This window comes from Triticum aestivum, chromosome 6B, assembly GCF_018294505.1.
Source record: "Triticum aestivum cultivar Chinese Spring chromosome 6B, IWGSC CS RefSeq v2.1, whole genome shotgun sequence".
NCBI lineage: Eukaryota > Viridiplantae > Streptophyta > Magnoliopsida > Poales > Poaceae > Triticum > Triticum aestivum.
In genome coordinates, this window is record NC_057810.1 from 471,539,191 (window position 1) to 471,610,522 (window position 71,332).

Below are 71,332 nucleotides of genomic sequence, written 5' to 3' on the forward strand. Positions count from 1 at the left end.
GAGAGCAACAGATTTGTTGGAAATCATACATACAGATGTATGTGGTCCGATGAATGTTGAAGCTCGTGGCGGATATCGTTATTTTCTCACCTTCACAGATGATTTAAGCAGATATGGGTATATCTACTTATTGAAACACAAGTCTGAAACATTTGAAAAGTTCAAAGAATTTCAGAGTGAAGTGGAAAATCATCGTAACAAGAAAATAAAATTCCTACGATCTGATCGTGGAGGAGAATATTTGAGTTACGAGTTTGGTTTACATTTGAAACAATGCGGAATAGTTTCGCAACTCACGCCACCCGGAACACCACAACGAAATGGTGTGTCCGAACGTCGTAATCGTACTTTACTAGATATGGTGCGATCTATGATGTCTCTTACTGATTTACCGCTATCGTTCTGGGGTTATGCTTTAGAGACGGCCGCATTCACGTTAAATAGGGCACCATCAAAATCCGTTGAGACGACGCCTTATGAACTGTGGTTTGGCAAGAAACCAAAGTTGTCGTTTCTTAAAGTTTGGGGCTGCGATGCTTATGTGAAGAAACTTCAACCAGATAAGCTCGAACCTAAATCGGAGAAATGTGTCTTCATAGGATACCCAAAAGAAACAGTTGGGTATACCTTCTATCACAGATCCGAAGGCAAGACATTCGTTGCTAAGAATGGATCCTTTCTAGAGAAGGAGTTTCTCTCGAAAGAAGTGAGTGGGAGGAAAGTAGAACTTGATGAGGTAACTGTACCTGCTCCCTTATTGGAAAGTAGTTCATCACATGAACCGGTTCCTGTGACACCTACACCAATTAGTGAGGAAGCTAATGATATTGATCATGAAACTTCAGATCAAGTTTCTACTGAACTTCGAAGGTCTACCAGAGTAAGATCCGCACCAGAGTGGTACGGTAATCCTATTCTGGAAGTCATGTTACTTGACCATGACGAACCTACGAACTATGAGGAAGCGATGATGAGCCCAGATTCCGCAAAATGGCTAGAAGCCATGAAATCTGAGATGGGATCCATGTATGAAAACAAAGTATGGACTTTGGTTGACTTGCCCGATGATCGGCAAGCCATTGAGAATAAATGGATCTTTAAGAAGAAGACTGACGCTGATGGTAATATAACTGTCTATAAAGCTCGACTTGTTGCGAAAGGTTTTCGACAAGTTCAAGGGGTTGACTACGATGAGACTTTCTCACCTGTAGCGATGCTTAAGTCTGTCCGAATCATGTTAGCTATTGCTGCATTTCATGATTATGAAATTTGGCAAATGGATGTCAAAACTGCATTCTTGAATGGATTTCTGGAAGAAGAGTTGTATATGATGCAGCCAGAAGGTTTTGTTGATCCAAAAGGTGCTAACAAAGTATGCAAACTCCAGCGATCCATTTATGGACTGGTGCAAGCATCTCGGAGTTGGAATAAACGCTTTGATAGTGTGATCAAAGCATATGGTTTTATACAGACTTTTGGAGAAGCCTGTATTTACAAGAAAGTGAGTGGGAGCTCTGTAGCATTTCTAATATTATATGTAGATGACATATTATTAATTGGAAATGATATAGAATTTCTGGATAGCATAAAAGGATACTTGAATAAAAGTTTTTCAATGAAAGACCTCGGTGAAGCTGCTTACATATTGGGCATCAAGATTTATAGAGATAGATCAAGACGCTTAATAGGACTTTCACAAAGCACATACCTTGATAAAATTTTGAAAAAGTTCAAAATGGATCAGGCAAAGAAAGGATTCTTGCCCGTGTTACAAGGTGTGAAGTTGAGTCAGACTCAATGCCCGACCACTATAGAAGATAGAGAGAAAATGAAAGATGTTCCCTATGCTTCAGCCATAGGCTCTATCATGTATGCAATGCTGTGTACCAGACCTGATGTATGCTTAGCAATAAGCTTGGCAGGAAGGTACCAAAGTAATCCAGGAGTGGATCACTGGACAGCGGTCAAGATCATCCTGAAATACCTGAAAAGGACTAAGGATATGTTTCTCGTATATGGAGGTGACAAAGAGCTAGTCGTAAATGGTTACGTCGATGCAAGCTTTGACACTGATCTGGACGATTCTAAATCGCAAACCGGATACGTATTTTATTAAACGATGGAGCTGTAAGTTGGTGCAGTTCTAAACAAAGCGTCGTGGCGGGATCTACATGTGAAGCGGAGTACATAGCTGCTTCAGAAGCAGCAAATGAAGGAGTCTGGATGAAGGAGTTCATTACCGATCTAGGTGTCAGTGCATCGGGACCAATGAAGATCTTCTGTGACAATACTGGTGCAATTGCCTTGGCAAAGGAATCCAGATTTCACAAGAGGACCAAGCACATCAAGAGACGCTTCAATTCCATCCAGGACCAAGTCCAAGTGGGAGACATAGAGATTTGCAAGATACATATGGATCTGAATGTTGCAGACCCGTTGACTAAGCCTCTCTCACGAGCAAAACATGATCAGCACCAAGACTCCATGGGTGTTAGAATCATTACTATGTAATCTAGATTATTGACTCTAGTGCAAGTGGGAGACTGAAGGAAATATGCCCTAGAGGCAATAATAAAGTTATTATTTATTTCCTCATATCATGATAAATGTTTATTATTCATGCTAGAATTGTATTAACCGGAAACATGATACATGTGTGAATACATAGACAAACATATAGTCACTAGTATGCCTCTACTTGACTAGCTCATTAATCAAAGATGGTTATGTTTCCTGACCATAGACATGTGTTGTCATTTGATTAACGAGATCACATCATTAGGAGAATGATGTGATTGACATGACCCATTCCGTTAGCCTAGCACTTGATCGTTTAGTATATTGCTATTGCTTTCTTCATGACTTATACATGTTCCTGTAACTATGAGATTATGCAACTCCCGTTTACCGGAGGAACACTTTGGGTACTACCAAACGTCACAACGTAACTGGGTGATTATAAAGGAGTACTACAGGTGTCTCCGAAGGTACATGTTGGGTTGGCGTATTTCGAGATTAGGTTTTGTCACTCCGATTGTCGGAGAGGTATCTCTGGGCCCTCTCGGTAATGCACATCACTATAAGCCTTGCAAGCAATGTAGCTAATGAGTTAGTTATGGAATGATGCATTACGTAACGAGTAAAGAGACTTGCCGGTAACGAGATTGAACTAGGTATTGGATACCGACGATCGAATCTCGGGCAAGTAACATACCGATGACAAAGGGAACAACGTATGTTGTTATGCGGTTTGACCGATAAAGATCTTCGTAGAATATGTAGGAACCAATATGGGAATATAGGTTCCGCTATTGGTTATTGACCGAGAATAGTTCTAGGTCATGTCTACATAGTTCTCGAACCCGTAGGGTCCGCACACTTAACGTTACGATGACAGTTTTATTATGAGTTTATAAGTTTTGATGTACCGAAGTTTGTTCGGAGTCCCGGATGTGATCACGGACATGACGAGGAGTCTCGAAATGGTCGAGACATAAAGATTGATATATTGGACGACTATATTCGGACACCGGAAGTGTTCCGGACGTTTTCGGAGAAAACCGGAGTGCCGGAGGGTTACCGGAACCCCCCGGGGAGAGATAATGGGCCACATGGGCCTTGGTGGAAAGAGAGAGGGGCGGCCAGGGTGGGCCGCGTGCCCCTCTCCCTCTGGTCCGAATTGGACTAGGAGGGGGGCGGCGCCCCCCCCCCTCTTTCCTTTCCCCTCTCCCCCTTCCTTTCCCCTCCTAGTAGGAGTAGGAAAGGGGGAGTCCTACTCCTACTAGGAGGGGGACTCCTCCTCCTTGGCGCGCCCACAAGGGCCGGCCAGCCTCCCCCCTTGCTCCTTTATATACGGGGGCAGGGGGGCACCCCAGAACACACAAGTTGATCTACGGATCGTTCCTTAGCCGTGTGCGGTGCCCCCCTCCACCATATTCCACCTCGGTCATATCGTCGCGGAGTTTAGGCGAAGCCCTGCGCCGGTAGAACATCATCATTGTCACCACGCCGTCGTGCTGACGGAACTCATCCCCGAAGCTTTGCTGGATTGGAGCCCGGGGATCGTCATCGAGCTGAACATGTGCTGAACTCGGAGGTGTCGTACGTTCGGTGCTTGGATCGGTCGGATCGTGAAGACGTACAACTACATCAACCGCGTTGTCATAACGCTTCCACTTACGGTCTACGAGGGTACGTGGACAACACTCTCCCCTCTCGTTGCTATGTCATCACCATGATCTTGCGTGTATGTAGGAAATTTTTTGAAATTACTACGTTCCCCAACACTATTTATCTCCCTTCAAACTTGGCCGTTGTGGGATCCTTTCCCGCCTTCATTTTGGGGGAAGAGGACCGAGGCCACTTTAAATATAGGTTAGCCACCACCATAGAGGGGAGGATCCATCCGAACCCTCACCAGCTTACACCAACACAAGAACAGACCTCCCGAGGTTGTTCTTCACCTGTACTAGTTCATCCTCAGCCCACCGCGAGGCTAATCCACCACAAAGCAGGAGTAGGGTCTTACACTGCAAGGTGGCCCAAACCTGGGTAAACTGCCGTGTCCCCTCCTTTTTCTGTTCATCGAGCTAGGTTGTGAGAGCGACAAGTTGGTCTAGGGAGATCGAGTTCTTCGCATGTACCCCAAAGTTCGAATCTTTTTTGGGTCCGCGAAGCCCCAAATCCAATAGCAACAGCCGTGGCCACCATACCATCTCGAGATAATGCTCCGTCAATGTTGATCTTCGCATGGTTTGGCATTGGCGAAAGCCAACTGCTGCTCGTAGCACTCTCCGGTGGATATCCATTTTCCTCTCATTGTGCTGTATAAAAATAAATAGCTGGGTCAACTTTTTACTATTAAAAAACGCACCAAAAAAGGTGAAACGCGCCTTTTTCTTAAGATCCAAGTGAACATATATGCAATGAAGGAAGTGGTGAGTGATGTAGTTGCAATTTGTCATGACACTCAAAAACAAATTCATGCAACACATTTTGTTATTTCAGAGTTAAACATTCAACAAACACTAAAAATGATTAAATGCATACATAGGTTCAACAAACACTAAAAACTGATGAAATGCATACATAGGTTGTCTGACGCAAACCTTAGGGAGTACACCCGAATGTGCTTGCGGTAACCCTGCCTCTTTTATAGATCCATTAACTATTATGTAGTCGCCGTGGCTTAGTGTGTTCATGTAGGGATTTTCTTCATGGGTGGGGCAAGACAAAAAGGCATACAAAAGTAATAAATAAACATTTGAAAAGGAGCGAACCAACCTGTGGTTGAGATGGTTAGGTGGACAGTGGTATCCCCAACCCACCAGGGTTCAAACCCTGGTGCTCGCATTATTCCTGGATTTATTTCAGGATTTTCGGCGATGCGCTTTCAGTGGGAGGAGACGTTTCTGTCGACGACAAGGCGCCTACGGTGGCTTCGTAAATCTCAAGATGATATGTCGGCTCTGCCTGAAGAGTACTTTCCGCCAGAACACGCGCGTACGTACGTAGCTGGCTTTTCCTCACGTCGAGTACCGTCCGACTAGCAAAGCAAGAAACCTCCCTGGTGGATCGATTCTTTGGCTTGGGAAGCTAGCCATCTCACAAACGAGATAAGTACACTCACGGTCATTGTAGTTCCGACAAAAGCCCGATACGGTCACTGAACTTAGAAATACAGTTGTTACGGTCACTATATACGATGTGACATGAATGTACGGTCATTGTTGGTCGTATGCGGTGAGTAGCCGCTCCTTTGACCACTTGTTGACCAGTTGTTGGGGATAGGTGGCGATCCGCGCACCCGCCGCTGTGCATAATAAGCAAAAAAAACCTCGGGCATGTCCGAATCCCCCCAAATCATCCCTACTCTGACGACGCCTCTTCGTCTTCGATTGGAGACAGGGAAGGCGCTGCATAGGCGGCGCCGCCCCGGCGATCATCAGCCTACAGGCACCGCCGCGTGCTAATTTCTTTCGTGGCTGGAGAGGCGCCGCCGTCGCGTCAATTCCACCGGTGGTAGGTGGTGGCGATGGCCCCTGTTCGTCGCGCAGAAGGGGCGCCTCCCCCCGTGTACAGTAAGTTTCATCTTGCGTAAATCCGACTTTTTTTGCGTTTTGATGTTCAAAGACACTCCTTTTTGGCCCGCATTGTCATTATAGATGGTATGCAGCTGGTAGTTTTGATGGATTGTACTAGGGTTTCGGTATTCGATTTGATGGTCTTTGGGGTTAGGGTTTTAGATACTCGAATGAAATGATGCTATAGTCAATTCTGATGCATGATGTTTCTGTCTTGTGTATCAGGCCCTCGAAGCACCAACTTCTCTATGCAAATCAACCATGGTGGATTTTTTGTTGGGTATGGAAGTAATCGTGCTTATGTTAATGGTTGTGCCATTTGGTACGATAATCTGGAGAAGGTCACTTGGTCACCAATTATGATTGAACACCTTGTTGAGGAGATTGGTTATGAGATGGCAGGGAGGTTGAAGGTATACTATTGTGTCCCCATCCTTACACTCAGTAATAATGGTCTCAGGGAGCTTAGTGATGATGAGCAGACAGATAGAATGTTGATGTTTATTGATATTGGGCACCACTCCTTTAGTATATATCTTGATCATGATGAGAGCTTACAAGCAAACCTAAGTGAGGATGATGTTGTGAACTATCCTAGAGCCACTTTGCCTCCAGTATTTAGTCCTGCAAAGAGAGTGGGCAGCAGCATGACTGCAGAAACAGAGGAAGCAGAGGCAGAACCAGAGGCAGAGCCACATGCACCTACTCCTCTCTAGGTTGTATACCCTGAAGTGGAAGCAGAGAAAGATGCACAAGCAGATGCAAATGAGGATGTTGGAGGAAGCACATCAAGTAGGAGGACCAAAAGCAGTCATGATATGGAAGCAAAGGATGATGCAAGTGATACAGATGATGAGGACTATGACCCAGGTGTACTTGTGGACAGTGACAATGAGATAGGCAATGATGATGATGACTTGTTTGCAGATAATGTTGATGAGGATGAACCAGAATAGAAGCATAAGAACAATTCAAAGGAGCAAGTAAAGCATGGGAAACCTACAGATGAAGACAAAAGCAAGCAGCAGTACAATTCAGATGAAGACTTGTCTGAAGGTGAAGATTTGTGGGCACCTGATTCTGATGATGAGGAACTGCATTTAAAGTTCAAAACTTTCAGACCAGAGGATCTTCATAGGCCAAAATTCCATGTAGGGCAGGTTTTTGAGAGTGTGGAGCTTCTAAGGAAAGCAATTAAAGAGTACTCCTGCCAGAACAGAGTTGATATCAAGCTTCCTGTGAATGATAGGAAAAGAGTGAAAGCAAAATGTGATGAAGACTTCACATGGTACTTGTGGGCATCATATGATAGCAGAACTAAGGCTTTCATGGTGAAGAGATATGTGCATGAGCACACATGCAGCAAGAAGTGGAAGATTAGGGCTTTCACATCAAGATTCCTAGCAATGAAATACCTAGAGAGCTTTAGGGCTGATCAAGATATGAACTTGATGAATTTCTCAAGGGTTGTTCAGAAAGAATGGTATATGACACCCACTAGGATGAAACTTCAAAGGGCAAGGAGAATGGCTATGAAAATTATTTATGGTGATGAGGAAGGGCAGTACAAGCTGTTATGGAATTATGCTAATGAGGTTAGGAGAAGCAACCCTGGCTCATCCTTCTATGTTTCATTAGATGAAAATGCTAGGTTCAGCAAGTTGTACATGTGTCTAGATGCTTGCAAGAGAGGATTTCTGGAGGGTTGTAGACCAGTCATCTTCCTAGATGGTTGCCACATTAAAACTAGATACAGAGGACAACTGCTTGCAGCTGTTGGGGTAGATCCAAATAACTGCATATTTCCAATTGCCATTGTTGTGGTTGAAGTTGAGGACACCCCTAACTGGTCATGGTTTCTTGACACACTTAAAAGGGGCCTAGGCATCATAAACACTGAACCTTGGACTATCATGTCAGACAAACAAAAGGTAAGTACCATCGTTCTTTTTCAAAGTTTATGTGTCATTACTATGTGAATGGTTGTGAATAGCTTTTGAATGGTTATGTTGCTTTGCAATTGTAGGGGCTCATCAATGCAGTTGAAGAACTGTTCCCTGAGTCAGAACACAGATATTGTGTTAGGCACATGTGGCAAAACTTTCAACAACATTTCAAAGGTGACATCTTGAAGAATCAACTCTGGAAGATAGCTAGGAGCAATACAGTGCAGTTGTATGAACAGGGCATGGAGGAGATGAAGGTTCTTAATGTTGAGGCATACAAATGGCTGCATGAGCTAGAACCACAAACTTGGGTTAAGGCTTTTCAAAGTGACTTGCCAAAATGTGATATTTTGCTTAACAACATTTGTGAAGTTTTCAACAGGTACATTTGTGAAGTTTGCCAAAATGCTTTTCAATGTAGTGAATTACCAATACTTACCATGGTTTGCTGTTAAATGCAGGTATATCCTGGAAGCAAGGGAACTACCAATACTTAGCATGGTTGACAGGATTTACAGCAACTTATGACAAGGCATTACAACAAACAGCTGGAGTCAGATAAATGGCAAGGAGATGTATGTCCAAAGATCAGGAAGAAGGTTGAGAAGGTAACAGAATTTGCAAACACATGCTATGTGGAGGGATCAGGAGATGGCTTATTCCTAGCAGGTGATAGAGGAATGGATTACATAGTGGACATGCACAAGAAAACCTGCACATGTAGAAGAATGCAGAAAGCAGGCATTCCATGCTCTCATGTGGTAGCCTGCTGCAGGAATGATAGAGTTGATCCTTTGAACATGGTTGATCATTGCTACTCAAAACATATGTTCAAGAAAGCATATGGCAATATTATCTATCCTTGTAGAGATAGGAGTGAATGGGAAGACTTACATGGGCCTCCAATAATGCCACCATTGTACCAGAAGCATGTTGGAAGGCCATGTACTACAAGGAGACAGGCACCTGGAGAGGTTGATCATAGAAGGGGAGGGAAGAAAATCACAAGGCATGGTGTCATTATGCATTGTTCTTATTGTGGTGATGCAGATCACAACAGGAAGGGGTGCAAGACCTTGAAGGCTGGACTGCCACCACCTAATGTGCCTCCACCAAATGATCAACCATCTTCAAATGTGCCTCCTCCAAATGAAGGTAATGCTGGTGTCAATGTGCCTCCTCCAAATGAAGGTACTGCTGGTGTCAATGTGACTCCTCCAAATGAAGGTGTTGTTGCTGCCAATGTGGCTCCTCCATATGGTGATCTCATGGTTGACAACATGATTGCCCAGGTACTACTGATCTCCTCATCAAATGTACATTCTTTGTAGATGAATATCCTATTGTTCTCATCAAATGTACATTCTTCATAGATGCCAACAGCAAGGGTTGTGGAACAAAGGCCAGTACCTGCTTCTGCTTTCCTTACTGCTGCCCAAGTGCTGCTCAACCAGACTAATGGAAGCCAAGGGAGCCAAGCTAGTTCAAGCACCATAAGGCCAGGTGAGTTGGCACAGAAATTGGAGGCCATGAAGAATCAAAAAGATAGGGAAGTAGAGGAGAGGAAGAAGGCAATACTTGCATCTAGAAGAGAAGAGGAATTGAAGAGAGCTGAAGAGATAGCAAAAAGCAAACATGAGGTTGCACAGAGGAAAGTTGAGCTTGCAGAGAGAAGAAGGTTGGCTACATTGCAGAGAACTGCCAAGAAGAAAGAAGAAGCAGAATTAAACAAGAAGGTTCAAGTTGAGACAAGAAAAATTATTGAAGAGACAAAGAAAACAATAGCTGCTGAGAGGAAAGCCAAGCAAGAAGCAGAGAGGAAAGCTGCTGCTGAGAAGAAGGAGGCAGAAAAGAGGGCAGAGAGGGAAGCAACTGCTGCAAAGAGAGAAGAGCAAAAAAAAAGTTGTTGTTGCACAGAAGGCAGGAGAGAAGAGACTTGCTGCTGCAAAAAAAGAAGAGGAGAAGAGACTTGCTGCTGCACAAAAAGAAGATGAGAAGAGACTTGCTGCTGCACAAAAAGAAGAGGAGAAGAGACTGGCTGCTGCTAAAAGAGAAGCAGATAAGAAGCTTGCTGCTGCACAGGAGAGAGTGATGGCAATTGCACAGAGAGAACAGGAGAAAAGGTTGGCTGCGAAAAGAAAATCTAGCTAGAATGAAGCTGAATGTCCAAGAAAGGCTGTCAAATCATCAATGTTTGATATCTTTAGGTAGGTTGCCAAAGTAAAAGTGTTTGGTACCTTCCTGATCATACTGTCTTTGTTATTCATATGATCATGAATGGTGCCAACTTGCTTTTGTTTAGGCTATGTACTGCAATAATCTATGTTGGTTCTGTATGGATGATGGATGATTGTAAGAAAGTACTGCAAAACTGTATTCTCTTTTGGTTATCTATGGATGATGGATGGTAATATGATACCTTGCCTGATCATAATATGTTGATCCATGATGCCCATTACTTATTCTCAGTTTCCTAGTCAATTCAACTGTTAAGTGCAGATAGATTGATATCATACATCATTGCATCACTTTTACTGAAAACTCCAACATCAATATAACTAGGATAGAATGATAAAAGCTGAAGTGCAAAATACCATCACATGGCATAGCATAGGATAGATAGATAGATTGACAGGTTCAACATAGGATGTCCACTTGGGCTTACACACCATTACATGACCTCAACACAAATTAACCTACCACTACTAGATCAGATAATCTAGTAAGAGATCATCTACTAACCAACCACTACTACACCATTGCAACAGCAAGAACTCAAAAGTAGCATCTTCAACACAGCATCAATGCAGCAACATCCCCAAAAGAAACATCTTCACCACTTCAATTCTTCACTTCTTCAGCATCAACCCAACAGCAGCAACACCTAGCACCACCACAGCAACAAAGATCTTCATCAGCTTCACCACCTCCCTCCCTAACATCATCAGTGCAATTGCTTGCTGCCTGCTCATCCCACAACTTGCTTCCTTCTTTGCAGCCTGGTTGGACCTGCTGATGGGTGCATTCATCTGCACCAGTTCCTGTGCAGCAATCAGATGCTCCCTTCGCTCCTCCGCCTCACCAATAGCATCCACGGCGGCATCTCCGACGAGGTAATGTTTGTCAACAAGGTACTCAACATACTCCAACTCCCAACGCGAGAAATCACAAGAAACCTATCCAAAAATTGGGTAGCAGAGGTCAAAAACTTGCATCTTTCCATCGAAATCAAACACAACGAATACAAAAATGAAATGAAGAACTAACCCCATGGGTGCGGCATCTGTAGAAGACCCACCCGTCGTGCTTCTCAGTGGTCGATACATACATCTGCACCTTCTCCTTGCAGCTGGGGCAGGAGATCAGGGGCAGCGCCATTGCCCTGCGGCGGACAGCGGCGCTAGAGGAGCTTGCGGCAGACATGGGCAGATCTTCGGCGGCGGCGGCGATGCTGGCTGGGGATTGAAGAGCGGGGAGAGAGAGGAGCGGGGAGAGAGAGGAGCGGGGTTAGGGATTTGACGGGGAGAGAGGAGCAAGCAGGGAGATAGAGGAGCGGGGCGGACAGCGGTGGGGTGGTGGGGCGATTTTACACTAAAGCGCTCGCCGCAAGATTGGCCTAATCGAAGCTGAGAACGTGACGGTCAACAAGTGGTCAAATGAGCGGCTATTCACCGCATACGACCAACAGTGACCGTACATTCACGTCACATCGTATATAGTGACCGTAACAGCCATATTTCTAAGTTCAATGACCGTATCGGACTTCCGTCGCAACTACAATGACCGTGAGTGTATTTATCTCCTCACAAACTCTTCATTCTTCGACGAAACTATAGTACTGGTAGTGGAGCGCAGGGGCACAAGTGAGGAAGGATCTTGTTATGCAAAGCAAGAGCTGAACCGTGGCGTCAGTTGTTGCCAGCAGCTAGACGGGCACCGTCCCACTAGGATGACATTTACTCACGCATACCTTTTTTGCCTGCATTAAACGGGGGCTTTCCTGCTGCAATAAAACGAGACCATTAAGAGGCTAATTTAACAATTTTAACATGTGAATAAAATCATTTCACAAAATGAACTGCTCCTAGAAAAATTCACTCAGCTGACATTTTTGAGTGGCACCCGACACAAAGGCATCACACTACACTGTGCAACGCCTAACTGACAGGTGCTCCACGCCTGTCGAGCGTCGCACCCCGGACTGCATAAAAATTATTAAGTCAATGTGCAGCGCCTAAGAGCTAGGCGCCACACCATACAGTGTAGCGCCTAGCTTCTAGGCGTTGCACTAGTGGTTGCTTCATAACAAAATGAAGCAACCACTAGTGCAACGCCTAGAAGCTGGGCGCTACACTGTATAGTGTGGCGCATAGCTCTCAGGTGCTGCACACTGACTTAGTAATTTTCGGATCAACCACTAGTGCAACGCCTAGAAGCTAGGCGCTACACTGTAGTGTGGCGCCTAGCTCTTAGGCGTTGCACACTGACTTAGTAATTTTCGGATCACACGGGTGCGACGCTGGCTAGCATGCAACGCCTGTCATTCAAGCGCTGCACAGTGTAGTATGACGTCTTCGTGTCGGACGCCACTCAAAAATGTCAGCTGAGTAAAAAAAATTACGGACAATTCATTTTGTGAAATGATTTCATTCACAAGTCAAAATTGTCAAATTTGCCGTGCAAACGGTGCCGAACCGTGTATATAGAGCCAGACGAAAACGGAAAGTTTTCATGCCGGGATAGCAGCAGCGTACAGCTTAGAACGTTTTGCAATTGACCTCCATCAGCCACTGTAGACATTTGCCCGAAATAGTTCCTGTTGCCCACAGCCAGGCGAGAAAGGTGAGGCAGCCTTTTGTTCTGAAAACTACACTTACATAAAAGTGCTTGCTGAGCTTACCTCTTGCATCATGGCAAAATTCAATACTTCAGAAAATCAGAACTTTATCCACCCGAAGGTGCAGATCTCAAAGCGCATGAACGGTTCCGATAACCACCACCCTACCTAATGTGGATAGCAAATCCATGCTCTACACACACACACACACATGTACTTCTTTTTCTTTTTTTTCTTTTAATTTCTGTTTTCTTTTAAAACCAAAAACATTTGAGTTTTATAAAATAAGGGACTTGGCCCACTATTAATATAGTAAATTTTGCCACAGCCAAAAAGTGTTGAGAATTTATTTAAAATAGTTTGCATTTTAAGACAATTTAAATAATTGGTTTAGCCCCTGTTTTATTTATTTTAGGGCAGCTAACCACTTTATAAAATGTTGGTTTCACCATGAAAAATAATCATTTATTATTTTTAATACAATGAACATTTTTAGTTTTGCAGTTTGAAGAACCTTTATTTTTGACTTTATCTTAAATTTTAAATTTGAACTCGGTTTGGATGAAAGTGAGGTTTAGCAAATCATTTGCGATGACATGGATCCAATAGTGTGTGTTTAGTGTAGTTGAACTACTGGGGTGTTACACTGAGGTTGATGAGCTCTTCGACAAGGAGGTGAAGCCGCCTACCGGCAATGACCACAAGGTAGGCCCCTTGATCGTCACCGACTCAGGTGAATACATAAATAGTAGTACTACACTTATGTAGTGTGTCCGTAGTAGTCAGTCTTCTCCCTCCATCCCAAATTACTTGTTGTCTAGAAAAGTCTAAGACGAGTAATTTTGAGACGGAAGTAATACTATTTAACTGTTATTTTAATGTTTAATGTTGAACATTCCATATAATAGAGTTCATAATTTCAGAATACACAATTATCATGTTAGTAAAGTTTGAAAGTTTAGGATTTCATTTTTAGGGCATCTGGTATCAAAGAAATATGACCCTGATAAGTGTCACACGCGTGGCACAAACACATTGCAACTATAAACATTTTTTATGGCAAGATTAGTGACGCAAGGATGACATCTTTAGTTGTCAAGCATGGCAACTTTCTTTTCGGATGACAAGTTTCCTTTTTTAGGGTTTCTTTTTTCATGGCAACTTTAGTTGTAAAAAAACATCTTGGGAAGAAATATTCCAAAACATTCTCTTCTAGCCTAAAACTATTTTTTGGGCACCACTTTTTACATTATCCGTTGGAGATGCTCTATTGGTAGCATATATGTAGTACGTGCTTGGTGAGTGTGCATGCATATACATAAGCGTAGGGTGTTTCTTTAAAAGAAAACTATTTTGTTACCACCAGCAATACAAAAATGTGCAATATCTGGGTTCTGGGTTATAGTTGTGGATAAAGTGATATTTAAAATAAAAGATTCAATAATAGAGGACATTGCTGATGTTCAGGACGGAGACAGACAAGACCACATAAAACGTCAGTGCTTCAAAACATCTCTCCTACGTCCCAGAAGTTTCAAATGCACCCGCCACAGGAGGTTTAACCATAACTAGTTTTCGAGTTGATTTCTGAATATCATTCAGATCACGCTGCCCTAGACGCGGTACATTAGCCGCGCGCTTCAAAAGACAACTATATTGCACGCGCGACCAAAACTGACGCTTCAGCAAACGAGCTAAAATCCCGCGCGCGGCAAAGTAGGTCCAGCGCGCTGGGGAAAACGGCATCGCCCGCTACTTATTTGGTGCGAATCTCACCAACCACCGGATCTGAAACCTTCATGTGCTGGCGCCTCCACCCGCACCTTTTCCATTCGCTCCGGCGACCCGTCAACGCTTCCCCGCCTATCCCCAGCGTGCCGCTGCTGCTTCCTCCACCTTCTTTCCTCGCCACGGCCCCTCGAGCACCCCGTTCCTCCGACGAATAGCGCCCGGCGGCCGTTTGTAGCTCGGCGTCCACAGGGTGTTTGACAGAACGCTTGCAAGGTATATATTGCTTCTAACTTTATATTTGTAGATGAATTTGGTGCATGTTGTTTGTAGTTTTAAATTAGTTTAAATTCAACTTTGTAGATGAGTTCATCCTGCGGTTCTTCCAATGAAGAATTTGATCTTCAAGTGGAGGAGGATGTCGTAGTGATCCTAGCTATGCACGTCAATAGAAAGCCAAAGCACGATGGTTCGGTTATTGGTCGTCAAAAATTATGAAGGGAAAGGATCAATGACCACAACAGATTGATGAGGAACAATTTTGTGGAGAATCCCACATACCCCGAGTCCTACTTTCGGCGCCGTTTTAGAATGAGCATCGAGTTGTTCAAACACATTGCGGAGAAACTGGCGAGCCATGATCAGGTTTTTCAGCAAAGGAGGAATGCTGCTGAAGAACTCGGGCATAGCACCTTTTAAAAGATGACCGTCACTTTGCTTATGTTGGCATACGGTATTCCGACGGATCTAGTTGATAACCACTTGGTCATGGGTGAGAGTCAAGCCATCATGTGTGTCAAGCGCTTCGCAGTTGGAATTATGAGTGTTTGGTCTGGAATATTTGAGAGCTTTCAATGCTGAAGACACCGTAAGGCTTTTGAAGATGAACAAAGCTCGCGCGTTTCCAGGTATGCTTGGCTCAATAGATTGCATGCATTGAAGTTGGAAGAATTGTCCTAAGGCATGGCATGGACAATTCCACGGCCAGAAAAAGGGTTCCACTATAATCCTTGAAGCGGTGGCCGATTAGAAGAATTGAATTTGGCATGTTATTTTTAAATGCTTGGATCTTGCAATGACATCAATATTCTTAACGGTCACCACTCATGAATAGGATTGTAAATAGTAAACTCCACCGGTGGAGTTTGTAACAAATGATCATACATACAACTATGGCTACTATGCGAATGGTATCTACCCAGGTGACAAACATTTGGGAAGCCGTTGACGACACCGCAAGATAAGAAAAATCTTGATTTCCACAATGCTCAGGCGGCGGCTGGGAAAGATGTAGAGAGCTTTTCGAATTTTGTAAGCCCAATTTGCTACTATCAGAGGACCGGCTAGATTTTGGGATCAAAAAATTCTTTGATACATCATGAACATTTGTGTGATCATGCATAACATGATCATCAAGAATGAGCGTAGGCAAGATTTAGACTATTCTCGGTATGAGTTGTTGGGACATCCAGTGCGAGTGCAGAGGGGGTCTGTGCGGGTGGCCCGCTTTATTGCCTCCTATCATCAGTTATACCTAATCCTTCACTCAAAAACGCATCACATGCCATTCAACCTGCCAAAACGCATGATGACCATCAAAAGGATTTGGTCGAGGAGTGGTGGTCATGAAATGGGCGACAAAATTAGTTTGATGTATGTTTGTCGTATTATTGACTATTTGTTGCATTGTTCATGAACTGTTTGTTGTATTGAAAGATAAACTATTTGTTTGAGTTGTAATAACTATTTGTTGCATTGTTCATGAACTATTTATTATTAATTTATTTTATGTGTTCGATCTTCTTGGTTCTATGTTGAAGAAAAATGTTGTTTGTGCTAGACGTGTTACCACGCCTGCTAGAGACCTGCAATATATAACGCCTCTAGTAAAGCAAAACACCTGCCAAGCGCACCAAGGCCTTGTACAATGGGAGGTGCTTAGGGAGATACTTAGTTAAATAAACCAAATTTTTCTTAAGCACCTATGCTTATTTCTATAGGACAGACGTTTAGTTAAGCGTCTACCCTCTACAAATAAGCACCGGTGCTCAGAGAAAATTGATTTATTTCTCTAAAGCACCTATCCCAAGCACCTTGCATTATACAGGGCCTAAAACGCTATTTTGGCGCTGCAAAAAAAAAATTAACGCCCCGCGCAACCGCACGTCTGTTGGAGATACTCTTAGAGATTTAAATACAAACTACATACGGATGTATATAAACATATTTTATAGTGTAGATTCACTCATTTTGCTTTGTAGTCCATATTGGAATCTCTAAAAGGTCTTATATTTAGGAACGCAGTACTTTGTTACAAACAGGGAATAAGCGGTAGACATAAACTTCAATTAACAGTATGTGGTGCGAGCCTACTGGCGAGCCCATCCTATCATGGGCATCGGACCAAACCTATTCATCTCGAGAAGACCGTGATACCAATATGGCTTGGGCACTGGCCATCTGCAATCCAAATTTTGTTTCCAATGTAAGCCAGGTGCTGAGTAATTGAACACTACGAACAAACATATGGCACTGAGAAACCATAAGAATACCTGCATTTGTTGTTCACATCTGGTTTGTCCAATCTGAGCACAGAGCGGTCGGTAGTTAAGCGCCATGTGCTATGTAAGACTTCACGAATTTGCTTACAAGGCAGGTAGGGAGTTCTATCAGGCCTTCCATCACAAAAGTTCATGCCAACAAGACGCCCATTAAAGAAGTTTATCAGGGGGCCTCCAATACCAACCTTGTACAAAAACAGCAGTCATAAAATAAGCTAGGTTAGTACATGCATTGGTAGGGTAAAGTCACAAACCCCTGGGTATGAAAGGCAAGAGAACTTCACCGGCATACCTTCGAGATTTTACAATTGGACAGCTTAAGTTGCTGGCAACCAAATGTGCTAGGCCAGTGCAGGTCTTCATCACAAAGTATACCCATTGAGGCACATAACACTCCTTTGGGCTCACGCCCTATAGCTACCACCCTTCTGGGTAAAGGATTCTCTTGGTTACTCATGGGATCATCAAATTTCATATCTTCTGGACAAATATCACGCAAACCCTTAACGGTGACAATAGCAATATTATATCCGGAATGATATGATTCCAGTGTCCCATTCAAGCGCTGATTCGGTGGGAGAAACACCTCAATCTGCAGGTGAAGTGAACTCAACTGTTACACCTTGTATTTAACCTGAAGACGGAGGAAAATCGACAAGGAGGTAGGAGCACCAACCCTCATATTCTCATCAAATTTGTCTGTAACATCACAAGTTCTAACCAAACTGGCCGAAGTCACAATCACATTGCGTGTGCGCCCTTTTCTTGGCGGACCCCTTATAAGGAAGCCTGAGCATGAAAAAAAACTCGTACCCTCTCCTACATATGACAAGTTTGGTCGTTAGGATGAAATACTAGGTAGGAAAAAAGTAACGGTTCAACTGTTAAAATCACCATTGAACGAAACAAGTGAGATAACACGATTGGATATAGTTGCAACTATCTTCTTATCAAGCCTCTGCCAGGCATTCTTTCCATGACCGTGCAACATATCGAAGTTTTTATAACCTTTCCAAGCATGTAACCAACCAAACACTTCCTCAAATGTCCTAACCAGGCGCCCATTCACTGTTCAAAGAAACAAGCACAGAATTAGTTATTGCTACAATAGTTATATGAAAATGCACAATGCAGAAGCCGGCAACATCAAAAGCAACAACATACATTCCAGCATAAGTGGTGGTGGTTTAGGGTAGCCCATGGATTCTAGCCACTCCCAGGTATCCATAAATCCTGGTGTATAAGGTGATCAATATTAGTACTCAGATGTGCCGTGCAATGATCAATAGGTAAAAAGATAGCACATAGTTCACACCTGAAGGGATTATTCTGGAAGCACCTGGAGGAGGTTCATAAGATCCCTGCCTGCTATTGCTGGTTTTTCCCATTGACAAACCTAAAATGGAGAAGATGAATGAGGACACACTAAAAAATGTATCAAGAACAGGTAAGCATATCCATGGACTACATGTTAAAGAAATGATGATAATTATGACTAGAAAATAATAATGATTGTGCCATGCTCACCTGCACAATAAGGTGGCATTTTCTCTCCATAACCTTTTCCAGGACTGCAATAGACACAGCAGGGCTGTTGTTGGGACATCCAGTGCGAGTGCAGAGGGGGTCTGTGCGGGTGGCCCGCTTTATTGCCTCCTATCATCAGTTATACCTAATCCTTCACTCAAAAACGCATCACATGCCATTCAACCTGCCAAAACGCATGATGACCATCAAAAGGATTTGGTCGAGGAGTGGTGGTCATGAAATGGGCGACAAAATTAGTTTGATGTATGTTTGTCGTATTATTGACTATTTGTTGCATTGTTCATGAACTGTTTGTTGTATTGAAAGATAAACTATTTGTTTGAGTTGTAATAACTATTTGTTGCATTGTTCATGAACTATTTATTATTAATTTATTTTATGTGTTCGATCTTCTTGGTTCTATGTTGAAGAAAAAATGTTGTTTGTGCTAGACGTGTTACCACGCCTGCTAGAGACCTGCAATATATAACGCCTCTAGTAAAGCAAAACACCTGCCAAGCGCACCAAGGCCTTGTACAATGGGAGGTGCTTAGGGAGATACTTAGTTAAATAAACCAAATTTTTCTTAAGCACCTATGCTTATTTCTATAGGACAGACGTTTAGTTAAGCGTCTACCCTCTACAAATAAGCACCGGTGCTCAGAGAAAAATTGATTTATTTCTCTAAAGCACCTATCCCAAGCACCTTGCATTATACAGGGCCTAAAAACGCTATTTTGGCGCTGCAAAAAAAAAATTAACGCCCCGCGCAACCGCACGTCTGTTGGAGATACTCTTAGAGATTTAAATACAAACTACATACGGATGTATATAAACATATTTTATAGTGTAGATTCACTCATTTTGCTTTGTAGTCCATATTGGAATCTCTAAAAGGTCTTATATTTAGGAACGCAGTACTTTGTTACAAACAGGGAATAAGCGGTAGACATAAACTTCAATTAACAGTATGTGGTGCGAGCCTACTGGCGAGCCCATCCTATCATGGGCATCGGACCAAACCTATTCATCTCGAGAAGACCGTGATACCAATATGGCTTGGGCACTGGCCATCTGCAATCCAAATTTTGTTTCCAATGTAAGCCAGGTGCTGAGTAATTGAACACTACGAACAAACATATGGCACTGAGAAACCATAAGAATACCTGCATTTGTTGTTCACATCTGGTTTGTCCAATCTGAGCACAGAGCGGTCGGTAGTTAAGCGCCATGTGCTATGTAAGACTTCACGAATTTGCTTACAAGGCAGGTAGGGAGTTCTATCAGGCCTTCCATCACAAAAGTTCATGCCAACAAGACGCCCATTAAAGAAGTTTATCAGGGGGCCTCCAATACCAACCTTGTACAAAAACAGCAGTCATAAAATAAGCTAGGTTAGTACATGCATTGGTAGGGTAAAGTCACAAACCCCTGGGTATGAAAGGCAAGAGAACTTCACCGGCATACCTTCGAGATTTTACAATTGGACAGCTTAAGTTGCTGGCAACCAAATGTGCTAGGCCAGTGCAGGTCTTCATCACAAAGTATAGGTTCACCCATTGAGGCACATAACACTCCTTTGGGCTCACGCCCTATAGCTACCACCCTTCTGGGTAAAGGATTCTCTTGGTTACTCATGGGATCATCAAATTTCATATCTTCTGGACAAATATCACGCAAACCCTTAACAGTGACAATAGCAATATTATATCCGGAATGATATGATTCCAGTGTCCCATTCAAGCGCTGATTCGGTGGGAGAAACACCTCAATCTGCAGGTGAAGTGAACTCAACTGTTACACCTTGTATTTAACCTGAAGACGGAGGAAAATCGACAAGGAGGTAGGAGCACCAACCCTCATATTCTCATCAAATTTGTCTGTAACATCACAAGTTCTAACCAAACTGGCCGAAGTCACAATCACATTGCGTGTGTGCCCTTTTCTTGGCGGACCCCTTATAAGGAAGCCTGAGCATGAAAAAAAACTCGTACCCTCTCCTACATATGACAAGTTTGGTCGTTAGGATGAAATACTAGGTAGGAAAAAAGTAACGGTTCAACTGTTAAAATCACCATTGAACGAAACAAGTGAGATAACACGATTGGATATAGTTGCAACTATCTTCTTATCAAGCCTCTGCCAGGCATTCTTTCCATGACCGTGCAACATATCGAAGTTTTTATAACCTTTCCAAGCATGTAACCAACCAAACACTTCCTCAAATGTCCTAACCAGGCGCCCATTCACTGTTCAAAGAAACAAGCACAGAATTAGTTATTGCTACAATAGTTATATGAAAATGCACAATGCAGAAGCCGGCAACATCAAAAGCAACAACATACATTCCAGCATAAGTGGTGGTGGTTTAGGGTAGCCCATGGATTCTAGCCACTCCCAGGTATCCATAAATCCTGGTGTATAAGGTGATCAATATTAGTACTCAGATGTGCCGTGCAATGATCAATAGGTAAAAAAATAGCACATAGTTCACACCTGAAGGGATTATTCTGGAAGCACCTGGAGGAGGTTCATAAGATCCCTGCCTGCTATTGCTGGTTTTTCCCATTAACAAACCTAAAATGGAGAAGATGAATGAGGACACACTAAAAAATGTATCAAGAACAGGTAAGCATATCCATGGACTACATGTTAAAGAAATGATGATAATTATGACTAGAAAATAATAATGATTGTGCCATGCTCACCTGCACAATAAGGTGGCATTTTCTCTCCATAACCTTTTCCAGGACTGCAATAGACACAGCAGGGCTGTTGTTATAAATAGATACACAGATGTACTCCCCAAAACAAGAGTCTACCAACACATAGAACCGATGTATAAAAGGAAACAAGATACGCAAAAAAGAAATGGAAATCGGGCCTAAAAGTAAAGATACAACGAAAGACAGAAAGATTGAGCAGATCCAGAAGCTATAAATATGAAATATTGTCCAAATTTTATTCTGAATGAGATGTTTTAACTCACCCTCATTTAGACAAATAGAGCAACTTCAGAAACAAGCACACTAACTTAGAAACAGAGAATGTTGGTATGGTGGCTTCAAAAAATAAGCTTTCACTCCAACAAGCTTGGTGGCGGCTTGAAGAAGCTTCGGCTCAAGGATGATACTTACAGGTAAGTACAGTCTGGGTAGCTCCAGACTGTGTTGCAGAAATATGCCTAGGCATTTATTGAAACAACAGTTTGGGGTATGGCAAGTATTTATGTATTTTGAGAAAACAAAACTATTATTATAGGGTTGAGAACTTGAGATACTTGTTTACTCGATAAGTATTTATGTACCTTCTCCTAGAAGTAGTATTGTTGCTGTCACACAGCCTTTGCTAAAATTAACTATACGGATAGATCAGTTGGTAGTGCAGTGGAGGGCATGTGGAAAAGCTTTTTTTTTACTAATTTTCTTCTCCATTGCTAGGGAGATGCGTGAAGACTCCTAGGGTGCCAGTGTTGCTAGTAACAGAAAAAGGATTACCTTACACAGGTGAAGTGAAACATGAAAGGAGGGCAGGAGGCTTAGAACAAATATAGATAAGCTAATTGGAGAAGATATAGCTCATAACACTAGGCAAGGAAGACATACATGAGCACCTCATATTGCTCCAAGCGTTGACGAAGCAATATCCTTGGTAGAAACAAAGGCCTTTGCGTATCACCATGAAAACAAATGTTGATCCCAACAAAATTGCCAGCAAGATCAATGAGTGGCCCTCCAAGTCCAGCCTAGAACAAGTAAAAAAGATGCACACATTGTCACATTAGACCACAGATATCATAATGCAACTATCTGTTTCAAATTCTGCATCCTGCAAAAAGGAAAAAAAAAACATACCTCTGTGATCTGACAGTTAGAGGCCACAAGATCTTCATAATCAGCTCCTATATCAGTCAGCTCCCCAATCGTGCCCATCAAACTGCTTGAATTGCAGGCACGCCCAGCTACCATCGTCGAAGGATTAGGCAGATATGTTTGCTGATACATGTCTAATGGCATAACATCTTGGAAGTATTCGGATGTAACAATAGCAATACATTTATCATATAGTCCTAAGATCCCAGGTATAGTTTTTTTGTCAGGAAGGCGCACCAAAACCTACAGTGATAAAACCACTACATCAGCAAGAAGTGATCAAGGTTAGCTTGAATAAATAAGGGCATAAAGCAAGATGGCGAGAAAACTGTTGTGAGCACAAACCCTCAATTTATCATCCTTGTTTCTTTTAAAATTAAAGACTGCAACCAACTGTGATGAAGTCAGGAATCTTGTTAGGTCCAGTCTTGATGTCCCACGTGGTAGAACTATACCCGTGCATGCATATAACATCTTATCTCCTGCACAAGATCACATTTTTTCTGATAATTAACAAGTGGCGACTCAGTACAGATTTGGATATTTTCATAAGCATATAGTAGCATCATCACCATCGAACAAAGCAAGTGAGACAACTTCCACAGACAAATGTGAAGCTAGTCTTTTACTTAGTTCACACCAGTCAGCTTGACCAGGTTCATATACATTGCCAAATTGTCGCTCTTCGAACTTGGTGCTAGAAATATCCCGATCAGGCGATGAGTAGCCAAATATATCTGATCAAAGAAAAAAGATACAGCAGAACGATGAGTGCTCTATTAGAGCAATATAAGTTCAAGAAAAGATCCAACGAAGTCATAAATCATTGACTAACTCTCTCTCAGGTGTCCTTTCCGAGTAGTAATGCCTCTTTTGCGACTACTTCCAATTTTTTCCTTCTTTTTGATGGTGCTTTGCACCTTTCTCAAGCTACTTGCGTGACCACTCGCCCTCTTATTTTTCTGCATCTTTCCGGTCCTGAAGCAGAGAGCAAATTGAAATTATTAGTAGAGCAACAAAGGCTGCAAAAGCCATCACACTCCCAGTGCTCCAAAGGTTTGCTAATATATGTGCATGTCAAAGCTGATGGCTTTTGGCCTCTTATACAAAATTACTTCCTCCGTCCGGAAATAACCGTCGCTCAAACGGATGAATCCAGCACTGAAATACGTTTAGATACATCCATTTGAGCAACAGCTATTTCCAGAAGGAGGGAGTAGAGAGCTATTCGAGCATTGTTACCTGTTATTTATCTCATTGCCACACAACACTATCAAACATTGTACATTGCTTGCTTGCTTACGAAGCCTTTAATCCCAAAAAAGTTGGGGTAGGCTAGATATGAAACCCTTTCACGAGGACTTCCCAGGAGGTCACCCATCCTAGTACTACTCTCGCCCAAATGGGTTTCATACCCAAAAGACTGGCTAGTTTTTACGTTGGCTCACCAAGCCTATCACAACCCTTAGATATGAAACCCTTTCACGACGACTTCCCAGGAGGTCACCCATCCTAGTACTACTCTCGCTCAAATGGGTTTCATACCTATGGGACTGGCTAGTTTTTACGTTGGCTCGCCAAGCCTATCACAACCCTCCTCCTTTACCCGGGCTTGGGACCGGCTATGCCGATTGCCGAGAAGACATAGGCGGAGTTACTATCAAACACTGTACATTCATGGGGCAAAAAACAAGTGTTCAAATCAGTGTAAAATGGAAATATTTCGGTGCGAGGGTGCGAGATGGCCCGCTTTATTGGTTTTTACAACGACTGGATACGAAGAGTGACAGTCATGGAAGAATGGTCCGCTTTGGTTACCAGAGATGAATCGCTTGATTTTTTTTAAATGCTGAGGTGGCAAGTTGCACACCAAGAAAAAAGAGAGTAGATTGCTTATGTAGCAAGGCTGCTGAGGTGGATAGGCTGCATGTCAAGAGACATAGGATAGTGGGGATGAATTATTTATGTATTATAGATTGGTGGTTATAATTAATAATAACTCAACAATGTGAGTATCGATGAGATCAGAAGAACAAAAGTGTGATTGAAAGAATTCATAAACAAGAAAACATTATCTAGTGTAAACCTAGTGAACAGCAATGAAGGTAAATACCAAATGGTGAAGATTGATGACTACATAGACCTGAAGAGATGGGAGGTCTTGGTTTCACAACGTAAGAATAAAGAAACTATGTCTACTTAATAAATGGAATTTCCAGTTGCGGAGAGGTGGGTTAATAAACAAGAAAATATGATCTTGTGGAAACCTAGTGAACAGTGATGAAGGTAAATACCAAATGGTGAAGATTGCTGATCTACATAGACCTGAAGAGATGGGAGGTCTTGGTTTCAAAACGTACGAATAAATAACATCTGTCTACTGAATAAATGGAATTTCCGGTTGCGGAGAGGTGGGTTAATAAACAAGAAAATATAATCTAGTGTAAACCTAGTGAATAGTGATGAAGGTAAATACCAAATGGTGAAGATTGCTGATCTACATAGACCTGAAGAGATGGGAGGTCTTGGTTTCAAAACGTACGAATAAAGAAAATCTGTCTACTGAATAAATGGAATTTCCTGTTGCGGAGAGGTGGGTTAATAAACAAGAAAATATAATCTAGTGTAAACCTAGTGAACAGCAATGAAGGTAAATACCAAATGGTGAAGATTGATGATCTATGTAGACATGAAGAGATGGGAGGTCTTGGTTTCAAAACGTAAGAATAAGGAACATCTGTAGAAATTGAATAAATGGAATTTCCAGTTGCAGACAGGTTGGGTAAGGAGTGCCTCCTCTTCCCGAGCTGGACACTTTTCCAAACTTTGAGAAAATCTTCAAGCCACAAACCCAAGCTCCACACCTACAGAAAACTTGAGCTTCACACCACTGAGACTCCCGAGCTTCACACCTACAGAAAATCTGAGCTCGGCTCCTCCAGGAAACCCAAGCTTCTTATCTACAGGAAACCTGACTTCGAACCTACAAGAAAACAGAGCTTCGCACCTACAGAAAACCTGATGTGAGCACCTTGCACTCACGGCCTGAGCTATGAAAAACAGACCATGGGATGCAGGTTTAGTCGACCACTCAGCCCACTTATTTGGCCTGGCCCCAGCTAAACTTGACACCTGCCTCAAACTGTACACGGCCAACTGAAAGCGAAGCACCCACCTCTCTTCTTCGTTCTTCTCCCATTTCCCAAATCTCAATTGTTTTTTTTCTCCCCCACAGCCACGCACCACCCACAGCCCCACTCCCCCCTAATGACCTAATCGAATCTTTTTGCTGCCCCAAATCAACCACCATGGCCACCACTCTCCCAATCATCAACGCCAAGCAAAGTAATCAAGTGCAAGGTGCAGACCCTAATTTATGACCATGTGTCGCGGCAATTTGCAGAATGGGAGCATCAACTTGGTGGGTGCAGCCCAAAATAAAGAGTAGCTTGTTCACTTGTCTTAGATTTGTCTAGATACGGATGTATCTAGCACAAATCCAAGACAAGTAATTCGGAACGGAGGGAGTACCTTGCTACATGTGTTGATGCCTTTCTGTTTTCAGGTAGCTCCACATCAGGACGTCAACTTATGCTAAACGAGCATTGTTTTCTTCAATCTAACAATGACTTAGCTTCACAATTTTGAAAGGGCTAACACTTGATCAAGGATTGGTTGCACACTGGGTTGGTAAACAATATCCATAATGGTAGATCTGTGTACTTTTTGACTGATCCTTGCCTTGGTCAGTGTCCGATGAATGTGCAGTACCATGGAGCCATACAAAACAGTAAGGAAAATATATCTTTATGATTTTTACAGGGTTTAAATTTCAGGACATACTTTGGAAAGAGGGAATTGTACGAGATTATACAGAGGAGGAATTAGCAGGTATTATCCTTGAAGAGAGCCAAGATAGTACTAGTTGGGGCTTTCACTAAATCAGCCATGTTCACCATTACCTATGATAAATCAGCCATGTTCACCGTCGCACAGAGGATAACGGATGTTTGGAAGGCCAAGATCCCTTTGCAAAATAAGATTTCTTTGGATGTGTTTAAGAGGAAGAATCAATCTGCTAAAGTTGGCTGGGAGATGCGAACTGTGCTTTATGTGGTGTAACCGAGGATGTGGTGCATAATCCATATCATATTCCAGTACCCTGTAGCTTGTGATGTGCGTGACTGCTTCCACTGGAACACCGGACCTGTGAGTAGAGATGATTTTGTGGTTTTGTTGTCTTAAACAGGGAGGGTGTACCGTTCTATGCATAATCACATTAATATTTGGTTGCTAGCATTTTCAAACAGTAGCTATCTAGTATAGTATTCCGAGAAAATCATGCTAATTTGGCTTGTAAGCTAAGCAAGGAAATTTTCAATAAATTTCTAATGGGAATGTCATGAACATTGTACATCGCCAAATTCACAACACACAATCGTATTTGCTGCGACAGAAATCACTCTCAGCTAGATGTGCCATCACAATTTTTTAACTTCGAATCACATGACATGTTGATGTGTGTGCGTGCAGAATATGTCCCACAACTTCCCCCGATTCAGAACAATAAAAAATTCGAATCCCCAATTCAGAATAATCAAGGACTCAATTCGAACCCTCGCTTGAGATCAATTTCGGAACCCAAGGAATTCCGTTTCAAATCAACCAAAACTCAACTCGAAACCCCGATTCAAATCAACCCCGAGCACATGAGAAAATTACCCATATAAAAACAGATACAGCTTACCCGACTGATCCACCACCGCCCGCACGACGGGGATGCGAGGGTCGTCCCGGATAGATCTGCCGAGCGCGTCGCCGAGAGAATCAGGGGTCTAGGCGCGTTGCCGAGAGATTCGGCGAATTGGGGATCTTCTATCTAGGGTTAAGAGAAAAGACTTTCTATTTTATAATTTAAGTTAAAGACTAAGCGATACGAACTTGGTTCGGACTGAAGAATCGCTTTTCTCTACCTCTCTATCTCTATCTCTACCTCTCTACCTCTCTACCTAATTATTATTAATTTTTTTAATTTTTTTTTATTTAATTTTATTTTAATTTTTTTTAATTTTTATAATAATAATAATAATAATAATAATAATATAATAATAATAATAATAATTAATAATTAATAATATAATATAATAATAAAAAGAATTGGGTTTCTGCCGTACGTCATAAAAACTACCCTCGAAATTGCCCTAAATTACCCACTATGCCACCTATAAGTGAAAAAAACGATTCAGTTTTTTTTTTCTTGAAGGCCGCCGCCGGGTTTGGTTATTACAGAATAAATCACAAGCAGATGAGTGCCGCACTGGTCTGTGCTTCGACACTGGGAGACCTGGGTTCGATCCCAGTTCGCTCCTTTTCTCTTTTTTTTTTCTGCAAGGGGTCGTCCTTCTCCCGCACATGTTACAGATGTGATGTCTCCATTCTGTTTTCTTTTCCTTTTTTTGTACTTTTTTTCTTCTTATTTTTGTTTATGTTTTTCTCTTTTAAATTCAACGGAAAAATTCCAAATTTTAAAAGGTTGTGAGTTGAATTTTGTATAGAAATCGTAAAATGTTCGCGAATTCAGAAAATGGTAGAGAAATCATAAAATAAATAAGATTAAGAAACTGTTTGCATAGTATAAAAACATTATTTCAAAACAAATATTCATGATTTTTAAAAGGTGATCGTGAATTCAAAACATATTTAACAATTTGAAAATTATGTCCATAAAATTTTAGAAAATGTTTGCATCGGTTAAATATTTTTTAGGGGATAATAGAGGTTGTTTTATGATTTTATTTAGTCCATGACGCATCGGTTAAAAAAGGGTTGTTGTGTTCTATACAATGCTTGCTCCAGAAAAATTGACACAACTTTCTATGGCGCAATGCTAGGTCAAGATGAGACGTAGTTTATGACATGACATTTTAAAAGTCCTTATCTCATCCTGACATAGTCTAATTGTTTTTCCCCATTGCAATGCATGGGCATATTTGCTATATCTCTACCTAATAGAGGATAAGCGGCAACACAAATATGATATCTCGCGAAAATAAAGGAGATGGACCTATTGTGATCTTGAGTGACGGTTGTTGGGTTAAGAGTGTGTGTTATGTTTTCTCTTCCGTTGCAATGAATAAAGAAGAAAAAGAGATAGTACAAATGCCCGTGCGTTGCAACGGGCAACTATGCAACACTTTTTATATCGAGTGTTGGCTAACGCCAGATATAAGTTTACAAGCATAGCATTTTGGACCATAAAAATCAGATGTCAAGAAACCACCCTAATGGCGTTCGTCAAGACCTAATTCAGCTCCGCACTTTCATCCGACGAAAGAGTAGTTCTGCATGGAATAGTCTTTCAATTGATTTTATTTTTTCTTGTTCAGAAAAACACGATTTGTTTTTAAAAAGGTATATTTTTTGCAATTTTTTTAGAACATTTTCTAAAAATTGATTCAATTTTTTGGTGATGAACATTTTTTGGAAAATTATATTTCATTTGTATTTGTTTTTTGCACTATTTTTGGGCTTGGCCCAAGCAGAAGGACTTGACTTATACACACACTGACAACAAGTACTTTTTTGTTACTAAAAGAAAGAGAGACGCACGAACTCGATCTCCTTGGAATTTTTTTTTTTTTGAGGGAGATCTCCCTGGAGATTATATGTTATTAAGGGGTGTTGTATATGTATATTCCGTTGCCATCTGGTGGAAGGGTTGTGGGATAGGAAGGGGCGTATGATGAAGTTTGACCGAGTGCTTTATTCTGGAATTTGAGACATATTCTTTGAGTGTTTAATTATTGCTACCCATGAATATACTCCCTCCATTCCAAATTATAGGGAGTTCTAGCTTATTTCTTAATCGGATGTATATAGACGTGTTTTGATGTGTTTCTTCACTCATTTTAGTTCATATGTAGTCTTTATAAAAATATTTAAAACATCTTATATTAGTGAACGAAGGAAGTACACTATTGTAACCTTTATATATGAATCTTAATGAACTTCCTGCATCCTCACAAAAAACATGATTATTTCCCTATATCTATTTCCAAATGGGTCTATCTTTTTGACTCTCCATATTTTGAAATTGATTACTATAATACATTAGAAATTTTAGAAATTAATAAGCCCCAATGACAATTGAGAATTAAATTATTTTTATATAAGTGAATCCTCTCAATTTGGACATGCCCTGAACCGGGTACTTGGAAGCTATACCTGAATCAAATCATGACACGAGGTAAATATAGGATTGTATTGCGTTAAAACATACTTTCAGCAAGTATGGTAATGGTGCAAGTCATTATCATTTCTCATAAACACAAAGACTGATTATTTGCACAACAAAATTAATAAAGCACTATTGTGTAGGTACATAAGTAAAGAGAACAGACGAGCGCCATTGGGTTATTATCTGAATGAAAGTCTGCTGATAAAAATAATCAAACCCTGATCATCCCATGCAGAATGAGTAAATGAGCAATCTCTGGTAACATCACAAGATTTATTAACTTTGGCATGAACAAACCCTTCAACACCGAGTAGCATATAATCCAATCACGAAAAAAAAAAGCTGAACAACCCAGAACATGTGATGCCTTTATTTTGCATGTGGACTCATATCAAATATAGCGGGTGCAGCGCAGAGCATCTGAAGATATTGAACGCATCCCGCTCACTGCGGCATACAGAAATTTGTTGGCAATCGACGGCGGTCATCTCTTGTCCGATGGCTCAATCCTGACCACTTCTCCTGTCGTCAAGTCATCACAGCTTCGCAGGCACGACCATGAGCAGAGCATAAACAACCATGCCATAAATATCTGATCATCGAGAAGCACAACCTAAAACATTGAATGAATAGAGCATTACAGCCCAAGAGGTAGAATAACACGTACATTCACAATGTTGTTCTAAGCATAGTCGAAATTGTTGGGGAACGTTGCAGAAAATTAAAAATTTTCCTACGGTTTCACCAAGATCCATCTATGAGTTCATCTAAGCAATGAGTCATGGGAGAGAGATTGCATCTACATACCACTTGTAGATCGCGTGCGGAAGCGTTCAAGGGAACGGGGATGATGGAGTCGTACTCGCCGTGATCCAAATCACCGATGACCAAGTGCTGAACGGACAGCACCTCCGCGTTCAACACACATACGGAACGGACGACGTCTCCTCCTTCTTGATCCAGCAAGGGGAAAGGAGAGGTTGAGGAAGAAGGCTCCAGCAGCAGCACGACGGCGTGGTGTTGGTGGAGAGGCAGTACTCCGACAGGGCTTCGCCAAGCGCTAACGGAGGAGGAGAGGTGTTGGGGAGGGGAGGGGCTGCACCTTGGATCAGGTGTTCAGCCCTCCCCTCGCCCCTCTATTTATAGGGGAAGGGGAAAGGGGGCCGGCCCCCTCTAGATGAGATCTAGAGGGGGGGCGGCCAGGGAGGGGGCTTGCCCCCCAAGCAAAGGGGGTGCGCCCCCCTTAGGGTTCCCCCCCCACCAACCCTAGGCGCATGGGCCCAAGGGGGGGTGCCCCAGCCCTCCAGGGGCTGGTTCCCTGCCCCATGCGGCCCATGGGGCCCTCCGAGAGGGGTGGCCCCTCCCGATGGACCCCCGGAACCCTTCTGGTGGCCCCGGTACAATACCGATATGCCCCCGAAACTTTCCGGTGTCCGCATGACAACTTTCCATATATAAATCTTTACCTTCGGACCCTTCCGGAACTCCTCGTGACGTCAGGGATCTCATCCGAGACTCCGAACAACATTCGGTAATCACATACAAGTCTTCCTAATAACCCTAGCGTCATTGAACCTTAAGTGTGTAGACCCTACGGGTTCGGGAGGCATGTAGACATGACCGAGACGGCTCTCCGGTCAATAACCAACAGCGGGATCTGGATACCCATGTTGGCTCCCACATGCTCCTCGATGATGTCATTGGATGAACCACGATGTCGAGGATTCAATCAACCCCGTATATTATTCCCTTTGTCAATCGGTACGTTACGTGCCCGAGACTCGATCGTCGGTATCCCAATACCTCGTTCAGTCTCGTTACCGGCAAGTCACTTTACTCGTACCGTAATGCATGATCCCGTGACCAAACACTTGGTCACTTTGAGCTCATTATGATGATGCATTACCGAGTGGGCCCAGAGATACCTCTCTGTCATACGGAGTGACAAATCCCAGTCTCGATCCGTGTCAACCCAACAGACACTTTCGGAGATACCTGTAGTGCACCTTTATAGTCACCCAGTTACGTTGTGACGTTTGGTACACCCAAAGCACTCCTACGGTATCCGAAAGTTACATGATCTCATGGTCTAAGGAAGATATACTTGACATTGGAAAAGCTCTAGCAAAACGAACTACACGATCTTGTGCTATGCTTAGGATTGGGTCTTGTCCATCACGTCATTCTCCTAATGACATGATCCCGTTGTCAATGACATCTAATGTCCATAGTTAGGAAACCATGACTATCTGTTGACCAACGAGCTAGTCAACTAGAGGCTTACTAGGGACGTGTTGTGGTCTATGTATTCACACGTGTATTACGATTTCCGGATAATACAATTATAGCATGAATAAAAGACAATTATCATGAACAAGGAAATATAATAATAATACTTTTATTATTGCCTCTAGGGCATATTTCCAACAGTCTCCCACTTGCACTAGAGTCAATAATCTAGTTACATTGTGATGAATCGAACACCCATAGAGTTCCGGTGTTGATCATGTTTTGCTCGTGAGAGAGGTTTAGTCAATGGATCTGCGACATTCAGATCCGTATGCACTTTGCAAATATCTATGTCTCCATCTTGAACATTTTCACGGATGGAGTTGAAGCGACGCTTGATGTGCCTGGTCTTCTTGTGAAACCTGGGCTCCTTGGCAAGGGCAATAGCTCCAGTGTTGTCACAGAAGAGTTTGATCGGCCCCGACGCATTGGGTATGACTTCTAGGTCGGTGATGAACTCCTTCACCCAAATTGCTTCATGCGCTGCCTCCGAGGCTGCCATGTACTCCGCTTCACATGTAGATCCCGCCACGACGCTCTGCTTGCAGCTGCACCAGCTTACTGCTCCACCATTCAACATATACACGTATCCGGTTTGTGACTTAGAGTCATCCAGATCTGTGTCGAAGCTAGCGTCGACGTAACCCTTTACGACGAGCTCTTCGTCACGTCCATAAACGAGAAACATGTCCTTTGTCCTTCAGGATATTCTTGACCGCTGTCCAGTGTTCCTTGCCGGAATTACTTTGGTACCTTCCTACCAAACTTACGACAAGGTTTACATCAGGTCTGGTACACAACATGGCATACATAATAGATCCTATGGCTGAGGCATAGGGGATGACGCTCATCTCTTCTTTATCTTTTGCCGTGGTTGGGCATTGAGCCGAGCTCAATCTCACACCTTGCAGTACAGGCAAGAACCCTTTCTTGGACTGATCCATTTTGAAATTCTTCAAAATCTTATCAAGGTATGTGCTTTGTGAAAGACCTATGAGGCGTCTCGATCTATCCCTATAGATCTTGATGCCTAATATGTAAGCAGCTTCTCCAAGGTCCTTCATTGAAAAACACTTATTCAAGTAGGCCTTAATGTTGTCCAAGAATTTCTATATCATTTCCCATCAAAAGTATGTCATCTACATATAATATGAGAAATGCTACAGAGCTCCCACTCACTTTCTTGTAAACGCAGGCTTCTCCATAAGTCTGCATAAACCCAAACGCTTTGATCATCTCATCAAAGCGAATGTTCCAACTCCGAGATGCTTGCACCAGCCCATAAATGGATCGCTGGAGCTTGCATACTTTGTTAGCATTCTTAGGATCGACAAAACCTTTCGGCTGCATCATATACAGTTCTTCCTTAAGATGCCCGTTAAGGAATGCCATTTTGACGTCCATCTGCCATATCTCATAATCACAGTATGCGGCAATTGCTAACATGATTCGGACGGACTTAAGCTTCGCTACAGGAGAGAAAGTCTCATCGTAGTCAATCCCTTGAACTTGCCGATAACCCTTAGCGACAAGTCGAGCTTTATAGATGGTGACATTACCATCCGCGTCCGTCTTTTTTTTAAAGATCCATTTGTTTTCTATTGCTCGCCGATCATCGGGCAAGTCAGTCAAAGTCCATACTTTGTTTTCATACATGGATTCTATCTCGGATTTCATGGCTTCTAGCCATTTGTTGGAATCTGGGCCCGCCATCGCTTCTTCATAGTTCGAAGGTTCACCGTTATCTAACAACATGATTTCCAGGACAGGGTTGCCATACCACTCTGGTGCGGAACGAGTCCTTATGGACCTACGAAGTTCAGTAGCAACTTGATCATAAGTACCTTGATCATCATCATTAATTTCCTCTCCAGTCGGTGTAGGCACCACAGGAATGTTTTCCTGAGCTGCACTACTTTCCGGTTCAAGAGGTGGTACTTCATTGAGTTCTACCTTCCTCCCACTTACTCCTTTCGAGAGAAACTCTTTTTCCAGAAAGGATCCGTTCTTGGCAACGAAGATCTTGCCCTCGGATCTTAAGTAGAAGGTATACCCAATGGTTTCCTTAGGGTATCCTATGAAGACGCATTTTTTCGACTTGGGTTCGAGCTTTTCAGGTTGAAGTTTCTTGACATAAGCATCACATCCCCAAACTTTTAGAAACGACAGCTTAGGTTTCTTCCCAAACCATAATTCATATGGTGTCGTCTCAACGGATTTAGACGGTGCCCTATTTAAAGTGAATGTAGCTGTCTCTAGAGCGTATCCCCAAAATGATAGCGGTAAATCGGTAAGAGACATCATAGATCGCACCATATCCAATAGAGTGCAATTACGACGTTCGAACACACCGTTACGCTGAGGTGTTCCAGGCGGCGTGAGTTGTGAAACGATTCCACATTTTCTTAAGTGTGTACCAAATTCGTGACTTAAATATTCTCCTCCATGATTCGATCGTAAGAACTTTATCTTTCGGTCACGTTGATTCTCTACTTTATTCTGAAATTCCTTGAACTTTTCAAAGGTCTCAGACTTGTGTTTCATCAAGTAGACATACCCATATCTACTCAAGTCATCAGTGAGAGTGAGAACATAACGATATCCTCCGCGAGCCTCAACGCTCATTGGACCACACACATCAGTATGTATGATTTCCAATAAGTTGGTTGCTCGCTCCATTGTTCCGGAGAACGGGGTCTTGGTCATTTTGCCCATGAGGCATGGTTCGCATGTGTCAAATGATTCATAATTTAGAGACTCTAAAAGTCCATCAACATGGAGCTTCTTCATGCGCTTGACACCAATGTGACCAAGGCGGCAGTGCCACAAGTATGTGGGACTATCGTTATCAACTTTACATCTTTTGGTATTCACACTATGGATATGTGTAACATTACGTTCGAGATTCATTAAGAATAAACCATTGACCATCGGGGCATGAACATAAAACATATCTCTCATATAAATAGAACAACCATTATTCTCGGATTTAAATGAGTAGCCATCTCGTATTAAACGAGATCCAGATACAATGTTCATGCTCAAACTTGGCACTAAATAACAATTATTGAGCTTTAAAACTAATCCCGTAGGTAAATGTAGAGGTAGCGTGCCGACGGCGATCACATCGACCTTGGAACCATTCCCGACGCGCATCGTCACCTCGTTCTTCGCCAGTCTCCTCTTATTCCGCAGCTCCTGCTGTGAGTTACAAATGTGAGCAACAGCACCGGTATCAAATACCCAGGAGTTACTACGAGTACTGGTAAGGTACACATCAATTACATGTATATCAAATATACCTTTAGTGTTGTCGGCCTTCTTGTCTGCTAAGTATTTGGGGCAGTTCCGCTTCCAGTGACCCTTCCCCTTGCAATAAAAGCACTCAGTCTCAGGCTTGGGTCCATTCTTTGACTTATTCCCGACAACTGGCTTACCGGGCGCGGTAACATCTTTGTCGTCCTTCTTGAAGTTCTTCTTACCCTTGCCCTTCTTGAACTTAGTGGTCTTATTGACCATCAACACTTGATGTTCTTTCTTGATTTCAACCTCTGCTGACTTCAGCATTGAGAATACTTCAGGAATGCTCTTCACCATCCCCTGCATATTGTAGTTCAACACAAAGCTCTTGTAGCTCGGTGGGAGCGACTGAAGGATTCTGTCAATGACCGCCTCTTCCGGGAGATTGATCTCCAACTGGGACAGGCGGTTGTGCAACCCAGACATTTTGAGTATGTGCTCACTGACAGAACTGTTTTCCTCCATCTTACAACTATAGAACTTGTCGGAGACTTCATATCTCTTGACCCGGGCATGAGCTTGGAAAACCATTTTCAGCTCCTCGAACATCTCATATGCTCTATGCTTCTCAAAACGCTTTTGGAGCCCCGGATCTAAGCTGTAAAGCATGCCGCACTGAACGAGGGAGTAATCATCAGCACGTGATTGCTAAGTGTTCATAACGTCTTGGTTCTTTGGGATGGGTGCTTCACCTAGCGGTGCATCTAGGACATAATCTTTCTTGGCTGCTATGAGGATGATCCTCAGGTTCCGGACCCAGTCCGAATAGTTGCTGCCATCATCTTTCAGCTTGGTTTTCTCTAGGAACGTGTTGAAGTTCATGTTGACATGAGCGTTGGCCATTTGATCTACAAGACATATTTTGCAAAAGTTTTAGACTAAGTTCATGATAATTAAGTTCATCTAATCAAATTATTTAATGAACTCCCACTCAGATTAGACATCCCTCTAGTCATCTAAGTGTTACACGATCCGAGTCGACTAGGCCGTGTCCGATCATCGCGTGAGACGGACTAGTCATCATCGGTGAACATCTCCATGTTGATCATATCTTCCATACGACTCATGTTCGACCTTTCGGTCTCTGTGTTCCGAGGCCATGTCTATACATGCTAGGCTCGTCAAGTTAACCCTAAGTATTCTGCATGTGTAAATCTGTCTTATACCTGTTGTATGTGAACATAAGGATCTATCACACCCGATCATCATGTGGTGCTTCGAAATGACGAACTTTAGCAATGGTGCACAGTTAGGGGGAACACTTTCTTGAAATTATTATAAGGGATCATCTTATTTACTACCGCCGTTCTAAGTAAACAAGATGCATAAAACATAATAAACATCACATGCAATTATATAGTAGTGACATGATATGGCCAATATCATATAGCTCCTTCGATCTCCATCTCCGGGGCTCCATGATCATCTTCGTCACCGGCATGACACCGTGATATCCATCATCATGATCTCCATCATTGTGTCTTCATGAAGTTGTCACGCCAACGACTACTTCTACTTCTATGGCTAACGCGTTTAGCAATAAAGTAAAGTAATTTACATGGCGTTCTTTAATGACACGCAGGTCATACAAAAATAAAGACAACTCCTATGGCTCCTGCCGGTTGTCATACTCATCGACATGCAAGTCGTGATTCCTATTACAAGAACATGATCTCATACATCACAATATATCATTCATCATTCATCACAACTTCTGGCCATATCACATCACATGACAATTGCTGCAAAAACAAGTTAGACGTCCTCTAATTGTTGTTGCATCTTTTACGTGGCTGCAATTGGGTTCTAGCAAGAACGTTTTCTTACCTACGAATAACCACAACGTGATTTTGTCAACTTCTATTTACCCTTCATAAGGACCCTTTTCATCTAATCCGCTCCAACTAAAGTAGGAGAGACAAACACCCGCTAGCCACCTTATGCAACTAGTGCATGTCAGTCGGTGGAACCTGTCTCACGTAAGCGTACGTGTAAGGTCAGTCCGGGTCGCTTCATTCCACAATACCGCTGAAGAAAGAAAAGACTAGTAGCGGCAAGCAAGTTGACAAGATCTACGCCCACAACAAAATTGTGTTCTACTCGTGCAATAGAGAACTACGCATAGACCTAGCTCATGATGCCACTGTTGGGGAACGTTGCAGAAAATTAAAATTTTTCCTACGGTTTCACCAAGATCCATCTATGAGTTCATCTAAGCAACGAGTCATGGGAGAGAGATTGCATCTACATACCACTTGTAGATCGCGTGCGGAAGCGTTCAAGGGAACGGGGATGATGGAGTCGTACTCGCTGTGATCCAAATCACCGATGACCAAGTGCTGAACGGACAGCACCTCCGCGTTCAACACACATACGGAACGGACGACGTCTCCTCCTTCTTGATCCAGCAAGGGGAAAGGAGAGGTTGAGGAAGAAGGCTCCAGCAGCAGCACGACGGCGTGGTGTTGGTGGAGAGGCAGTACTCCGACAGGGCTTCGCCAAGCGCTAACGGAGGAGGAGAGGTGTTGGGGAGGGGAGGGGCTGCGCCTTGGATCGGGTGTTCAGCCCTCCCCTCGCCCCTCTATTTATAGGGGAAGGGGAAAGGGGGGCGGCCCCCTCTAGATGAGATCTAGAGGGGGGGCCAGGGAGGAGGCTTGCCCCCCAAGCAAAGGGGGTGCGCCCCCCTTAGGGTTCCCCCCCAACCCTAGGCGCGTGGGCCCAAGGGGGAGGGGCGCCCCCAGCCCTCCAGGGGCTGGTTCCCTGCCCCATGCGGCCCATGGGGCCCTCCGAGAGGGGTGGCCCCTCCCGGTGGACCCCCGGAACCCTTCCGGTGGCCCCGGTACAATACCGATATGCCCCCGAAACTTTCCGGTGTCCGCATGACAACTTCCCATATATAAATCTTTACCTCCGGACCCTTCCAGAACTCCTCATGATGTCCGGGATCTTATTTGGGACTCCGAACAACATTCGGTAATCACATACAAGTCTTCCTAATAACCCTAGCGTCACCGAACCTTAAGTGTGTAGACCCTACGGGTTCGGGAGGCATGCAGACATGACTGAGACGGCTCTCCGGTCAATAACCAACAGCGGGATCTGGATACCCATGTTGGCTCCCACATGCTCCTCGATGATGTCATCGGATGAACCACGATGTCGAGGATTCAATCAACCCCGTATACTATTCCCTTTGTCAATCGGTACGTTACGTGCCCGAGACTCGATCGTCGGTATCCCAATACCTCATTCAGTCTCGTTACCGGCAACTCACTTTACTCGTACCATAATGCATGATCCCGTGACCAAACACTTGGTCACTTTGAGCTCATTATGATGATGCATTACCGAGTGGGCTTAGAGATACCTCTCCGTCATACGGAGTGACAAATCCCAGTCTCGATCTGTGTCAACCCAACAGACACTTTCGGAGATACCTATAGTGCACCTTTATAGTCACCCAGTTACGTTATGACATTTGGTACACCCAAAGCACTCCTACGGTATCCGGGAGTTACATGATCTCATGGTCTAAGGAAGAGATACTTGACATTGGAAAAGCTCTAGCAAAACGAACTACACGATCTTGTGCTATGCTTAGGATTGGGTCTTGTCCATCACGTCATTCTCCTAATGACGTGATCCCGTTGTCAATGACATCTAATGTCCATAGTCAGGAAACCATGACTATCTGTTGACCAACGAGCTAGTCAACTAGAGGCTTACTAGGGACGTATTGTGGTCTATATATTCACACGTGTATTACGATTTACGAATAATACAATTATAGCATGAATAAAAGACAATTATCATGAACAAGGAAATATAATAATAATACTTTTATTATTGCCTCTAGGGCATATTTCCAACAGAAATGCCATGCAAACTAAGTACAACATGTTAAACGCTCGATAAAGAAATCCCTAGTAAAAAGTATATCATTCAATATACGTATACATGTATAATGTTAGAGGCACTTGATCCTTGGCAAGTAGTACAGGGGAACATCAGGAGAAGAAGGAAAAGTTGGAAAACATGACCGGCCTGTATTAGCAGTTCATGTGCGCTTGTAAATGAATTAGTGAGTTCAATGTGGCCCATCCTTCCAGATATAGAAAATATATGTTGATATTTTAAATAACCAATAAATTTATCTGCATCATGCAACATAAAATTGAAGCCCAATAAGATTATGAATAACACACAGATGGAAAGCCTACAATGGATTTAACACACAAACATCTCAAAACTGCTACTGTCCTCCCTAGCATATATTCAATAACAGATGTAGCAAAGATTACCTTTGACTGCAAAAACGTTTACTTTTACTGGAAATTGTTGAGTTCCTCCACCACATATGTACACATGCAGCTATCCGAAGTGAAATTCTGTTTTCTGTAGCACTCAAAGTATCACAAAAGATATTTAATGATGTCAGTTTTTTTCTTGAAGAGACCAAGGGGAATAAGGTTGAGCGGGGAAGACGTACATGATACATCATCCAACGGCTGCAAAAAATGAATACCACCTGGTAGAAACTAATCACACATTTAAACGTCTAAGCAAAGCAGGACATGCAACAAAAAATCCAAAGAGAATAATACCATGGCTTTAATGCCCCAATCACTATTCAGGGGTCTTGTATCAGGCATGCCGCTGCTACTGTCACCACTCCTGTCAGATTTTTCTGGGCTTCTCCAAGCTGATTACCCAGGATGCCCCAACTTTTTTGTTCACTGTTTCCTCAAAATGATTTCTGCACTCTCCAAAACAAAATTATTATGAGTTTAAGCAAGTCATAATTAACTTCAAGTTTAGAAGATCAGCACTGCTAAGCTTTCCACTAATGTATTGCAAGAGATGCGGCAAAGATAAACCAATGCAAATTAAGGATCTCAATCATCTCAGACAAAGCACTCCGATGAAGCAAATATGCCAAACCATGAATCGTATAGGTCAAGAAGCTTTACTCATGTCCACTGACGGCGCCTCACTGACGACCATGCCTGGTGGTTGGTACCATTGTAGTCTGCACAAGCAATCATCATCACACGCAACTTCTGATCTAATTAATTAGAGTGCTCTTTCTCATCCAGCTGAAGAATATCTTCCCCTGAAAAAAACTATACAAACTCCCTAAGTAAAATAAAACCAAAGGCATAGACAGAAAAAATTTCTTCCATGTCAACTGAAGCTCGATGGAAAAAGTAACTTCTGATCTAATTAATCAGAGTGCTCTTTCTTATCTAGCAGAAGAATCTCTTGCCCTGAAAAAAGAACTGTACGAACTCCCTAAGTGAAAGAAAACCAAAGGCACATATAGAAACAATTTCTTCCCTGTCAATTGAAGCTCGACAGAAAATGCTACCTTCAACCAATCAATTATTGCCCAGTGCCTTTGAAGAACTATTGCTGCCTCAGGCCCTGAACTTTGTCCACCTGCTGATTTCTTCTATGGCTAGGGAGCATGCGTTCTTCTAGGGATTGGTCACATAGGAAAAAAAATGGATCCCAAGACTTAGTAGGCACAAGTGATCTTTGGGAAAATAAATGGGTTTCGCAACCTCAGAAGAGGCATAAACGTATGAAAACAATCAGAAACCATATATTGTCAACAAAGGGCATTCAAGTATCCATGATCTCATGAAAAAAAGTATCCATGATCTCGAGACAAAGCAAATACAATCAGTTGCTAGATCCATGAATAACTCATTATCACTGAAGAATTAAGGAGTCAGCATGAACTACCTAAAGCAGGGAAGACCAAAAAGAATGCCAGATTAGAAGGATCAGTTTCCCCTAAACAGCACATTGGGTGGTAAGAAATGTATCATGCGCATGGAGTGAAAATATACTTAATGCAAACCTTTGAACTGAAAATCTACACGGATACACTTTTTAGGCAAATGCAGCGAAATACATGTGAGCATTATATAGACGTACCAAACCATAAGAAGCAACCAGTTGAATATCAACATAAACCAACTCTCATCGCCCCTCGCCTCTAACTCTCTACATAACTGTAGCATTCTGTTGCTTAACAAAAATAATGATTGCATGTAGGCCTGCAGATGCTACACCCAGAAAAGAAAAAGTGAACAGTTTTCACAAATCTTAGCATGGCAATGTGAATTTAAATTCAATATAATAAAAAATGAGTCACCCAAAAGTGGATTTAAAAAGATTCGCATGGAAATGTCACGAGGATTGCTTCCCAATCTTTAGAAACTGAAGCATGTATCATCATCAATTCACTTACACAATTCAATTTTATATTTCAAGGTCATTTGGACACATCAATGGAACACCACATACTTATATAAGGTTCATGTTTGCATAAATAAACCACAACTCCTAGAAGTGCAAGGCATCAGAAATTCATGTATAGAACACTGAAACCCAAAATTAAGTTGCTAAATATTGAAAATATCCATAGCTAAATTGTCCAACTTTCTGACACATTACCCACTGAATTCCTTTATAATTCAAACAACTGCATCCAGTAGCAGCAGCAGCCGCAACCATCCAAAATTCTCTTGAATACAACCTTGTGCAATCGCTGGTGTGTAGCTCAGATCAACACTAAACTACACGGGGCTCCAATTTCAACCAGAGAAATCTAATCCAAGGTAGCAAATTAATGGGGAAGGGAGAGGGGATGTACCTTACGTGTGAGGAAGAGAGGGATTAGGAGATGGAGAAGATGTAGACAGCCCAAGAGATCAGGGAAAGAATCGTTAGAGAGAAGGCCGAGGGGATAAGGCACACGAGGGGAACGGACGAAGGCCGACGAAGGCGACGACCGAACGTCGCTCACTTGCTCGACCCCGAGTGCTTCAACCACGAGGGAGGAGAGCTCCCTCGATCCCCGACGCCTCCGCGCACCCGAGTCCCACCTCAGCCGATGGCCGGCGAACCACCGGCAAGCAGCAGCAGCAGCAGGGCTGAAAAATAAAAGAGTGTGCATGGTGTTTTTTCTTACAGAATACTTTTATATGCCCTGTTCTATTTTGCTTCAGGTTTAGGACTATTTGGTCTGCTACATAATCCATGTTTTCAACTGCAAAAATTTATTTTTATTATTATCATATTTACTATTTGTCAGTAGTAATACATAACACGTCGCTGGTGAAAAGCCTACTGAAAAGATTAATTACTCAATAATGTTGTCTTAAGAATCAATTTTTTTTGAAAAGTTCTATGTTCACCACTGTTGCCATCTGTTCCTATTTGTTGTTTTTTCCTATGGCAGTTTGGAGCAAGTGATTGGCCTATAATCTAATTAATATTCAGGCTTGCTGAGAATTTTTTACTATGAGATAAGTAGATGATCATTTAACCCACATCGAAAATAAAGTAGATTATGGTGACCGAACTGAGCACACGCTGACTTAGTGCTTCGACCCTTCATGTTTATTATTCACTAAATCTGGTCCTTCCATTACTATTGAACTAAATTCAAAGTTGTTGCTATGTCAATTCAGTTGCCTGCTTGCCATAGTTTATCTCCCTATTTTGTGCCCTGTTGATTAGCTAATTGGCATGAGAAAGAAACATTATGCATCTACATGTATCTTATCTCTCTGAAGTCATAAAATTGTAGTGAGATGCAGTGCCCACGAAATTGGCATGTTTAAATATAAAATTATTTCCTTTAATGATGGATGAGACCTTTTAGCTTAGATGGCATGTTTTTGAATCATATATATATCATAGCTTTGTGAAACGGACTTACAATGCTTTATGTTTTTAGTCCTAGAGTTATACATGAGCATTCATTTTGCATCCAGCGATGAATATCATTGTTAGATCAAAGGAGACTTTCGGAACAAAGGTGTTTTTCAGAAAAGCAAAAAGAAAATGGCAGACAATCTATTTCAATAAAAAGCTACTCTTCCATAAAAACAGATGAAGAACGCTAAGGTGCCTTCTTCACGTCTGAACTTCATGCTACATAAAGAACTAATCAGTTTAACCTTATTATCGATGTATATTAAAATTAGATACAAAAAATGGTGCATAATGGGATATAAAGCAGGTTGTGCCCTTTTTCGCCCGGTGCAACGCACGGGCATTCGTACTAGCGATATTCAAACACGTTTTTTTTATTTTGTGTGAACATCGAGGCCATCACCGGGGAGGGTGAGAAGGAGGATAAGCGGCAACACAAATATGATGCCTTGCAAAAATAAAGGAGATGGACCTATTGTGATCTTGAATGATGGTTGTTGGGTTAAGAGCGTGTGTTATGTTTTCTTTTCCGTTGCAACGCACGGGCTCTTTTGCTATCTCTACCTCTCTATCTCTACCTAATCTTTCCCTACTAATAAAGCACGGAGTGCTTCTGGTCGTCCGTCATGGTCATTTTACAAAAAAGCCCCTTTGTTTGTGAGAATTCAACCCGCAAGTCCTATCTTAAGTGGATATCTGAGAAAACGTTTCGTTTTTGCACAAAACACCCTGGCGTTCGTTTCTAGCCCAGATCTGGCCCGCCCAGGCCCGAGTGCCGCCGTCACCACCAGCGCCCGACCCCGAGCTCCTCCTCCCGTGCGCCTCCTCCCTGGCTTCCCTCGCGCGTCGTCCGGCGACCGGCGCCGCCGCCGCCGACCACCCAGGTCACGCCGCCGCTTCCATGCCTTCTCTCTCTCTAATCTTCTTGTCTCTCCTCTCCAGGAGCTCAGCGCCAGCGCCATGGATGTCCAGTCCTCGAGCTCTCCTCGGAGATTCAAACGCCGCCACGGGACCTCCACCAGCCAGATCCGGCGCCTACCTCCCGGATCCGCGCTCCCTCCACCTCCTCTACCCGATCCGGCGCCATCGAACCCGCCAAGACCTCCACCATGGAGTTCCTATAGCTCGTCCCCTGCCTCCTCGTCCTATGCTCGAGGGAGACGCCCCTCCAGCGCATCCAGGACAAGGCCCACCGCCAGCCGGTCGTTGTTGCACTCACCGGCGACCTCACCCTCCCCTCTGCACTACCCTCCACCTCAACTGATGCTTCTCACCAACAGGGATATATTTAGCTGGTCATAGCTTGTGGATGTTCTCTGTTAATTTTTGCACACAAGGTGTTTGTGTGTTTGTCCAAGCCAATGTTCATGAGCTTTATCTTTGTTGTGAGTACTGCATCTTTCTGTCCATCTGATTGTTCCATGTTATACTATCTGTTGAAGAAAATAAATCTGTATTATTTACCTTGATTTTTCTGATTGTAGATAAATGACATGGCTGAGAAAGTCCCTTCAATGAAAGGAGGAGGAGTATAGTCTTGGCCATGGCTGGGAAGGAAGGAGAACATGTAAATTGAGGATTTTTCAGAGAGATTAGGACTGCTTGATTTATCAGAGAGAAAACCTTGATCAGGAGCTTTGTCGATGCAGGCCTTCATGCTGGACCGAGGAGGAGAAGAAGGGGGGCACGTCGAAGGTGCCGGTGGAGCGCGCCGTCGAGATTGTTGATGACAGCGACACGGGCGAGGCCGGGGAGGAGGTCATGGTTGATGCTTTACTGCCTGAATATGTTGACCGGGAACAAGAGGGTAAGATGGATGTGAGGGCGGAGGCGCATGCCATGGTGCAGGATGTTGTGGAAGCCTGATTATTTGAGGAAGTGACAGCCACTGGGAGCATGGATCGACAGACTAGACAGCAGACCAAGTCCATTGATCGGTTGATTCAACAACGAAGGAAGAGGCGGAAGGTTATAAAAACGAGCTTGGGGATTTACTGACCTGAATCTTAAACAAGGCCGCCCTGCTGATGGACTCAAGCTCCAGGTTTGCTCCTAGCACGTCTTAATTAATTACATTGGCTTGACAAAATGTCTAGCATGATGGATAATGAATTCATTCTGTGATGCCACATAGATATGCAAAGTCATAGTCCTGCATGTATGGACATCTACTGATGCATACAAGCCGATCGACGGGCACACACATTAGTAAGTTCTGCTACTAGCCTAATCAAGAGCCTTTTATACAACCCCGCAAAAAAAAGCCTTTTATACAGCCTTGCAGATTAAAAATGAATTGAATTATGAGCATCTGACAACTACGATCAATTTCCTGGTTATACTTCCTGAAATAAAGGTGGCCGACCAAATGAAAGGATGGATGCTTTCCTTTATGTGAGATAATGTACATTATCTTACTTGATCTGCAATGTTTCTTTGGTAATTTTTTATGAAAGACACATGACACATAGTTTGCTGGATAGGTCTAAGATAAATATTTCAGTTATAGGAGGATATTTTTAAATGGGTAATACTATTACTGCCATCTGCTTGGCCTGTCGTGCTTTCGGTAGAGCTTTCATATTTCAACACAAAAAAACAACAATGCAAGTTGGGACCATAATAGCACACACATCCTGAAAGGAAACATCAGTTGGGAGTGCTCAAGTATTCAGTTTCTTGGATGATGTATTATGTTCTCGCTTATCATGTACTCCCTCTGTAAACAAATATAAGACCTTTTATATAGATAACTAAAGTAGTGATCTAACAGGTCCTATATTTGTTAGAGGGAGTATGTTTCTAGATATCCGTCAACTCCAATGTTTCATTTATCTGCTCTCTGAATATGAAGAAGATAGGCTTGCAAAGTAGCTTTTTATGTGAATAATGTGACAAACATTTATGTCTTATAACTGCAAACATTTTTTTGTTTAGTCCGTCACCGAGCAAATGTTTGGGAGTTGGAAATTATTTGGATACACATGATCTCAGCAAAGAAATATTCACACATACTACAACCAAAGGACCTCCTGAGGGTGGTCAGGAAGAAAAGCCAAAACCACCAGACGAAGGGGCGCTGGTCTCTGGTTCTTGGCGAAGGCCACCGCAGCTCATCTCCAAGACCTCTGCTGTCGTGTGTCCCCCAAGTTCTTCACCGAATCTCCTCGCCCGCTGGCTACTGCTCTTCTTCTCCCTCGAATACATCTCTGCTTCTGATCCTCTGCTGCCGCCCCTAACCTGCTGCTTTTGGTCTCTGATGCTGCCCTCGACTGCTGTACCTCTCCTTCTCCAACGAATTGTTGTTCCTAATCTTCTCTGAACCCAAACTGTTGCTGCTCCGCTTCCTCTCTGAACCTCAGTCTGCTGCTGCTTCTCTCATTCAGAGTAAACCAATAAGCAGGAATTTTTGTGGACTTCTAGGTCGTTTTTCCTTTGGTAACAGTTATTGTTAGTTCTAAACAATTTTTCAGTGCCACGATTAGGCTTCCAAGGGTTCAGACAATGATGAAGAAGCCTTTTATATCACACACTATATAATATCATGGAATCACAACCTTATAACAACTAATTTAAGAGGCTATGTTCTGGTTTGCTGTATCTCCACCAGTTTGGGTTGGTCTGATAGCTAACCTAAACTGAATAGGGAATAAGGAGTACTTTAGTTGGTATTGAAAGTGGTATGTTTACTTTCAAGCTGAAAATCTTGCAAGTTTGGTCCTGGGATATTTAATGCTCCCTTTTCTTATTATCTTCCAATCATACTATACATATTTAGTTTTTTTACTTTCTCTTGACAAGTGAACTGAATTATTCATGGAGAATCTGGTTATGGCAAATTTTATTATGGAGATTCATCCGATGTAATAGAATAGCTTTATTTGCTAAAATCAATACATAACTACAGTGTTGTATGGTTACAACATGTAGAGTTTTGCAAGTGAGAGTTACAGGAAGTCACTATTGCAAGATGGCATTCAGTTAACACACGTACAATCGACTGATCACTGTATCTTTTTTTGCTAATTTAATTTGAAAAAGCTATTGCAAACAATTTTTTCTTCTGAAATCATATACTCTGTTTATTTCTAATGTGATTTTGTTACTGTTTGTATGGCATTTCTCTGTCTAAATTTTTTGTTACATAAATCAATCTGCATATATGTGTGCAGGCTGTGAATCGACAAACAGCCCAGAAAATATGGCATGCTACATACCCTGTGACAGTACATTATCAGAAATACTTATATTTTTCATAAACGCATCTCTCATCCATCATGACATAGATGTGATGCGTTGCAAGTGTTCTTTTTCGTTCTCTCGCGATGCGTCGAGTACATGATGGATGGTCTAATCGTTCAGTGTGTCATGTGTACTCAGTCACTTGTGTCATCTTCAGATTTTAGAAGTCAAAATTCTAGCTTTAGCTCTATATTTAAGAATTTTTCTACGGAAAATGCAAGAAAAATAAAGCGTCCTTCTGCTCTCATTCTGAGGAAGTTCTGAAAAATTGAGGCATTTGTATGAATTTCTATTCTTCATTATAAATTATCCTTTCAAGTTTAGAAAATAAAACATGATATACTCTGTATGTCTCTGTTCTACACTACCACTACCATTTTATTGCTGCAAAACGCCAATGAAAAAGTCATTACTATTTTCCACGTTTTTATACAATCAAGCTGAAAGAGCAATAAAATGATCTGTTTTTGTCATCGCCTCAGATCTTAACGAAAGGCAATGTGCTTATAATGTACATCTAGATAACAATAATGTGTTTGGGAATGATTCATTTGTCGACGGCCAGCATGTGGGGTGTGAGGGACGATACTTATATCACTTAGTGGCCAAGGGAATGACATCACAAAAGTTTATCTAAAATCCTAGGAGAAGATGGACACATGTTCCTATATTGCTTCTCTACAATTGCTTTCACCATTTGATCATCCATGTAATTTATAGCATCCATGCATAGCTTATCCTTATGCTGTTTGTATTCACTTATTCCTTTTGTTGACATAGCTAGGAGGCTACTATGAATGTCACATAGATTGTAATTTAACTTCCTTACAAATAATTAACATTCAAACATTTCAGTGGAGGAATCTCAAGACTTAGGAATGGTGCCCCGACAATTGTGAGCGGCACAAAGGAAGGGCCGCCATCACCAAGGAAGTACGTTGACAATTGTGGACTCCAAAGAGGAACAAGCTCTATATTTAGTGCATTGAGTTGCTATTTTAAATTCTAAGAGGTGTTGAATTTTGTCGATTTCTAAGACATTGACTCGGAAGAATTATTATTTTGCTTGATGTAAACTCAGATTAATTTGTCATGTCATTTGAACCGAACAACCTTTTTGTGACATCACTTCATGATTTTTGTGGGATATATTTTTTACAGGTAGATTTTTGTGTGATATTCTGTCTCTTCCATGTACTAAGCGGACATATGTTGCCTGCTTATTTTTTTTATCTATCAATTCGTTATATGTTGTCAAATTCCACCGAAGTGCATATGCCAGGATACACAACATATATTTAGATCCTCCACCATATGACTTAGAGGAGATCCAGGAAAAGATGGAACTCAAAATCATCTCTGGTTATAGTTAGAAAATGCTCATCGGCATCTAAACATTTTTCAGTGTATAATACAATTTAAGTCAATGTACCCAGAATGAAGCATGACCAGCTGCTACGGTAATTAGTATCGGTATGTTCGTCCAGCCATGGCTATTACGGGCGTGGCAACGAGCTCACACAACCATCAATCACTGGAGGAAGTTGGGTTTTACCAGCTGGAGCAACGAGGGTGCCATCGGCAGCTCCGAGTTGCAGCGGGAGCCACCGGTCCGCCGCGCCGTCAGCAGCAAGAGCCGCCCGGCCGAGCCGCCAAGCTGCTGCGGGAGCCGCCGCGCCGGGCCGCCCAGCTGTGGAGGGTACCGCCGCGCCACCACCAGCAGCGGGAGCCGTCACTGATGGGGGCCTAGGTCCGGTCGTCGTCCTTCCTCGGCTCGTCCAGTAGCTTCTCTCTTCAGAACAAACGTGTTGTTTCAGTACACATTGTATATACTGTTTTCCTGTTTTATTTTCAATTATTTATTTGCGGGATACTGCTTTCTTATTTTGCTACTACCTAATAGAAGAAGTCATGTAGAGCATCTTCATCTATTTTCTTCACGTGTGATTTATTTTTACTTTTTATAATTGTTTATGAATGGTGGACAAAAACCCGCAACCTTCTTCCGCTGCCCGAGCTCCCGGAGGAGCCGGCTCAGGCTGTTCGCCGGCTCGGAGGGGGAGGCCTGTGGGGGCGGAGGGGTCTGGTCCGCGGCCACAGCCACGACGAGCACGTGGACCCGGCGCCGCGTGACGGCGAGATGGAGGGGGAAGGGCGAGAAGGTGAGCGCCTGGAACGCCATCGCAGGTGGTGCATGGGGAATGCAATCGCTTGCCGTCGTCGCCTTCAACAATGCAACTAGGTTGGAGAATGGAGATTATTTGGAATCTGAGTAGGGAGAGGTACGAGACACGTTTTTTTCTCTCTCTTTCTGATTGTTGGCTACATACATAGGTATTTGAGACAAGACCAAATGAGCGGTGACTAGCATAGTAGGACGCAGCAAGAAGCAGCGACGACTCTGAGCTAGCTGCTAGCAATAAACACCCTCCACTCTTAATAGACCAAACCCCAAAAAACAGTGCAAAATAAAAAAGACATGAACTATAATATTCCGAAAAATGACCGTCACCATAAAAATAATTCCATCTTCAAAAATATTCCTGAAAATCTGAAAAAACACCTTTTCAAAGTACAAAAATGATCATGTTTATTGAAAGAATATTCCATACACAACTACTATTTCATAGGATGAAATGAAAATGAGGAGCTGAAATAGGTCATGATAAACATTGTTAAGGTACATAAAAATTTCATGGTCCGAAAAGAAATACTCAGTGTAACCTTATTTTTAAGGTTTGATCAGATTAAAAAAGTGTCGCATAATGGCACATGGAGCATGTTATATTTAATTTTTTGCCCGGTGCAACGCACGGGCATTTGTACTAGTAATAATAATAATAATAATAATATATAATATAATATAATATAATATATATATATATATATCTTTATCTTTACCTATATATATATATAATAATAAAGCAAATTGGGTTTCTGGTCGTCCGTCATCAACTTTTACAGAAAACACCCTGATTTTACTGATAATCAACCCGCAATCCTATTATCCAGTCAACCTGAACCGGTACGGGCAACAGAAAAGAAAAAAAACACCCGAGACCCACGACCTTGCCTCCCATCCATCCATCGCGCGCCGCAACCGCCGGCCACCACCCATCCGGCGCGCGCCGCCGCCGGCCGCTCCTTCCGCCGCGCGCCGCCGTCGCCGGGCCCACCCTCAAGTAAAGGGAACCAAACAAATTTCCTACAGAGGAGAAGGGAACAGAACAAATTTCATCCGAGGAGAAGGGAAAAGAACGAAATTTCCTCCGTAATGTGGAAGAGGGAGCAAAGGAAAGTGAAATGGAATGTGAAGGAGGATAAACTCCCAAGTGGAACAAGCCGAACGCATCGATCTCCCTAAGATAGAGTGGTCGTGGTTGCCTTGGCGCTCGCGAGCTAGCAACTTCGGAGCAGAGGAAGAGAGGGGGGGCCATCGGCCCAGGCGCTGCGGTCGGGAACAAGGACGAGTCCAGCAGCTACAAGGAGATGACCGTGTCGCTCCTGACCGGCACCGGGAAGTTCAACATCAGCGACTTCGTGCCGGCGCTGTCGTGGCTAGACCTGCAGGGAGTGCAGGCCAAGCTGCGCCGAGTGCACCGCCAGTTCGATGGGCTCAACACGAAGCTGCTGGTGCCTGGTGGAGCACGCGGCAACGGACGAAGAGCGCGCCTGGGAGGAGGGCCGGTTGGACTTCGTGGACATGCTTCGGTTGGTGGCTTGGAGCAGGCCGGGGCGAGGCGGAAAACGCGAGTGCCGAGCAGAGGACGAAGCAAGGATGAGCGGCGCGGGATCGGCCGGACCTCTGGGGGGCGTGTCGCAGGTGGCAGAGGCTGTGGGCGGGGCCGTCCGAATCGGATTGGAGGCGAGGCTGCTGGCCGGATCCGGAGCGGGCCGGCGACTGGGGCAGGACGGCCAGATCAGACCCATGGCAGAGGAGCTTCCATGGCGCCTATGGGTTCCTCACTGATAAGGGGTGATGCCCTGGCTCTGGCCAGCCACCACGGCCGCGCGCACTCCAGGAGAGTGGAGTGCATCGTCGGCACAACACATGTAGAAGAGGAGGAGCAACACTGGGTGATAGTGGCTGGAGAAGAGGAGGAGTAGCGCTGAGTGAGAAGAAGGAGTGACGATGTGGATAAGGCAAGCAGATGGGTAGATGGATGAGAAGGAGTGGCGCTGGCCGGTCGGTGCTTTTCTTTAATAACGAAACAAATGGAATTGGTCTTGTACCGGCCAGAAGCTACTGGATGCATGCGCTAGCATCAATTACAATTTTTTATTTTCCGGAAGAGCGACGATTATTACTTGCTGTTGTTTATTGTTACTTGATGATGTTTGTTGTTACATTATATGTACGCTCTTCTTTCGAAAGAAGTGTCATAAATTTAGTACAACTTTGTACTATAGTTAATACAAAATTAAGACACTTATTTTAGAGTGGAGAGAGTATAATAATTAAAAGTGAGTAAAATATTAGAAAGAAATATTTCTTAAGGGAGAAGATATTTGAAGCTTAGCGGTGCTTGCTGTCCATGAAGATATTCCTCAAATCTGGATGCCATGGATGAGACAGGGTGGAGAGACGGAGGGATGAAGAATAGAGAGAGTGCGACAACGGTGCATCTTGCTCGCGTCCTGTTTCACTTAGCACGACTGCTGGGAAGGGGGAGCACTACCCTCCGTTGTACCATCTATCCCGCAGTTCTGCGTACCCTAATCCTGATCCCCATCGAGGCCCGACGATAATGTCCAGGTAAGTGGTCTTGTTGACGTGGAGGGTGTGCCGCTACTGCTAGCGGCAACGTGTCAACAAAGAACGGCAAGCATTGTAAATACTTTACTTTCCGTCCATCATATTTTTAAAGTGGAAAAGCATGAATATGAATCAATGTTAATAGGGATTGCGAGATATAGGAATTAATATATGATCTATTTGAAACTGTTACAAGTAAGCGGATGATGCACAATTACTTTCGCATCGAAGGAGTAGCCGATGATCTATCGGATCGATAAATGTTTAGATATTTTAATTATTTTTACACGGGGTTGTTAAATAACAACAACTTATTACACATAATTAATTTTTTTTAGAGGGAGTTGAAGAAGTAGGTTATATTGGTAGAGAAAAAGATTACGAGCTTTTGGAATACAATAAGATCTTCATAAAGTGGATCCTTACGAGTCTTACAACTATTATAATTGGAAAATCTTATTATTCACTGTGACAGGTAAACTTTTAAATATCACATGAACATTCAGATTTACTTTATACCCGTTGCAACGCACGGGCAATAATAATAATAATAAAAAGAATTGGGTTTCTGCCGTACGTCATAAAAACTACCCTCGAAATTGCCCTAAATTACCCACTATGCCACCTTAAGTGAAAAAAACGATTCAGTTCTTTTTCTTGAAGGCCGCCGCGGGGTTTGGTTATTATAGAGTGGTACCCAAATAAATCACAAGCAGAAGAGTGCCGCACTGGTCTGTGCTTCGACACATCATGTGGGAGACCCGGGTTCGATCCCCAGCTCGCCCCTTTTCTCTTTTTTTTCTGCAAGGGGTCGTCCTTCTCCCGCACATGTTACAGGTGTGATGTTTTCATTCTGTTTTCTTTTCCTTTTTTTGTACTTTTTTTCTTCTTATTTTTGTTTATGTTTTTCTCTTTTAAATTCAACGGAAAAATTCCAAATTTTAAAAGGTTGTGAGTTGAATTTTGTATAGAAATCGTAAAATGTTCGCGAACTCAGAAAATGGTAGAGAAATCATAAAATGGTAGAGAAAATGTTCGCCCCTTTTCTCTTTTTTTTCTGCAAGGGGTCGTCCTTCTCCCGCACATGTTACAGGTGTGATGTTTTCATTCTGTTTTCTTTTCCTTTTTTTGTACTTTTTTTCTTCTTATTTTTGTTTATGTTTTTCTCTTTTAAATTCAACGGAAAAATTCCAAATTTTAAAAGGTTGTGAGTTGAATTTTGTATAGAAATCGTAAAATGTTCGCGAACTCAGAAAATGGTAGAGAAATCATAAAATAAATAAGATTAAGAAACTGTTTGCATAGTATAAAAACATTATTTCAAAACAAATATTCATGATTTTTAAAAGGTGATCGTGAATTCAAAACATATTTAACAATTTGAAAATTATGTCCATAAAATTTTAAAAATGTCTGCAAAAATTCGAACAGATACGTAAATAACGATAAGACAAACCATCACTTAAATGTTTTTTAGGGGATAATAGAGGTTGTTTTATGATTTTATTTAGTCCATGACGCATCGGTTAAAAAAGGGTTGTTGTGTTCTATACAATGCTTGCTCCAGAAAAATTGACACAACTTTCTATGGCGCAATGCTAGGTCAAGATGAGACGTAGTTTATGACATGACATTTTAAAAGTCCTTATCTCATCCTGACATAGTCTAATTGTTTTTCTCCATTGCAACGCATGGGCATATTTGCTATATCTCTACCTAATAGAGGATAAGCGGCAACACAAATATGATATCTCGCGAAAATAAAGGAGATGGACCTATTGTGATCTTGAGTGATGGTTGTTGGGTTAAAAGCGTGTGTTATGTTTTCTCTTCCGTTGCAACGCACGGGCTCTTTTGCTAGTAATAATAAAGTACGTAGGGTTTCTGCCCGTCCGTCGCGCCAATTTGCAAAAAAGCCCCTGCGTTTACCTGAAATCAACCCGCAGTCCAGATTTAAGTCACTCCGACCCGTTATTTTACAGTTTTTCAAAAAACCCCTTGAATTTTTAGGTATTCTATTCGCGGTTCATATTTTATACAAACAAATGCTTTTCTAAATCATCCATATCTTTTAAAACGTAACTCCGATTTAAACATGTTATATATGAATTTTGATTAGAAAAATATGTAGAATATGAATATAAGATTATTTTAACCTGTTAAGTATTTATAAATATTATTTTGAAAGATATTTAATTCAAACAAATGGTTTTCTAAATTATACGCATCTTTTAAACCGTAACTCTGATTTTAATATGTTATATATGAAATTTGATTAGAAAAATACGTGAAATCTGTATATGATGTTAATTTTACCTGTTAAATATTTTTTAAATATTGTTTTGGAAGGAAACTTATAACTATAGCGCACGCTCCATTTTTCTTTGATACAGGCGGCGATCCGGATTGCAAATAAACACCCACTATAATCATATAGGGAAAAGAAAACATCGAGAACTACACATGCATATCTCTGATACGTTGCAGGGGAAAACAACAGATTTCTCATCGCGAGTGTGAGAGAAAGCGAGAGAGGGAGAGAGGGAGGACAGAGGGAGAGAGAGACGTCTTAGGATTAACCACATTCTAACACGTTATGGTTTGTGTGAACACTAAGGCCATCCCTGGCGAGGGTGGGAAGAAGGATAAGCGGCAACACAAATATGATGTGTCGCTAAAATAAAGGAGATGGACCTATTATGGTCTTGAGTGATGGTTGTTCGGTTAAGAGTGTGTGTTGTGTTTTTTCTCCCGTTGCAACGCACGGGCTCTTTTGCTAGTAATAATAAAGTACGTAGGGATTCTGCCCGTCCGTCGCGCCAATTTGCAAAAAAGCCCCTACGTTTACATGAAATTAACCCGCAGTCCAGATTTAAGTCACTCCGACGCGTTATTTTACAGTTTTTCAAAAACCCCCTTGACTTTTTAGGTATTCTATTCGTGGATCATATTTAATACAAACAAATGCTTTTCTAAATCATCCATATCTTTTAAACCGTAACTCCGATTTAAACATGTTATATATGAATTTTGATTAGAAAAATATGTAGAATATGAATATAAGATTATTTTAACTTGTTAAGTATTTATAAATATTATTTTGAAAGATATTTAATTTAAACAAATGGTTTTCTAAATTATACGCATCTTTTAAACCGTAACTCCGATTTTAATATGTTATATATGAAATTTGATTAGAAAAATGCGTGAAATCTGTATATGATGTTAATTTTACCTGTTAAATATTTTTTAAATATTGTTTTGGAAGGAAACTTATAAATATAGCGCACGATCCATTTTTCTTTGATACAGGCGGCAATCCGGATTGCAAATAAACACCCACTATAATCATATAAGGAAAAGAAAACATCGAGAACTACACATGCATACCTCTGAATACGTTGCAGGGGAAAACAACATATTTCTCATCGCGAGTGTGAGAGAAAGCGAGAGAGAGGGAGAGGGACGACAGAGGGAGAGAGAGACGTCTTAGGATTAACCACATTCTAACACGTTTTGGTTTGTGTGAACACTAAGGCCATCGCCGGCGAGGGTGGGAAGAAGGATAAGCGGCAACACAAATATGATGTGTCGCTAAAATAAAGGAGATGGACCTATTGTGGTCTTGAGTGATGGTTGTTCGGTTAAGAGTGTGTGTTGTGTTTTTTCTTCAATTGCAACGCACGGGCTCTTTTGCTAGTGTTCTCCTATACGGCGATACGCGTTGGAAGAAGCGACCCTCAGCGCCCGACCGGCCGGCCCATGTCCGAGCGCTCTTTTTTATTTATTTTTTCTCTTCAATTTTCAGTTTTTGTTTTTTCTATTTAAATAATTTAAGATATAAAAGGTTCCGAATTATTAAAAAATGTGAATTTACGGAAAAAAATAAATCACAAAATGTTTGCGGATTAAAATGTTCATGAATTTAAAAAATATTCATGATTTTTCTAAAAAAATGAGAATTAAAAATGTTCAAGTTTAAGAGAATGTTCATGAATTTGTAAAATATTGCTCAATTCATAAAATATAAAAAATGTTCATAATTCCGAAAAATGTTCATGATTTCAAAAAAATTGTTCGTGACTTTACGTTAATGAAGTTGTAAAAAATGCTCATGACTTTAAAAATTGTTCACTCTTTCTAAAAATTGTTCATAATTTCAAATTTTGTTCATGATTTAGAAATAGTTCATGAATTCGTAAAAATATGTTCATGATTTCAAAAAAATGTTCGTAAATTTAAAATGTGCACGAATGTAAAATATTTTCGCCAATTGAAAAAGAAAAAAAGGAAAAGGAAAAGAGAAAAAGAAACAGACAAGAAAAATGAAAAAGCAAAAAAAGAGAAAGAAAGAAGGAAAAACTAAACAACAACAAAAACAAACGGTACAGGGAAGGTCCAGATTGGATGAAACCCAAAAAATGGGACAGCCCATGAAAACACCAGCGCCCAAGAGAGGGGGAGTTACGCACGGAAAACCCTATGCGTCGCTTGTTACGTCAAAATGTCACGCAACGCACAGGCTAAGCGCCGCATCGCTAGCAATGGGCTGTCCCATTATACAAAATCTAGGCAGCCGGTTTCGGGAATCTTCAAGAAGGTTCCTGAACCATTTTTATATTCTTGACCAGTTTTCCTGTTTCTTCTTGGGTTCTTTGTATTTCGATTTTTCTTTTTACCGCTTTTCTATTTCTTTTTCTTCTTTCTTATTTTTGTTTTTTGTTTCCTTTTTGTCTTTCACTTTTATGTTTATTTCACTTTTCAAGTTAATTTTTGAAAAGATCATGTTTCGAAAATTGTTCGAAATTTTCAAAAAAGTTCCTGTTTTAAAAAATGTTCAAAATTTTAAAACATGTTCATGTTTTAAAAAATTGTTCATAAATTCAAAAAAAATCCTGTTTTAAAAAATTGTTTGAATTTTACAAAAAACGTTCCTGTTTTAAAAAAACATTCAAATTTTTAAAAATTGTTCATGTTTTAAAAAATTGTTCATGAATTCAAAAAAATGTTCCCAATTTTTGAATTGTTCCAATTTTTCAAAAGTTGAAAATTGTTCTGGAGTTTCAAAAAAGGTTCTTGTTTTTTACAATAAATGTTTGATTGTTTTCTTTTCAAATTGCTGCCAATGTTCAAAAAATGTTTCTGTTTTAAGAAATTGGTCACAAATTTAGAAAATTGTTCATGTTTTCATTTTTCCAGGAGTTTCAAAATTTGTTCACAATTTTCTTTATTTTTTTCTAATTTTGTTCAGGAATTTTCAAATATGTTTGCGTTTCCCGTTTTTGTTTTGAAACTTGGAAAAATGTCCGTGTTTCAAAAAAATGTTCATAATTTTCAAAAAAAATCCTGTTTTTAAAAAATGTTATAGGTTTCCAAAATATTGATCAGAAAAGAAATTTCTTACGAAATTCCTGAACTAATTTGGATTTGTGCAGCGTATTTTGTTTTTTAAGTTTGATGCTCTAATATGGTCAGATACTGCTCCTAGCTCAGCTGGTAGTAATGCGTAGTTTAGAGCACTCTATCCTTTGTTCGAATCCCCTGCTGTGCAATTTTTCTTTTTGAGCAACAGTGTCGCTATCTTCATGGGCCGGCCCAGTCGAAGACACTCCTGTGCTAATTCTCAGCAACTTGACGCAGAGAGCGTCACAAGGTCCCGAAGCAATTCTCTCAAAAAAAAGGTCCCGAAGCAACGGGAGTGCCTTTTTGTTTTTTCCTGTTTTCATCTTTTAATTTTTTTTAAATAAACTGGGATTCCAAAAAATTGTGAACTGTAAAATAAAGTTTGTAACTGAAAATATGTTCATGATCTGAAAAATGTTCATGAAATGATAAATGCTTAGTGATTCAAAACATGTTCATGGTTTTAAAAAAATGTTCGAGTATTCATAAAATGTTCACAAAAATTCAAAATGTCCATGAATTTTATAAATTTTCATGAATTTGCGAAAATGTTCAAAATATTCAAAGATTGTTCAGGAATTTCAAAAAATGTTTCCAAATTTCAAAGAATATACATGGAGTTCAAAAGCAGCTCACCGATTCAAAAAATATTCATGAATTCAACAATTTTTCATCAATAACAAAAAATGTTCTTGAATTTCAAAAAAGGTTCCCAATTTTCAAAAACATGTCCATCAGTGCAAAAAATTGTTCACAAGTTCAAAAATTGCGCAATTTCAAAAATGTTCAAGAAGTCAAAAAGTTGTCCAAATTTTAAAATATTCACGAATTTGTAAAAAATGTTTGCGAAATTTGAAAAATGGTCTTTATTTCAAATAATTATTCATTAGTTTGAAAAATGTTCATGATTCGAAAATGTTCAAAAATTTGAAATATGTTTGCAAAACTTAAAGAATAAGAAAAGTAAATAAATAAATAGGAAATAAAAAAGATTAAAGAAAAGTAAAAATAAAATAAAATAAAAATAAAATGTAAAAGGAAAAATAAAAAGAAGAAAACGAAAGGAGAACAAAAGAAACAAGTCTCTAGAACCTTCCCAAAAACGGTGGAGATAAAATCCAACAATGGGCTGACCCATAAAAATAATAACGCGTGAGGGGGTTGCGCGCTAGGTCGCTTCCGGGCGGCCTACGTGCGGAATAGGATGCACTGCGAACCATATGGAGCTCCTCTGGGGCGCTTCATGCGCCAAGAAGCTTGGCTCGCGCTTGCTAGCTTTGTTTGCAGGTTGCAGCCCAACAGTGCGACTTCCTATTACCTACAGTATGATCTTTCCCTCAAACTAAAACAAAACTACAGTACGACCTGTGTACTACTTGCCTTCAAAATTAAAAAAATATTTTACTACATGGCCAGCAGCTTTCAAAAGCTGTGAACTTTTTTCGATTTTCCTGAATTAAAGTTCAAGAATTTGAGAAAAGGTTCATGGATTTGAAATAAGTTCCTCATTTGAAATTAGTACATCAATTTTGAAAAAAACATCTACTTTGAAGAAAAGTTCACAAATTTGAAAAAAATCAATGATTTTGGAAAAAATCCTTTGAAAAAAGTTTATCAATTTTCTAAAAAATCATCGATTTTGAGAAAAACACAAAATTGAATAAATTCCATTGATTTTAAAAAAAGTTCCTTGAATTTGAAAAAAGTTCATCAATTTTGGAAAAAGTTCATAAACTTGAAAAATGTTCATCGAATATGAAAGAAGGTTCGAGGATTTCTAAGAAAAAGTTTGCGAATTTGAAAAGTTCACAAATTTGAAGAAAGTTTCGAATTTGAAAAAGTTCACGCATTTTTAAAAAGAAAAAGAAAAAATAACAAGAAAAAAGAAAGAAACCCCCAAATAAAAACCACAACTTATCGATCTGCTGTAGCTTTTCAAATCCACTCTAACCAAACTATGTTAATTATGGAATACCGCCTATCCTTAGAAAATAAGATTGTCCTTGTACTTGTTCTCTCATTCCTGGGAGTCCTTCAAGGGTATCAGATCTGGCTTGAAACTGGTTTCTCTTTCGCGCTTCCCCTAGCGCAAGCAGTAGTTTGATAGCGAGTTCACCTTTCTAGTAACGTTTGCTCATTTCATTCATTCTCATTCAAATCTACTTCTAAGGCATGCACTACAAGAATGTTGTTGATCCATGACGGCCCTGAACCTTCACAGATTGCTACCAAACTATCACAAACGCCCATTGATGATGTTTTTGAAAATCATCATGTATTCCCTGTCATAGATTGGTCTTCATGACGAAGGGCCGAAATCTTCACAAATTATGTTGACCCGTGACAATCCTTGGTCGTCATAGATCAGCCATGAGCCCATCCAGTTCGGGTAGGGCCTAAGTCCAGCCCAGGCCTTTGTGACAACATGAACCGTCACAGAATTTCATAACGTGGCACATAGATGGACTTGACGGCCTACAAGATGTGGCCAAATTAGACTTTCAACCTCATATTTTCAGCCCAGTCCGATCCGTTAGCATGTTTCCTCAAGTCCAGTCCATTAATTTTGTCTGGTTGCCCTATCTAATTTCAGCCCATTTAAGCTTTGCCTTATTCGGCCCATTGCATTTTTTGATCAAGTATACAATTGTTGGGCCTGCTTATTTTCGTTGTGTTTGCTAGCCAATTTCGGCCCAGCTATAGTGCATCACCCAACCCAAATGTTCACGTCATTGAGCCCATTTTTTTAACACATAATTTCTAGGCCTGCTTGTTTCGGTCTAGTTAGCCAGCCAATTCAGCCCAGTTTGGTCTGGTTAACCAGCACATTTCAGCCCAGTTCTAGACCATCAAAACTATAAAACTAAACCAACCCATCATGTTATATATAAAATTTAGCAGCAAGAAACTGTTATATATGAACAACAATATAGATTCTTATCCAGCAACAGATCACAACACAAATATGACAACAGAAGTTAAGTTCCAGCATCAAATCACACATGTTCTGATCCAACATAAATACTCCCTCTGTACCGTAATATTTGTCGCTGGAGTATGAAACTACAATCACTCCGGTGCCACAAACCACCCACAGCAAAATGCTTGGATTGATATCCATGAACAGAATACGACACACTTCGTTGCCCCGCATCAATGATGCACACAAGATAAGCATGATGCACTCAACCCTGAAAAATAGAACCCATGTATGAATCATGCAATGGTTGCCAAGTGGATCGTATTCATATAAGAAGCAAAGAATAATACAGAAAAAAATCTAGTTGAAGGTCAAATTATTCTTCTACCTCTCTTTAGGCTGACTTTACAATTATTGATTATTGTACTATTGGATCTACTGGGAAAAAAAGTAAGCATTGTGCTACGGTTAGCACTCTTTCAACCCTGACCTACAATTGCAGACTGTACGGTGACTGTGTACCCTTTCTTCTTGTTGATGTAGTGGCACTCCTTTCATCTTTGTATTTTTTTTCCTCAAAACAACATATATGCAGCAAGCTTACTTATGTATTCATGGTCGCTTCAGATTCAGTAACTATGAAGAAATAACGTATACAATACCCAAAATGAATTTACTTTATCCATTTGTTCAGAATAAGATACCATTGATAATCAGATAAAGCATTTATTGGCTGAAGCCCAGGAAACATTACACACAATAACTATGTAGAAGCAAAATTTCACAGGTGCAAATCCACGGCCATATGTCTGACTTACCAAATTATCACAATGCATAAGAGAGCTGCGTGAACCAGTTGTTTGATGGAACTTACACATGGTAGGTGCAGTCCGCTGCCCCGCATCAACGATGCATACAAGATAAGCATGTTGCGCTCAACCCTGAAAAACCCGTCTTCAAGGTTGTAGCTCAAAGTCAGTTCATGAGCTTGATTGTCACTTTAGAAGAGCTGCATGGCAAAGCTCCAATGATTCTTCTGGTTCTCTTTTGATTTTATGGTGAACATTGGTGGCCAACAAGTATGTTTATTCGGGCAAGCATGAGTAACGTGGATGACCTTGTATCTTGGGGTGTTTGCACAACAATTATCTCTCCTACTTCGTGATAATACAATGGTCCGTTTTGTAGGATTCAGTTTGTAGGAAATTGAACTTTCCATATGCATCTAAGAATACTTAGGATATATCTTCAGTTTGTAACTTTGAAATTGAATATTGGCATAAGGTATTTACCTCACTTTCTTACAAAAATAAAATCAATCTCATAATCGTAAATGAATATGTACGTACACATGTTTCAACAGTTGACTCCAAATCTATACAAATAAGTCAAAGAAATTTCTCAAAAAACAAAACTGGAGAAATGATATTGGGAAGATATAGTCAGAACCTGAGTTAAATTGTTCTCCAAAATAAAAGTCACAGCAAGATTAATTCTAATTCTGACAAACTGTCTAAAAGGAAGATATAGTCAGGTATGTCTCGGAAAAAATTGTAAAAAAAATATTTCCTTTGAATTTGTACATATAAAATAGAAAAAATGTATTTTATACATGTCTCGAACACTGCAGAACAAGTATGCACTTAAGAACTACTCATATATTATATCAACTATAGCATTCACAGTTCACATGCACGTCACATAACTGAGAGGCATAATATTGCATAATCTGATTATAGAGTTGCTGCTGATTAGAACTTCCAAAAACAACAAGCAACGTCTAGAAAGCCTAACAGTGTGTCAAATAAAATTTGAGGCTTACTAGAGTCCCTAAAAATGTGCCTACGACTGTCAAAAATATGAACATGGTCCAGGATTTTTCCAAAATACTAAAAAGGACACCAATACCTTGCTTTTTACTGTCCAGAATATGAAGTAAGACCTGAACTAGAATATTAATTTATTCCAAATATCATTACATCACCCAAAGAAAGACCATCCATTTGATGTATTCAAATTCCTGATAGTAAAGGTTTGCCCTCCCCATTACCTTTGTCGAATTTCATTGGTTGGTGCAGAGGATGCACCAACACCATATGAATTGTGATCCCACTAAAAGGAACATCATTCAGACCATTGCCTCTAATTGAATAAGGGAAGCCTTGCATGAAATTGATTTTAAGCAAAGATTGTATGCATAGAAAAAAGGATAACAGTAGAATAGTATATTTGTGCTCCCCTACAAATATTTCATACAAGTGAGTGTAAACAGGTGAGGCCTGTTGAGGATGACATAAAAGCACTTGATTTGTGAAGAATGCTAAACAAGTGAGTGTATACAATAGCAACAAATTCATAGAAATGTCGTCACCACATTAGCTCTGTTCCTCAGGATCAGTCAGTCAAGTACAGAGCGTACATGGTGTTGGGGATTGTTGCAGAAATTAAAAAATTTCTACGCGTCACCAAGATCAATCTATGGAGTAACTAGCAACGAGAGAGAGGGGAGTGCATCTTCATACCCTTGAAGATCGCGAGTCGGAGGCGTTGCAAGAACGCGGTTGGAGGAGTCGTACACGTAGCGATTCAGATCGCGGCCGAATCCGATCTAAGCACCGAACAACGGTGCCTCCGCGTTCAACACACGTGCAGCCCGGTGACGTCTCCCGCGCTTTGATCCAGCAAGGAGGAGGGAGAGGTTGAGGAAGAAGGCTCCAACAGCAGCACGGCGGTGTGGTGGTGATGGAGTGGCACTTCTCCGGCAGGGCTTCGCCAAGCTCTTGCGGAGGAGGAGAGGTGTTGGGGAGGGGAGGGGCTGCGCCTTGGATGTGGTGCTGCACCCTTCCTCCACCCCTCTATTTATAGGGAGAAGGGGGAAGGGGGTCGGCCCCTCTAGATGGGATCTAGAGGGGGGGGGGCGGCCAAGGGGGAGGGGGCTTGCCCCCCAAGCCAAGGGGCGCGCTCCCTTTAGGGTTCCCCCCAACCATAGGCGCATGGGCCCTAGGGGGGTGGCTCCCAGCCCACTTGGGGCTGGTTCCCTTCCACCTACAGCCCATAAGGCCCTCCGGGGCAGGTGGACCCACCCGATGGACCCTCGGAACCCCTTCGGTGGTCCCGGTACAATACCGGTATACCCCCGAATATTTCCGGTGACCGTGTGATGACTTCCCATATATAAATCTTCACCTCCGGACCATTCCGGAACTCCTCATGACGTCAGGGATCTCATCAGGGACTCCGAACAACATTCGGTAATCACATACAAATCTTCCTTATAACCCTAGCATCATCAAACCTTAAGTGTGTAGACCCTACGGGTTCGGGAATCATGTAGACATGACCGAGACAGCTCTCCGGCCAAGAACCAACAGCGGGATCTGGATACCCATGTTGAATCCCACATGTTCCACGATGATCTCATCGAATGAACCACGATGTCGAGGATTCAAGCAATCCTGTATACAATTCCCTTTGTCAATCGGTACGTTACTTGCCCGAGATTCGATCGTCGGTATCCCAATATCTCATTCAATCTCGTTACCGGCAAGTCACTTCACTCATTCCGTAATGCATGATCCCGTGACCAACTACTTAGTCACATTGAGCTCATTATGATGATGCATTACCGAGTGGGCCCAGAGATACCTCTCCGTCATATGGAGTGACAAATCCCAGTCTCGATTCATGCCAACCCAACAGACACTTTCGGAGATACCTGTAGTGCACCTTTATAGCCACCCAGTTATGTTGTGACGTTTGGTACACCCAAAGCATTCCTACGGTATCCGGGAGTTGCACGATCTCATGGTCTAAGGAAATGATACTTGACATTAGAAAAGCTCTAGCAAATGAACTACACGATCTTGTGCTATGCTTAGGATTGGGTCTTGTCCATCACATCATTCTCCTAATGATGTGATCCTGTTATCAATGACATCCAATGTCCATAGTCAGGAAACCATGACCATCTGTTGATCAACGAGCTAGTCAACTAAAGGCTCACTAGGGACATGGTGTGGTCTATGTATTCACACATGTATTACAGTTTCCGATCAATACAATTATAACATGAACAATAGACAATTATCATGAATAAGGAAATATAATAATAACCATTTTATTATTACCTCTAGGGCATATTTCCAACAGTCTCCCACTTTCACTAGAGTCAATAATCTAGTTACATTGTGATGAATCAAACACCCATGGAGTTCTGGTGTTGATCATGTTTTGCTCGTGGAAGAGGTTTAGTCAACGGATCTGCGACATTCAGATCCGTATGCACTTTACAAATATCTATGTCTCCATCTTGAACATTTTCACGAATGGAGTTGAAGCAACGCTTGATGTGTCTGGTCTTCTTGTGAAACCTGGGCTCCTTGGCAAGGGCAATAGCTCCAGTGTTGTCACAGAAGATAGTCATCGGGCCCGACACATTGGGAATAACTCCTAGGTCGGTAATGAACTCCTTCATCCAGATTACTTCATGTGCTGCCTCCGAGGCTGCCATGTACTCCGCTTCACATGTAGATCCCGCCACGACGCTTTGCTTGCAACTGCACCAGCTTACTGCCCCACCATTCAAAATATACACGTATCCGGTTTGTGACTTGGAGTCATCCAGATCTGTGTCGAAGCTAGCATCGACGTAACCCTTTACGACGAGCTCTTCGTCACCTCCATAAACGAGAAACATATCCTTAGTCCTTTTCAGGTACTTCAGGATATTCTTGACCGTTGTCCAGTGTTCCATGCCGGGATTACTTTGGTACCTTCCTACCAAACTTACGGCAAGGTTTACATCAGGTCTGGTACACAGCATGGCATACATAATAGACCCTATGGCTGAGGCATAGGGGATGACACTCATCTTTTCTCTATCTTCTGTCCGTGGTCGGGCTTTGAGCCGAGCTCAATTTCACACCTTGCAATACAGGCAAGAACCCTTTCTTGGACTGATCCATATTGAACTTCTTCAATATCTTATCAAGGTATGTGCTTTGTGAAAGACCTATGAGGCGTCTCGATCTATCTCTATAGATCTTGATGCCTAATATGTAAGCAGCTTCTCCAAGGTCCTTCATTGAAAAACACTTATTCAAGTAGGCCTTTATGCTTTCCAAAAGTTCTATATCATTTCCCATCAATAGTATGTCATCCACATATAATATGAGAAATGCTACAGAGCTCCCACTCACTTTCTTGTAAACGCAGGCTTCTCCATAAGTCTGCATAAACCCAAACGCTTTGATCATTTCATCAAAGTGAATGTTCCAACTCCGAGATGCTTGCACCAGCCCATAGATGGAGCGCTGGAGCTTGCATACCTTGTTAGCATTCTTAGGATCGACAAAACCTTCCGGCTGCATCATATACAATTCTTCCTTAAGAAAGCCGTTAAGGAATGCCGTTTTGACGTCCATTTGCCATATCTCATAATCGTAGAATGCGGCAATTGCTAACATGATTCGGACGGACTTCAGCTTCGCTACGGGTGAGAAGGTCTCATCGTAGTCAACCCCTTGAACTTGTCGATAACCCTTAGCGACAAGTCGAGCTTTATAGATGGTAACATTACCATCCGCGTCCGTCTTCTTCTTAAAGATCCATTTATTTTCTATCGCTCGCCGATCATCGGGCAAGTCTGTCAAAGTCCATACTTTGTTTTCATACATGGATCCTATCTCGGATTGCATGGCTTCAAGCCATTTGTTGGAATCTAGGCCCGCCATCGCTTCTTCATAGTTCGAAGGTTCACCGTTGTCTAAAAACATGATCTCCAGGACAGGGTTGCCATACCATTCTGGTGTGGAACGTGTCCTCGTGGACCTACGAAGTTCAGTAGCAACTTGATCCGAAGTACCTTGATCATCATCATTAACTTCCTCTCTAGCCGGTGCAGGCACCACAGAAACATCTTCCTGAGCTGCGCTACTTTCCGCTTCAAGAGGCAGTACTTCATCAAGTTCTACTTTCCTCCCACTTACTTCTTTCGAGAGAAACTCTTTCTCCAGAAAGGACCCGTTCTTGGCAACAAAGATCCTGCCTTCGGATCTGAGGTAGAAGGTATACCCAATGGTTTCCTTCGGGTATCCTATGAAGACGCATTTTTCTGACTTGGGTTCAAGCTTTCGAGGTTGAAGTTTCTTGACATAAGCATCGCATCCCCAAACTTTTAGAAACGACAGCTTAGGTTTCTTCCCAAACCATAATTCATACGGTGTCATCTCAACGGATTTCGACGGAGCCCTATTTAAAGTGAATGCGGCAGTCTCTAAAGCATAACCCCAAAATGAGAGCGGTAGATCGGTAAGAGACATCATAGATCACACCATATCCAATAGAGTGCGATTACGACGTTCGGACACACCATTACGCTGAGGTGTTCCAGGCGGCGTGAGTTGTGAAACGATTCCACATTTCCTTAAGTGTGTGCCAAATTCGTGACTCAAATATTCCCCTCCACGATCTGATCGTAAGAACTTTATTTTCCTGTCACGTTGATTTTCAACCTCACTCTGAAATTCCTTGAACTTTTCAAAGGTCTCAGACTTGTGTTTCATTAAGTAGACATACCCATATCTACTTAAGTCATCAGTGAGGGTGAGAACATAACGATAGCCACCGCGAGCCTCAATGCTCATTGGACCGCACACATCAGTATGTATGATTTCCAATAAGTTGGTTGCTCGCTCCATTGTTCCGGAGAACGGAGTCTTGGTCATTTTGCCCATGAGGCATGGTTCGCACGTGTCAAATGATTCATAATCAAGAGACTCCAAAAGTCCATCTGCATGGAGCTTCTTCATGCGTTTGACACCAATGTGACCAAGGCGGCAGTGCCACAAGTATGTGGGACTATCATTATCAACCTTACATCTTTTGGTATTCACACTATGAATATGTGTAACATCACGTTCGAGATTCATTAAGAATAAACCATTGACCAGCGGGGCATGACCATAAAACATATCTCTCATATAAATAGAACAACCATTATTCTCGGATTTAAATGAGTAGCCATCTCGTATTAAACGAGATCCAGATACAATGTTCATGCTCAAAGCTGGCACTAAATAACAATTATTGAGGTTTAAAACTAATCCCGTAGGTAAATGTAGAGGTAGCGTGCCGACGGCGATCACATCGACCTTGGAACCATTCCCGACGCGCATCGTCACCTCATCCTTCGCCAGTCTTTGCTTATTTCGCTACTCCTGTTTTGAGTTACAAATATGAGCAACCGCACCGGTATCAAATACCCAGGAGCTACTACGAGTACTGGTAAGGTACACATCAATAACATGTATATCACATATACCTTTGGTGTTGCCGGTCTTCTTGTCCACTAAGTACTTGGGGCAATTCTGCTTCCAGTGACCATTTCCCTTGCAATAAAAACACTCAGTCTCAGGCTTGGGTCCATTGTTTGGCTTCTTCCCGGCACCTTGCTTGCCGGGTGCGGCAACTCCCTTGCCGTCTTTCTTGAAGCCCTTTTTACCCTTGCCTTTCTTGAACTTAGTAGTTTTATTCACCATCAACACTTGATGTTCCTTTTTGATTTCCACCTCCGCTGATTTCAACATCAAATATACCTCAGGAATGGTTTTCTCCATCCCCTGCATATTGAAGTTCATCACAAAGCTCTTGTAGCTCGGTGGAAGCGACTGAAGGATTCTGTCAACGACCCCGTCATCCGGGAGATTAACTCCCAGCTGAGACAAGCGGTTGTGCAACCCAGACATTTTGAGTATGTGCTCGCTGACGGAACTATTCTCCTCCATCTTACAGTTGTAGAACTTGTCGGAGACTTCATATCTCTCGACCCGGGCATGATCTTGGAAAACCATTTTTAGCTCTTGGAACATCTCATATGCTCCGTGCTGCTTGAAACGCTTTTGGAGCCCCGGTTCTAAGCTGTAAAGTATGCCGCACTGAACTAGGGAGTAATCATCAACACGCGACTACCAGGCATTCATAACGTCTTGGTTCGCTGGGACAGGTGCTTCAAGGACATATGCTTTCTTGGCAGCTATGAGGATGATCCTCAAGTTCTGGACCCAGTCTGTATAGTTGCTACCATCGTCTTTCAGCTTGGTTTTCTCTAGGAACGCGTTCAAGTTGAGGACAACATTAGCGTGGGCCATTTGATCTACAAGACATATTGTAAAGATTTTTAGACTAAGTTCATCTAATCAAATTATTCAATGAACTCCCACTCAGATAGACATCCCTCTAGTCATCTAAGTGATACATGATCCGAGTCAACTAGGCCGTGTCCGATCATCACGTGAGACGGACTAGTCATCATCGGTGAACATCTTCATGTTGATCGTATCTTCTATACGACTCATGTTCGACCTTTCGGTCTCTTGTATTCCGAGGCCATGTATGTACATGCTAGGCTCGTCAAGTCAACCTAAGTGTTTTGCATGTGTAAATCTGGCTTACACCCGTTGTATTCGAACCTTAGAATCTATCACACCCGATCATCACGTGGTGCTTCGAAACAACGAACCTTCGCAACGGTGCACAGTTAGGGGGAACACTTTCTTGAAATTTTTATGAGGGATCATCTTATTTATGCTACCGTCGTTCTAAGCAAATAAGATGTAAAACATGATAAACATCACATGCAATCAAATAGTGACATGATATGGCCAATATCATTTTTTGCTCCTTTTGATCTCCATCTTCGGGACGCCATGATCATCATCGTCACCGGCATGACACCATGATCTCCATCATCATGATCTCCATCATCGTGTCTTCATGAAGTTGTCTCGTCAACTATTACTTCTACTACTATGGCTAACAGTTTAGAAATAAAGTAAAGTAATTACACGGCGTTATTCATTGACACGCATGTCATACAATAAATTAAGACAACTCCTATGGCTCCTGCCAGTTGTCATACTCGTCGACATGCAAGTCGTGATTCCTATTACAAGAACATGATCAATCTCATACATCACATATATATCATTCATCACATCCTTTTGGCCATATCACATTACACGGCATATGCTGCAAAAACAAGTTAGACGTCCTCTAATTGTTGTTGCAAGTTTTTTACGTGGCTGCTATAGGTTTCTAGCAAGAACGTTTCTTACCTTAGACAAAACCACAACGTGATATGCCAATTGCTATTTACCCTTCATAAGGACCCTTTTCATCAAATCCGATCCGACTAAAGTGGGAGAGACAGACACCCGCAGGCCACCTTATGCAACTAGTGCATGTCAGTCGGTGGAACCTGTCTCACGTAAGCGTACGTGTAAGGTCGGTCCGGGCTGCTTCATCCCACGATGCCGCCGAAACAAGATAAGACTAGTAGTGGCAAGCAAATTGACAAAATCAACACCCACAACAAACTTGTGTTCTACTCGTGCATAGAAACTACGCATAGACCTAGCTCATGATGCCACTGTTGGGGATCGTTGCAGAAATTAAAAAAATTCTACGCATCACCAAGATCAATCTATGGAGTAACTAGCAACGAGAGAGGGGGGAGTGCATCTTCATACCCTTGAAGATCGCGAGTCGGAAGCGTTGCAAGAATGCGGTTGGAGGAGTCATACACGTAGCGATTCAGATCGCGGCCGAATCCGATCTAAGCACCGGACAACGGTGCCTCCGCGTTCAACACATGTGCAGCCTGGTGATGTCTCCCATGCCTTGATCCAGCAAGGAGGAGGGAGAGGTTGAGGAAGAAGGCTCCAACAACAGCACGACATCATGGTGGTGATGGAGTGGCAGTTCTTCGGCAGGGCTTCGCCAAGCTCTTGCGGAGGAGGAGAGGTGTTGGGAAGGGGAGGGGCTACGCCTTGCATGTGGTGCTGCACCCCTCCCTCCACCCCTCTATTTATAGGGAGAAGGGGGAAGGGGGCCAGCCCCTCTAGATGGGATCTAGAGGGGGGCGGCGGCCAAGGGGGGAGGGGGCTTAACCCCCAAGCCAAGGGGACGCCCCCTTTAGGGTTCCCCCCAACCCTAGGCGCATGGGCCCTAGGGGGGTGGCGCCTAGCCCACTTGGGGCTGGTTCCCTTCCACCTACAACCCATAAGGCCCTCCGGGGCAGGTGGACCCACCCAGTGGACCCCCGGAACCCCTCCGGTGGTCCCGGTACAATATCGGTATACCCCCGAATATTTCCGGTGACCATATGATGACTTCCCGTATATAAATCTTCACCTCCAGACCATTCCAGAACTCCTCGTGACGTCCGAGATCTGATCCGGGACTCTGAACAACATTCGGTAATCACATACAAATCTTCCTTATAACCCTAGCGTCATCGAACCTTAAGTGTGTAGACCCTACGGGTTCAGGAATCATGTAGACATGACCGAGACAGCTCTCCGGCCAATAACCAATAGCGGGATCTGGATACCCATGTTGACTCCCACATTTTCCACGATGGTCTCATCGGATGAACCATGATGTCGAGGATTCAAGCAATCCCGTATACGATTCCCTTTGTCAATCGGTACGTTACTTGCCCGAGATTCGACCATCGGTATCCCAATACCTCGTTCAATCTCGTTACCGGGAAGTCACTTTACTCATTCCGTAATGCATAATCCCGTGACCAACTACTTAGTCACATTGAGCTCATTATGATGATGCATTACCGAGTGGGCCCAGAGATACCTCTGTGTCATACGGAGTGACAAATCCCAGTGTCGATTCGTGCCAACCCAACAGACACTTTCAGAGATACCTGTAGTGCACCTTTATAGCCACCCAGTTACGTTGTGACATTTGGTACACCCAAAGCATTCCTACGGTATCCGGGAGTTGCACGATCTCATGGTCTAAGGAAATGATATTTGACATTAGAAAAGCTCTAGCAAACGAACTACACGATCTTGTGCTATGCTTAGGATTGGGTCTTGTCCAT

General features: G+C 42.1%; 1 protein-coding gene, 2 long non-coding RNA genes and 1 pseudogene across 6 annotated transcripts; 2 read left to right on the forward strand and 2 right to left on the reverse strand.

Moving 5' to 3' along the window:
- Positions 1-18,082: 18,082 nt before the first annotated feature.
- On the reverse strand, positions 18,083-27,544 carry LOC123137527 (uncharacterized). 4 transcript variants are annotated; one of them, XM_044557314.1, is made up of 18 exons: positions 27,302-27,544; positions 23,390-23,532; positions 23,127-23,291; positions 22,900-23,036; positions 22,537-22,797; positions 22,288-22,427; positions 21,391-21,434; positions 21,179-21,259; positions 21,028-21,096; positions 20,758-20,931; positions 20,540-20,682; positions 20,150-20,455; positions 19,849-20,042; positions 19,706-19,756; positions 18,683-18,866; positions 18,471-18,551; positions 18,320-18,388; positions 18,083-18,223 (listed from the first exon to the last, which is right to left on the reverse strand). In XM_044557314.1, the coding sequence occupies exons 2-15, from the start codon at positions 23,520-23,522 to the stop codon at positions 18,851-18,853; spliced, it is 1,914 nt and encodes a 637-aa protein (XP_044413249.1). In that variant the 5' UTR covers positions 23,523-23,532; positions 27,302-27,544; the 3' UTR covers positions 18,083-18,223; positions 18,320-18,388; positions 18,471-18,551; positions 18,683-18,850. The 4 variants fall into 4 exon arrangements, with proteins under 4 accessions (XP_044413249.1, XP_044413251.1, XP_044413247.1 ...); XM_044557316.1 differs by lacking the exons at positions 18,083-18,223; positions 18,320-18,388 and having other exon boundaries at positions 18,455-18,551; XM_044557312.1 differs by lacking the exons at positions 18,083-18,223; positions 18,320-18,388; positions 18,471-18,551; positions 18,683-18,866 and having other exon boundaries at positions 19,503-19,756.
- An 11,850-nt stretch (positions 27,545-39,394) lies between these two features.
- Positions 39,395-41,997, reverse strand: LOC123134247 (uncharacterized). Its single transcript, XR_006465596.1, has 3 exons — positions 40,351-41,997; positions 39,985-40,136; positions 39,395-39,775 (listed from the first exon to the last, which is right to left on the reverse strand). It is a non-coding gene; the product is annotated as an uncharacterized lncRNA (long non-coding RNA).
- Positions 41,998-43,863: 1,866 nt separating this feature from the next.
- Positions 43,864-48,478, forward strand: LOC123137529 (uncharacterized). Its single transcript, XR_006468336.1, has 5 exons — positions 43,864-44,496; positions 44,596-44,678; positions 44,761-45,155; positions 45,246-47,331; positions 48,209-48,478. It is a non-coding gene; the product is annotated as an uncharacterized lncRNA (long non-coding RNA).
- Positions 48,479-50,273: 1,795 nt separating this feature from the next.
- Positions 50,274-51,481, forward strand: LOC123137528 (flavonoid 3',5'-hydroxylase 2-like; annotated as a pseudogene).
- The last annotated feature ends 19,851 nt before the right edge of the window (positions 51,482-71,332 follow it).

What these genes read in the sequence shown, in the direction of transcription:
- LOC123137527 (XM_044557312.1), bottom strand. Translation starts at nt 23,522, where the DNA reads ATGCAGAAAAATAAGAGGGCGAGTGGTCACGCAAGTAGCTTGAGAAAG. An exon ending in ACAAGGATGATAAATTGAGG is followed by an intron (nt 22,798 to 22,899) that starts GTTTGTGCTCAC and finishes TTATCACTGTAG; the next exon opens with GTTTTGGTGCGCCTTCCTGA. An exon ending in AATTTGATGAGAATATGAGG is followed by an intron (nt 20,456 to 20,539) that starts GTTGGTGCTCCT and finishes CTTCACCTGCAG; the next exon opens with ATTGAGGTGTTTCTCCCACC.